The 72,089-nt window shown below is 36.5% G+C and overlaps 1 protein-coding gene across 1 annotated transcript; it reads left to right on the forward strand.

The window, feature by feature from the left end:
• Positions 1-7,584: 7,584 nt before the first annotated feature.
• LOC131151008 (folate-biopterin transporter 1, chloroplastic) lies at positions 7,585-57,066 on the forward strand. Its single transcript, XM_058102161.1, has 9 exons — positions 7,585-8,115; positions 10,367-10,602; positions 12,359-12,423; positions 12,545-12,707; positions 39,471-39,619; positions 39,716-39,970; positions 40,098-40,266; positions 40,397-40,489; positions 56,491-57,066. The coding sequence occupies exons 1-9, from the start codon at positions 7,863-7,865 to the stop codon at positions 56,788-56,790; spliced, it is 1,683 nt and encodes a 560-aa protein (XP_057958144.1). The 5' UTR covers positions 7,585-7,862; the 3' UTR covers positions 56,791-57,066.
• Positions 57,067-72,089: the final 15,023 nt, after the last annotated feature.

Here is a 72,089-nt window from a genome sequence, read left to right on the forward strand (position 1 = left end):
AAGTTTAATTTCGTTTTATTCGTGGAATTGTTAATATTATTATTGCATACGTAGTTAGAATAGGTATCGTAATTATTTACTTAAGGGTGTCTTCAATATCCATATGTTTAGGGCTATTTAGGGTTTTCATCATTAATGTATGTCCAGTTTTAATTATTTAGGGTTTTCTTTATTATATATGTTATGTATACTCATATTAATATTTTAGGATAGTTAGTATTAGTATTCTAATATTTTATCATGTTTATATATAAAGGTATCAATCATTATGGTAAGTTTAGAGTTTTGGTATACGTTTTGCTACTATATTTAGTATGATATTGTATGGAATATTATGGTATAATTATTATTTAGTTTCACTTATTAAGGCATTTTTTATAGATGGTATTACCTTGTATAGTATCTTGAGTGTTTTAATATATATATATATATACATATGGTATTTTATTGCCTATTTTGAAAGTTGTAATATTTTAACAGATATTCTTATTATCATTACTATTTTTATATACATTGTGATAATTTAATATTTTAACTTATTATCTTATCAATATATAGTAAAACCTCCCATGCTAGTATTTTTCTATAAAAAAATCTATAAGATTTCCAAAATTTGGGAGTATACTTTCCTAAGTATTTTCTTGATTTTTAATCCCTATGATTTTATTGCGGGAGTATGAGCCTTCGGGCATCACGTACCTTAAGCTCTGAGGGAATATATGTATATATATTATATGTATTTATTTATTTATTTATTTTTTATGTGTATTTATAAATTCATAAAAAGGAGTAATGTAAAGACTTATTAGATTAACTTAGGGATAATTTCAAATTAATTAGGTACCGTTCGTAAGAACGGGCGCGCAGGGGGTGCTTGTACCTTTCCCTCGGGTAACCGAACTCCTGAGCCTAACTCTGGTAACATAGACCCACTCTACCCCTAACGGGGTAGTAATCATGTGTTCTAACCACACTAAAAGGTTAGTTGCGACTCCGACATTCTAATATTTTCCTCGAAAATTAAAATTGATTTTTATTTCGCCGCCCGGGGCACACGCGCTCCCGGGACGTCGCGACCCTTTAGGTTTCAAAACAGTTAATTCATTTTCTAATGATTCATTCTTGCTTTCTAGTCTATTGATTTTCAAAATATTTTCTCTTTCAGTAAGAACTTTAGAGTCACATTCTTTCATGCATGCTTCATACTTGTTTTCTAAAACAGAATATTTCTTATTACATTTAACAAGTAACTTATGAGTCCTAAGATATTCAATTTGCAATTTCTCATAAGTAGACATGCTTTCACTATCAGTGCTATTATATGATTCAGTATCAGAGGCAGCATTCAAATTATCACATGAATCATGCTCATATTCATCTACTAAGACAAAAGGAACTGAAATAACATCATCATTGGTTAAAGCTACATAACACTGGTTACCTTTCTTAAGATTAGTGGAGCCCGAGTCACATGGAGAGATGACTCCCTTTTGCATGGATGCACCGTATCTCCACTCAAGTTCGTCCTAAATCTGCTTAGCACTACTACAAATCATAACCTCACACAAAACATTAGAATCTAACGTGTGCAGGAAGGTATTCATGGCATCAAAATTTATCTGTACTAAATTCCTATCATGATCATTCATTTCACATTCATATTTAGGAACATTAGTACACCCAATAGATTTCATAGGCATACAATCACCCTGATCAATGACTTTCCATAGTTTCCAATTCAAAGCTTTCACATACACAGTCATTCTGAATTTCCATATAGCATAATCAATACCACTAAATACAGGTGGGTGTGTGACCAGTCTTCCCTCACATGAAGGGGATGCACTAATATAAGCCATCATGATCTTTTATTGAATAACGTCTAAGTCTAAGTTACGAGGCTCTGATACCAATTGTTAGCTTTGGTGCAATCCCAAGAGGGGGTGAATTGGTATTTAAAAATTATCGCCTCGGTCAATTGGTTAATCAATAGTATTACACAACCTAGGGTCAATCTATGTAATCAATAAACAAACATACACGTGCGATAAAAGTAAAGTGCAGAAATGTAAAGAACACGCACGATATGTTATCGGGGTTCGACCAACTGCACCTACGTCCCCGCCTTGACCACACCAGCACAAGGATTACCACTAGAATGCTCACTTAAACGGGTGGAGCGGCACGTAATACAACCAGGTCAATTCAAGGGGCTGACCTTAACTGACACGCCTTAACAGGATGCCGCACCTAGCTTTCCTAACCAGGTTTAAGCCAATCCGGGACTATTCCATAGGGCTAGTCTCCCTTTTCAAGCCCACACCTAGAATACAACCAATGTGTATAAAATGCGTACATGGAAATTCGCTTCTTAGACAAGCAGATGTGTGCACCAATGTAGCTCAATCAATAACGCAAGCATGAATGATATGTAAATATGCTCAGTGCTCTAATGTGTGCTAGCCACTCAATCAATCAAGTATGATAACCAATCAAGATCTAAAGTGTGTATCTAAGTAAGATTTGAAACACAATATTTGAATATCACAATACCAGATCAGGGTTTCAAATATGCTAAGTAAGATAAATCAAACAAACTCAATAGGATATTTCAATGTATAAAGCACAATGAAGTTGTTTGAAAGACTAGTTTTTTACAAAAGGATTTTTGCACACAAAATCTAGGTTTAGGTAACTTGCAACAATAATGCAAGAACCAAAAAACCTCAAAGTCTTTCCACACTAGATTTATCAAATGAAATCGGTGGAAGTACTTTTAGGCTATACTCTCAAATAAAATCAATTAATCAATATACCAAAAGAGAGTATAAGCTAGAGAGATTTAAGCACAACAACCTTATAGAAATACTCATAGTGTTTAAAGAGAAAGAATGAGGAGTATATGAGTGTCTTCAAGAAGTTTTTGGCTAATATAGGGTTTTTAGGATTTTGAGAGTTGAGAGAATTTTTACCCTAATCAAGTTTGCTAATCCTTTTCTAATTAAGACAAATGAATGAGTATATATAGGCAAGGATGATTTTTTGACCGTTGGGGACACAATGGGAATAATTAAATTTGTTTAAAAAGCCATTAAGAAAATTAACCCTGTTTACCCCATTTAAAAAATCAGTAAAAATTATTTTAACCCACAAGGTTTGGGTGCCCGGCTTGAGTTTCGGGTGCCCGAACAGACACAATCAAAAATTCAATTTTAAGAGGTTCGGGTGCCCGAATTGAGGACCAGTTGGCTGAACCAAAGTCAATAGCCAAATGTCCGAGGTTCGGGTGCCTGAAAATGAGTTCGGTCGCCCGAGCCTCTATTTGAACATAAACCATCAGTCGACCGAGTAGTTGAAAAGTGCCCTGACAGGCTTTCGGGTGCCCGAGGAAGGTACGTTCAAAAAGGTTCGGGTGCCCGAAGACCAAGTCAACATGTTGATTGGTTCGATCGCCCGGGCCATTTTACAAGGCAAAAGTTCGGTCGCTTGAACCCTCTCAGCATTTCCTATTAAGTGAATTTTGTCCTAATTTTGATTCCCCTTATTAAGATAAGTGATGTAGGGGACTTTGTGTTCTTAGTGTAGGTACCTAAAGTCAAGCTAAGGTCGTTTTGAGCATACTTACCTACCATGCATGATGCAAATTATTACAAGCCATACATGCGCACAGTTCATAATAAATTATATCTCAGAATGAAGAAATAAACAAATGAATACAAATAACAACACATAAATCTTCATTCTTTGGCACGAACACCGCACGCCATCATGATATACCTTTTAATCCTAAAGCGCGCACAAGGTGAACCTGCATGCAATTCTCAGTACAACCATTAGTACCAAGAATAATTGTCATAATCAAAACTGCGTGTGACCTATAAGGTCAACACATACCCACCAATCTGCGGATATCCTTCCTCAGGCCCATCTCAAATCTCTGAGTCTTCTCATACTCGCTCGAGATCAAACATGGCGCAAAGCGGGACAACTCTATGTACCGAGCTGCATACTCCTGCACCGTCATACTTCCTTGAGTCAGAATAGAAAACTCATCCGCCTTCGCACCATGTATTGAAGCCGCGAAGTATCTATCAAAGAACACCTCCTTAAAACGGCTCCACGACATCTCCTCAAAACCACCCCTTTGCTTCTCTAGCAGATTCACTGCAGTTCACCACCGACCTGCCTTCCCAGATAGCTGGAAGGTAGCATAGAGGACTCTTTGCCTATCTGTGCAGTGCAGGACCTCCAAGATCCTCTTAGTCTTTTTCACCCAGTCCTCTGCTATCGTTGGGTCATGACCCCTAGAGAACGTCGGAAGATGCATGCGTGTGAACCTCTCAATGGTGCACTCTGCAGCAATAGGAGAGCGTTCGCATCTCATCACACTCCGCTTGATCTCCCGCCACATGTGCGTCATTAAACCTCGAGGCACAGAAGGAGACTCATCACTCACAGTCTCCTCGGAGTCACTTCCTAGGTCATTACCCTTGGGCTCCATTCTGCAACACAATAGGAATCTATTAAAACTCCTATAACACATACATACGTACAGTTAACACAATTATCTATCCCCAATCATGTTAACTATTCCTTACCAGTTTCAAGTTTGTCCTATCACACAGACATGAAAGTCATCAATGGTTTGCTCTACCTTTACTGGAATCGTCATCCTAGGAAAAATACAGAATATCGCCAACAAATCCCGGTCTAGCAATAGAACAACCCTCAACCAACACTACCCATATCCAACATCCTATACTCTGGTATGTACTCACAGCTAAGCCTAACCAAGTCTACAAGACCTAACAACCTGGTTAGCTTTGATACCAAGCTGTCACGTCCCAAACCTGAAAATGGGACCCAGAGGTGAAAATGTAATCTAACCTGTCCCTGTATCATACAAACCATCCAAAGATATAGTACAAAGGATGAGGGTCCAACCCTGTGGGGTTCCCAGGCTCCCTATACACATCCAAATACAACAGAATATAAGCAGCGGAAATAGATCTTTCTATACAAGCATGGTACCATACCAGAGTCTATACAAGAACAGAATCAAGGTTCCATCAAATAACGTACAAATGGGTGCCCAACATATCTCAAAACGGCAACCCACAAAATACAAGTCTTAACTCTTACCTAAGCGCTACCCGTAGTACACCGACCACTACGCTCCCGACACAGGGACGCTAGTTCCGGTTACTCGAAGAACTTGAAAAATATGTACGTACAGTAGGGGTGAGACACCTCTCAGTAAGGAAGAATACAAGCTATATCGGTGTGTGACATTAGAGTGTTATCATGATGCAACATACATGCAGTTAAATGCAGTTCCGGTACTAATTTCACAACAGTGCATACACACACACATGCACATGATTAACAATCCCGATGTCGTCAGACCCTTCGCCCTGAAGCCAGCCCGTGACATACGGCGTTGGCCCGTAACCAACCCGTGAAACATGGTGCCACCGGCACATGGCTAGTCCCCGACTCCTATGGCATCGTACTGACGCTAAACTGGTGGATCCACACTCTTCAGCCTGATCTGTCAGAATAGGCTCATGCCCTCAGATATAGAGTCGAACACTTTGCCAACCTATGGCCAGCGATTTCATATGCCCTCGGATATAGAGCCAAGCACTCTCAGGACTTGGAACAAATTCAGAACCATGTTCCTACTAGCATTTAAACCAATCACACACACATGCATGCTCATATAACCAAACAAACCACACCCATTTGGTAATCTAAAATCATGGTTTTCCAAACACATACAGTTTAAATAAGTCAAGGCACGACCATCCCTATAACATAGTATAAATTAACATATACATTTGGCTTTCAACAAAATCAGGGATGCAGCCCATCGCCCCCTTTTTCCTAAAACTGTAATCATGAAAAACCCATAGTTTTCCCCATTAGATCCCCCCTAAATGAATAGTCAAAACACATATAAGACCGTGAACCACAGTTCCACCGAGTCCGATTTAAAAAATAACCGATATAAACACAATTCCCCTTACTTTTCCCCCAAATAGAAAATCCCGAACTCTAAGGCCCCTAAATAGCGAACCGAGTTCCAAAACCTACAAATCATAGTACATAAGATACTCACAACTCCGTCCTCTACCAAACTACCAGATCAGAAAAGAAAACCGAGCCTTACCTCGATTTTAAGCCGAGACCCGAAAATCTATGAAACGAGATTCCGATCCGTAGGTTTTGTAGAGAATCTTTCCACGATCCTCGTGGTAACTTCGGATTAATGATTCTCGCGACGAATGACAAAGGAATCTAGAGAGATGGAGAGTAGGGAGGGTTATAGAGAGAGAGAGAGAGAGAGAGAGAGAGAGAGAGAGAGAGAGAGAGAGAGAGAGAGAGAGAGAGAGAGAAGATTTTTAGATTTCTTAGTTTGGAAGTAAAGATAAATGATATTTATAGCCCTTTGACTCGGGCATCCTCGTTGACGAAATGATGTCCTCGTCGACGAAGGTATATAGTCAGCTCGTCAACGAGACGATGGATTCGTCGACGAATCCTAATATCACCGGTTTCCCGAAACCTCTCTGCTTTTCCTTGTTGACGAGCCTTTAAATTTCGTTGACAAGACTTACATGGACTTCGTCGACGAACTCTGGCTTCATTGACGAATCCAGCTAAATTCCCAATTTGCCCCTCTCTTATTTAATTAAATCCATATATCACAGTTCGGGTTCTTACAATTGTACTTTCCAAGCCTAATCTCTAATAATTGTAAATTAGGATTTTTTCCCTTTTTACAAAAAAATAAGGTGGCGACTCTAATTCTTTGGTGTTTGTTTTTTTCCCTCATTTTTATTTTTATTTTTGTTGGGGGATAACCTTGCAAACTCCATTGATCGATACTCCAAATAGAGTTCAACATCGACAATAGTGAATTGGATAATGGATTATCAGCTTGTTTTAAAGCATATTTAAATTATCTTAAGAATTCTCTAAATACAAATAATTGATACTATTCATTTGCAATCACGTGCAACATAATTATGAAATATTTATCAAAGATAAAAACTTAATTACTAATTTAACTCAAAAATAAAAAATAACTACCAAATTGCATTGTGATAGTTGCATTAATTTTGTCGGAGGTTTTAAAAGGCAAGAACAAGATTAATAGTATAGGGAGGATTCTTGCACTATCCATGTTCATGTATAAATTTAAGGTGCAAATGATAATGTTTTATAGGAATATCTCAATAGTTAAAATTTGACACTTTCTTATTACATATTTAGTTCATATCTTGAAAGGCAAGAAAAGGGGTATGAAACACGAGAAATACTGTCTCTTGTTGTGTAGTCCAACACATGTCTACTTTTTAATTTTAATTAAAAAGTATATATAAAATATGAATGATTTAATTTTGAAAATTAATTTAAATATTAAATTATTCTAATAGCAGGTTTTTAAATAATTAAAAATCATAAAATTAAAATAGTAACATAAATAAATATGTTTTATAATTCACAGAGACAAACATAAAAATTTAAAGCAATCGAAACAAGAGAAAACATATCCTCAACTTCCAAGCTTACTATAGAATCCTGCATACACGGAGTGTAATGGATTGCTTTTTTTTTTTTTTTCAAACCATGGAATTAAAGGATTGCGCATATCCGTGAATTGCGGTCCAAATTCACCAGAAGTCTCGCCGGTCGTTTAAAAATGGACCGGGAAAAAACCTTCGACCGGTCTCCTTACGTTCCCCCTGTAGGGGCATTTGCGTCAATCCAGTACTAAGGAAAAACAGTAAAAGAGTGCTAGACTCCTAGGTCGCGGTTAACAGAAACATCGCTGAACTTTATCGGCGTTTTTATTAATGGCGACACTGAGTTCCGCATCTTTATCCTTCCTACGTTACCCAATTACATTTTTGCCCTCCATCTCTTTCTCTCCTTTCCCCTCACGGATCCGCCGGCCACCCCTTTCTGTCGTCGCCCGAGTCCGCAAAAGAAACCGCCGGAAAACGCCTCAGGAGCCGCTGGGAAACGACATGTCCGTTGCCGTTCCCATTCCGGAGCCGTCTCTCAGACGGGAAAAAGACGGCGAATTCTCTCACGGCTCTGGAAATTGTAAATTGTCTCTATTGCTCCGTTTGGTTGTTGGGAAATTGGGGAACTTAATAGAACTCTTCAATCAATTAAACCCAAGACTCGAAATTTTATGTTATTTTGTTTTCTTCTTTTTTTTGGGTAGTCAACGTAGTGTAATTCATCAATATCTAAATTGTTTATTGCTGGTTTTGCCTTAATTTCGTTTCTGTTTATAGCGAGTTATCTGTGTGATATTATTGTTTCCCCCCTGATAACGATGCACTAGAATGCTGACTGATAGTGAACTGATAAGGGCTTCATTAATGGTTCTTGTGTTAATTATGACAATGATAAACGGGTCATTACATAAACCTCTTCTCTGAAGCGTATTGCATTGAATTGCAATCTAGACTGGTTCTGTGGTTTATAAGTACGTGGGGGGGCCTCAAATGTCAGATATCCATATTTTTTTTCACTAAAATGGGTGAGTTGAGGGCGGGCTTGGATTAACGGTAGGTTGCTCCTTTGTGATCCGTTGGTTATGGATTCGAGTCCAAGAAATAGGGGCAAGGATGCATACATTGCAATGACCTTCCCGGCAAAGCAAGGAGCCTTGTGGCTGGGGGATGCCTTTAGAGGAATCCAGATGACTACCGTAGCTAATGCTCTTGGGAGAGGACCCAGAATGTTAAGAATGGTATTAGAGTCAACCCTGGTCTACATTTATGTTGTGCATGCCCCTGCTGATTTCTGGGCTGCTCACATGTTGCTTGTGGTCTCAATCTCTGTTTACAGAGTGAATTGTGGTTGTGGGCTAATTATGAGCCAGTCATTAGCATATGTAGTTCCACACTTGATGAGGAAGCTAGGAACTAAGCTAAGAAGGTTAGTTTGTGTGTTTTTTTTTTGAGTAGGAACTGTGGAAGTTTGTCATCACCCGTGTCCCACTTTGGTAGTGTAATGAAGAGATCATGGAACTTAAATGGTTATTCTTTTTAGCAATTTAAGGATGAATCAGTGTAAGATTTTGTGCATAATGAGTTGTTTTTAGAAGATTAGATTATGAGTTATGTTATCTTGAATACCTAATTTTTGCTAGAAGCAGCTGATACTTGGTCTAAGGGGATGATCTAAGCCATTGACAGGCTAGGTTCTTGTCTCTATAAACAGTAATCTAACAAATGCAACATATAGGCACTCAATTAAAAAAGAATGTAAATTATGTAATTCAGTTGTTGCATAACAGAATGATAAGATTTTGATATATAGACTGATGGGCTTGTTATGATATTACATAATTCTATTAAACATTTATCAGCCCATATATAGATTTACTGATAATCTTAAGTTAAATGAATTCATAGTTGTAATGAGTAGTGTCAGCTTAAAAAATTTCAGGACCGAGACTTCTGAAATCCAAGATCTGAAATGGTGTTGCTAAGTCTTGCTATAAGGACTGTAATAACTGATTTCTTTTTGAATTGTGTAAATATGTGTAAAGTTTAAGAACAGGCGCACATATATACATATGAAAATGCATGTACTTGTTTTTACCTGAATGTAACTTTTCTTCCCTTTGACTTCACTCCTTCCATATCTATCATGGACATCTAGAAACCTTACTAGGAAAAGTTAAAAAAATAAAAAAAAAGGGCAGCCCGGTGCACAAAGCTCCCTAGTATGTGGGGCCCAGGAAAGGGCCGGACCACAATGAGTTTATAGTATGCAACCTTACCTTGCATTTTTGCAAGAGGCTGTTTCCACTCCTCGAACCCCCGTGACCTCCAAGTCACACGGCGACAACTTTACCGTTGCGCCTATTATGTTGACTAATTTTGAAATTTCAAAGTAGAATATGCACCTTTTTTGCCTTTCAATGCTCATGTTGAAAACTGGGGAATTGAAGTTGTCTGCCAACTTATTAGTATCATCTCACTATCTGCTGACTTTAATGACCCTGGACAAGCTTCTTCATTAGCTGCTTGAACAATAACTTTAGAATCTTCCTCTATTTGGTTATCTTTTGCTGCATTTTTCAAGGTTTGATTAACTCATGCTCTTGAGGTTTTTTGCCCATAACACATCCAAGTTCACTGCTTCAAACCTTTTGTTTTGCTACTACAGTACCCAATCCATATTTGTTGCTGTGAAATTTGACTTTGAATTGTTCCTGTTATTGTTCTATATTCTCTCTCTTTCTTTCTAACATAAATATATTTTGACGATATTCCATATTAAGTCCCTGCTCCTCTCCTTTTAATTGTCTATGGCATGCTTGATGCTGGTTCAGGGGCAGGAAAGAGGGACATGCTAATGACACACATGGAAGAAGAGGCACCTTCTTCTGGAAAAACTGCTCCACGCAAGAACAAATATTCCTTGAGTTCTATCAAATGTTTTGGAGTGGAACTCTCACCCGATAATGTTGCAATTGCCATGGTATATTTTGTCCAAGGTGTTCTTGGTCTTTCTAGGCTTGCTGTTAATTTTTACTTAAAGGATGATCTGCATCTGGACCCAGCAGAGGTATGTCATTTAATTTTCGTTGTTCTTTCGATTGTGGCAGAAATGAAAGTCATTTTATTGCCTACATATGTCAAACCCATTTGCTTCCTTTAGTAGCCGAAAGACTGAATATGCCATCTAGTGGTGGAGCCTGAAGTATATATTTAAAGAGGTCCAAACTCAAGTACATCTTTGTGTTTTTACATTTATATAGTTTCGCCATTGTGATATAGCTGTTAATTTGGAAATAGATTTCATAAGAATCGCACATAATACTATGAAAACTGAAGAAAAGTACTATAAAAATTGATAAACTAACAACTGATGCAATCAGGGAAAAGAAGCAAAAGTGGCAAAAATTATCCTCCAAAAGATATGATTTGGTGGGATGATGGCGGAGGATTGATTTGAGAGCTAAATAGAATATTGTGATAAATCACTATTTACAGTACTGTTGTAGAGAATTGTTCACAAACATTGTAGCAGTGCTGTAGACTGTAGTACTGTAGTGCAATTACTGTTCAATATTACTGTAGCAGTACAGTTAACAACAACTGTATTGTGGGCATATTTTTATTTCACCATGGATACTATGTTAAGGGTATTCTTTAGGTATGTTTGGAGTTTTATTTTATTTTATTTGGTTCATTTTCAACACGGTAGAGATCCTTTACTGCTAGGGTTAAGTTACTGAGAGGCATATATATTATCTCTGTACTGTTTTTCTCTGGATATTTAATGAAGAATTGTCTACATTTGTTGCAAAACCTTGAACTATAGAAAGTGAGAGGTTTTCTTCTCCTAGGAGGGATACCTCAAACCTGTGCTACTAGTTTTATGCCATCTTATCTTTGTTCCTTTGATTAATAGCCTCCAAACCAGAATTAAATCCCTAATTTCCTAGCCTATTTTCACCTCCCAGTTTCTGCCACAAACTCTGCTCTAATTCAATTTCTCTAATTTCCCCCTACTTGTCCTGCATCTAGAACTAAACTAAAAAGAGGAAGCGTTGTCATCTATGATAATCCTTGATTTTCTTTCAAAGATTTGAAGTTATCAGTGATTCAATCAAAACTAAAGTTCATACTTTATAGCAATTTCTCTGAGAATGTAGGCAGCCAATTATGTGCTATAAATTCATCTTTCTTTTCTATTTTCTTTTTGTCTCCAATCTCTAAAACTTTAAACTTCAATTGCTACAAATTCATCTTTCTTTTCTATTTTTTATCTCCAATCTTTAAAGCTTTAAACTTCAAAGCTAATTTATTAGTTTACGGCCTTTGGGCTAAACAAACTGTAGACTTCGAGGTTGGATCAAGTCTATAGCTTACATTTGAGCCAAAATTTTAATTTATAATTTAGAAATTTAGCTCAAATTTTTTGAGAGAGCCATAAGAATTTTTTGCACAAAGGTAGGAACTTATAAAATTTTCAGAAGGGCCATCTGTTTTTAATGGGTCAAAAAATTTAAGTCATTGTTTAGAAATTTAGCCAGAATTGAGAGAGCCATAAGCACTTTTTCCCACACACTGGAACTTTTCAGCATTTCAAAAGGGCCATGTAGATTTTTCTTAATTCACACAAATCGAAATTTTGGCGTGTGCCCCACCCCGCCCCACCCCCACAAACATGCACATACAACAATGACAGTCCCCAAAGCTCTGCCCACTATGCAAGTTTCTTTTTCTTTTTTCTTATTCAAATATTATGATAAATTTTTTGATAGAAAGTATCATGATAATTTATGAAGACTAACAAATTATCCATGCTCAACTAGACAGCTGTCATAGCCGGTTTCTCTTCATTACCATGGCTTATCAAGCCCCTCTATGGGTTTATTAGGTGCGGGACTACTCTACTCATCATCTCATTCTTGATCTCTGTTGTTGCCTCTCAGTTCACAAATAATTAAATATTTGTTTCATTGTAGCATTGCCATTTAACCATGACTTGGCTATTGCAGTGATTCTTTCCCACTTTTTGGTTACCGAAGAAGATCATACTTGGTTCTCTCAGGGCTTCTTGGAGCAGTCTCTTGGAGTTTGATGGCTGCCTTTGTCGACAGCAAGTATGGTGTTGCTTTCTGCATACTTCTTGGATCTCTTTCTGTTGCCTTTTCAGATGTTGTAAGTAATTGCAATTATATGCATTTGTAAAAGTTAAAGAATGATTTAATTTTTTTTAAAGGCAGTGTACATGCATGCATGTGGATAGGTGTTCTTTCTCCTCTTATTTTAACTTGTGGGTTGATAGTTTTTTATTTCTATAATGGAGTAATTTACATGTCATTTAAGATGGTTTTTGAATTTCCAATGAAAATTTGTGTGTTTAAAGTTCCTTTCCCAATTCCTTTATTTATTTACTTTTTGATAAGAAACATGACTGCATTGATGAAAAAAAGCAGTGGAAAGGACAAGGATGAGAGATTCTTCAAATAGAAACATAACAGAAAAGAATCAAAAGACAAAGGACAAGAGAAATGTGACCAAATCAGGACAAAAAAGAGAGTAGGATACTGAAAGAGTCCAACAAGTAAACTAGTGGCCTTAGAAACCACACTGTGGCTTTAGCTAGAAAATCAGATTTTTTGTTGAACTAAAAGGATCCTACTCTATAATTAATAATAAGGTTGTGTCCCAAGTGGGTTGTGTTATGTTGGAGGCTTGATTATTGTTAAAGCTTGATATACATTGTTCACCAACAGCCTAAAAAGCCAAAGCTTTTAGGTAACTGGTTGCTTAACATGGTGTTGGAGTTATGGTTATCAGGAGGTCTTAGGTTCTTATTCATTTTGCTTGTATTCATCATCTGTTTGTGAAAAAAATTAGGGCAAAATTCCTCGAATTCCCCCAAGTTTGGCAAAGAGATGCAGACCTCCTTTGAGGTTTTAAGAATTCCACGATCCTTTGTTGACATTTGATTCTTGGGACATTTATATCCTCTCCATTAATTTACTTACATTTGATTCTTGACACACATGAAATGACACTAGGCTAAGAAATGCATCCTCAATGATACAACTTGCAACTTTTTTGTGGGGGATTACGTAGTTTTGGCTAAACAATGTACAACACATGGTTTTATTATTATTATTTTTAAAATTTTAATGTTTTATTTTTTCGAGATTGGGAATAATTTCTAGCTATTAGCTATTGTGATGCCATTTAATTTGCGTTAAGGCCAAAAAAAGGCTACTTGGTGGTAAACTAACGGAAGGGGGTATAAATTTCTTAGAAATCAAATGTCATAGGAGGTCGGTTCTTGAAATCTCAAGAGAGGTCTGCATCTTTTGCCAAACCTCAGAAGACCCATGCTGGGTTTTGTTTGTTGTTGTTTATCTTTTTATTTGCTGTTGGGCTGCATGTGTGGAGAAATGTTTAGGCTTTGATATACATAATTTGCCGACACCCTAAATTGCTTATCAGTATTAGAGTATAAAATGGGAGTGGAAGCAGAAAAGGTGGCCATTTTGAAAAATATCATTGGTTTAGAGTGTGCTCAAAGCATTTATGCGGATAATATATTTTATTTATATATCTTTGGTATGTATGCATGTATGTATGGAATATGGATGCATGCATGCATGCATTAAAAGCATCTTATATGTTGTATTTACCTGATAAGTGAAATGAAAAATCTCATATTATCAAGAAAAAATTGTAGCTCAGAAGTATGGAGTTGCAACTTCTTTATTATGTTTTAATGTTCAAGTCCCAGTGTTCTCAATTAGACAATTTTGCTTCAAAAAAGTTGATCTGCAACAGAATTTGCTTACTTGGAATCTAAGTTTATGGATATCCTGTGAATCCTTGACGAATCTGTGAATATCGCAGCATTGTGCTCTAAGCGCCCAATTTGTGGACCCTCTCAAACTTGGTATCTTATCTTGGAGGTCAAGCTAAGCTGATGAATGAGTGTGGCATACTCTAGGATAACATCTGCTGAAGATTGAAGGAAGCCTTGTTTTTTTTATTTTTGGATAGTCTGGTAGCTGTCATCTTCTCAATTGCTATAGATCCCAAATATCTATCTATATTACATATAGAAGTAATCATGTGGGACTAATATTTTTTTTAATTTAATTCAAAATGATACTCTTTTTTTAATAGCTATAGTACTAGATGTATTGATCTTTAACTTTTATCTAATCCACACAGTGTTTTTTTTTTTGTGTGGAAGAAGGTGAGAGACTTTATTAGAACAAAGGGAGAATACACAACTGAAGAAAGAAAACAAAATACAGATCAAAATAAAAAGAGGAAGGCTCTAACAGTCAGAGCATTTGATTTTGACATCAAGAATAGCTTGGTCAGGTATCAATTGCATTTTGGTTTAGCCCCTTCTAAAAGTTTCTTGCTCCTTGCTTTCCATGTGTAGTAAATAGAAAACATCCAGGCCAGCTTGAGGACAGCTTCTTTGAGAGTTTTACCCACTTGACTTAACCAGTTGATGGTAAAATCCCAATCTGAAAGTGGAACAGGACACTGAAATGAAGCACTAACTTTGTTGATAATATTCTTTAAGGTGCAGCCAAAGAATGGGTGCTTGATATTTTCAGATGAGATACCACAAAGCTTGCAGATGTTGGAATTTGTATAATGCCAGGAAGCGAGTTAATAGAAATAAAAGTAATTTTATCATAGATAATATTTTTGTGTTTCTAATATTTTGTTAATTGATTTCACTATTAAAAGAATTTACATCAATAGATTTGTCATATGATTTGTATTATTTCTTTTTTAATAGAAGATATATCCTTGATTTTCTCCTAAATAATGTAATATATTTATCTTATAGGTAGACATACTAACTCTTAAATTCCACTTTAGGAGAAACATATTTTTAATTTTAAATGGACGCAAAGGTCATTTATGATCATGTTCATAATATTCAAATAATTCAATTCTTTGTACTAAAATAGTTTACATAAATTTAACTTCATATCCATTAAAATGATAAAATTTATATTGTTCTATATGTTAATATTAGTTATTAAATTTCAGCTGTTATCCATCCAATTTATAGTATGGTGAAAATATTTGGATCTTAAAAAAATTCTTATAATCATGTCCATATTCTTGACACCAAAAAAAAAAAAAAAACAGAAAAAAATAATGGCCATATGCTTTTATGAATTTAGTTTTTTATATAGACACATAATTCTGTTAATTTTTTTTTATATTAAAATGTCAATTTAATACTATGTCATCAAAGAATTTCCTGCACTGATTTAATTATTTTAACTATACTAATAAAAAGAGGAGATGAGAACTAATAGGCCAAAGCTATTTTTTATTTATTTTATTCATTTATGTCCATAGTTTTTAATATTTATTTAACATGTTCTACTTAATTACTCTCATTCACCAAATTTTTGGTCACGCCCAAAGCATAGGTTTTTGTGATTAAGTCTTATGAAACATATTAATGTTAAATGTAAGTGGTTGGGATTGGGTTGCACAACACAACCCATATACCAATGCCAACTATGGTCAAGTTAGAACTATAAATAGAAGCCCTATCATAGAAACAAAAGAGCTAGCCTGAGCTTGTTCCCAGGGTGCCTAGGTTGCTGTGATACAGTGGTGACTCTATTACTTACGCCTTTTGTAATACATTCGGTTAAAGAGTATCTGCTTTTGATAGATAGTGATGATAGTATATGTGATTGCAGCCTTAGTGATGTGCCCTTGAATAATGATAGTTCACTTGGATAGGCCTTGCCCCACATTATTAGATATTTGTTAACAATGGTTGGGAAGATATGTTCTCGAATGTTGTGCCGGAGATGCTGGTTAGGCCAACATCTGATTATTGTCCGGTACTCTTGGATTCCAATCCTGTTCAATGAGGCCCTGTTCCTTTTAGGTTCCTTGTAACATCCTTATTTTCAGGAGAATATAAGAAATTGTTGGAGGGAGTGCCTTGTTCAAGGGTGGGAGGTTTTGAAGTGACAAGGAAATTGAAGTCTGTTAAAAATAAGGTGAACCAGTGGAATAAAAAGGTATTTGAGATGTTAGAGAGAAAAAAACTAACAATTTTTTTTTTTTTTCTAAGATTGTTGGGTTGAATAGGCTGGAGGAGTGTGTTTGTTGGAAGATGAGGATAGAGCTGGTAGGGTTCATCTTTTGTTGTGAGCTGAGGTTATCTTGAGGAGGGAAGAGGGGAGTTGGCGTAAAAAATTGAGGGTCAATTGGGGTGAAGGGTGGGGATTGTAATTCTTGTTGATTTCACAAAGTGGCTAATGGGAGGAGGAGAAGAAGTTATGTTAAAAAGATTTGGAGTGAGATTTAGGAAGAGTTGTTAGGGATTCAGGGATCTTAAATAGATTGGGTATGGGATATGGCATTATGGCGAATGCAAGAATAGGTTGATGATGGAGGGTCTTGATTGGAGTTCTATTGAGGAGGATATTGCTAGTTGGTTCGAGAGGCCTTTTGGAATAGAGGAAGATAAGAGGGCTCTATTTTATAGGGATAAAGCACTACTTTGAATGGTTTAACAATGGCCTTTTTGCTGGATAGTTGGGAAGCGCTACAAGATGATATCATGAGGTTTTTGAGGGAGTTTCATCGAAGTGAGGTGGTGGGCAAGAGTGTGAAGTCAACCTTTGTTGCTCTTATTCCTTAGAGAGGTTGAAGAGGTGAAGAACTGTAGTAAGGTTTAGCTAAGGTCTTGTATAAGAGACTCTAGGAGGTGTTGGGGGACGCAATGATGTAGGCAAAATTTAGATGCAATTATGGTGGCAAATGAAGTGGTTGAGGATGTGAGATGGATAAGAGTGTGGTTTTCAAATTGGATTTTGGAAAGGCCTATGATATGGTAAATTGTGGCTTTCTTTATAATGTGATGCATAACAAGGGCTTTGGGGGAGTGTGGAGAAATTGGATAAAAGGGTGCTTTAGCTTACTACTATGTTAATGATTGTTAATGTTGAGCCTTGGGAATGGTTTAGGATTTCTCAGGGGTTAAGGAAAGGGGATCCATTGTCTCCTTTTTGTTCACATGCTCGAGATCTTAGTGTGATTAGGGGTCATTTTATTGGGAAGGAGTTGCAGAAAATATATTTTCTTCTTGCATAATAGTGTTGGGAAACTCTACAGGGTCCTTATTTTCTTAAGATTTAGGATTAGAGGTAAATTTGTCCAAGAGCGGGGTAGGTATTAGTTTATGAATTAGAGGGTTTTGGGTCTCTAGCTGGTTGTGACTTTATGGCTTGGCCTTTATTGCATTCAAGTCTTCCATAGGGGTCAAATCCTTTGTTTTTGCATTCATTAGTTGAGAGAGTTGGGATGAGATTAGAAGGTTGGAAGAGGGCTTACTTATCAATTTTTTTTTGGGGGTGGGGGGTGGGTGGTAGGAGTACTCTCATTAGCGCTACCTTTTCTAATCAACAAGTAGCCTTAAGTCCCACTTGGTGGGGTTGACTATATGAATCCTTGTCCACTAATTCACCTGAATGGGGGCATTTTCCTCAGCTAGCTTAAGTGCTATTAAGTCCTTTCTCACTATCTCATTCCTTGTTATTTTAGGTTTAGCCTTACTACTTCTAATACCAGAAACGATGACTAACTCACTCCTCCTCACAGGTGCACTGCTTGGCCCGCATTTCAAATTCCCAAACCATCTAAGTCACCCCTCCCTTATCTTATCTTTTTTCATTGCTATGCCTAGTTCATTGCAAATATGTTCGTCTCTTAATTTATCATTTAACACCTTAACATTTGCATTTTGGCAAATTTTACTTTTTGGATATATTGTTTGTTTTTTAGTTGTCGTACATTCTGATTCATTGAGCATGACTAGTCTTATAGCCATCTTATAGAACTTTCCTTTAAGGGTATTATACGATCACACAGTATGCCTAAAGTACTCTTCCATATTATCCAACCCGTTTTAACTCTATATATTACATCCTCTTAAAAATTTCTCCGTTCGCTTGCATAATAGATCCAAGGTGTAAGGCCCAAACCCTTAAACCCGGGTTCAACGCGTTATACCTGATAAAATCCTGATAATAGATAATCCATAATATACGCAGCGGAAAACATAAACATAATCTCCATATAACATAATATCCGAGTTTACTAATTCTAACTATAATCCATAATAAATCATCCATCACTTGCATTTCCATAAATCTACATAACTTCCAAAACATTTCAGTATTTTCACAATCATTCCTTACTCAGCAGCCTTAAAACATAAAGACATAAAACATAAATATTTACATTCCCCAAAATTAACATAGAAATATACCATTTTCTTTTTCTATTTCCCAATAATGCTATAAAAACCTCGAGCTTTCAAAGTTCGATCTTGAGAAAATCCTGAAAAAGATAAATTCATATTTGGGTGAGACACATCTCAGTAAGGAAAGAAACAATATATTAAAACAGAGTGTGGCCAACACAAGGTGAATAAATATCATTTTAATAACATTTGCAAATCATTAACTTAATACTGAAATCATTCTTTGAACCTAATCAATCACATGCAGAAATTTAACCCACGAGATTACCCGAGGATAGGGGTGATTACCCGCCCATACAAGTAGCACCCCTTTGCTATGATAGTTAGGTAACCCTAAGGTCATTAATTAAGCATACCAAGACACTCACTTTACTCAGTAAGCTCTCAAGTGTTAGATTGATCTCGTACTCACACCGTTCAACAATAGCTTACCGGCAAAGGCTCTCAAGAATAGGGAAATCTACCCGCCCATACAAGTAGTTTCCCTCAGCTCTAGCCCGTTATGTAGCCTACTGCTACACCTGATACAACTAGGGCACTCGCCTTTCTCAGCAAGCTTTCGAGCGAAGAGTACACCTCGCCCCAAATCGTAGCACATTCTACGTATATAAGTACTTCTAATGTCATAATACATCATTTTGTTTGCCATTATTCTGCATCTCTCAACTGTTCATATTTCATCTTTAACTTTTCATGTGAAATGTGAACATTTCACATTTCATTTCTATTTCTTTCATTTCTATTTTCATTTCATTTCATTTAATACCCAGCATCTTTCAGCTATTTTATTCAGCATTTTTCAGCTGTCATACATTTACCCAGCATCTTTCAGTTGTTTTACCCAGCATTTTTCAGCTGTTACACATTTACTCAGCATCTTTTAGTTGTTTTATCTAGCATCTTTCAGCTGTTTTACCCAACATTTTTCAGCTGCTTACCCAGCATTTTTCAGTTGTTTATATGATTGCATTAACACACACAAGCAACATAGTACATATCATGTTTTATTCACAATGCATTAGTTACTTAACCTGCATCTCATACATTTAACATCTATTTGCACAGAATCTCATGCCGCACAGTTTAATAATAAAATTCAAACACTGCCTATAAAATAAGCCAACCAACAGTTAATGTTTATATATTGAAAATAACTTTCATTTCTGACATAATTATCTTGAAAATATTTTCCCACTTTCATCAGTTCGTTTTGGTATATACGTATATAATAAACAACCCTAAATTCGAAAAAACATAATTTAAATGGTTGAAATTTTAAACTCATACGGAAACATATACACGTATATATAACACAATTTATTTTTCATTAAATTTATAAAAATTCTGATTTAATATATATTTTTTCCCTTAACTAGTTTCTTGAATTACGCCAACAGGGACCCCAAAAATATGCCTGCGGCACTCACCCGGACCCTGAAATTAAAAATTCTAGTTCCATGTAATTAATCCTGAATAAAATATTATTTTAATATTTCCTAAATCCATAAATTCTAAATAAATAAATACACCCTTAAATATAGCCAAATTACCAAATTTCCCAAATCTCACTCTCGCTTTAGAGTAGGGTCTAGAAAATCCCAATTGAAAAATTACCTACATCAAAATGATGACGATCACGACTAGGACCCCATGGTGGTGCCTGATCGTCGATTTAACAGCAAATTTAACGAGAAATTGAGAAATTAGGAAAAAATTACCTTACCCCAGGAATGATGCCTACGCCGCTCCCACGACAAATCCGCTCCAGTAAAAATGTTGGTGGCGGAGTTAGAAATGCAACAACACCTTCTGTTTTTCGATCAGCGCTCGTTAGGCCGACGAAATTGAGGAAAGAGTGGAGGAGACGGAAGGAGATGACGGAGAGAGAGAAGGAGATTGAGACAGGCGCAGAATTGAAATCCAATTCATTTAATTTTATCTTTACATTATTTTATATTATATATATATACTTATTACTTTAATCATATATATATACCCTATCCTTATATATATATATACCCATCATATAATTTACTTAATTAATTTAATTAAATAACGTTTAATTAATTTATTAATTCAATTAAATAATATTTAAGTAATTAATAATTAATTTAATTTTACTAATTTTTTTTTAATTTTTTCATACTATTTCTTTTATTTGTTTATTTAATACATTAATTTAATAGTGTTTAACTAATTAATTAATTAATAATTTTAATTAATTGATTTTTTTTTTTTTTTTTGGGTTATTACATTATTCCCTCCTTTAAGAAATTTCGTCCTCGAAATTTTACTAGCTAATCAATTATTTCCTCATTTCAAGAAATCCACACATTTCCATATATTCCAATTTAAATATCAAACACCAACTTGACCACAAATCATTTGATCACATCACTTAAATTATTCTCCTTCAAAGATTTTTTTCTCCCTGAACCAACCAACCTAGCCTTTGAGTTCAAATCCTGAGTTCTTATTTCTCTACTCGGAAACATCACCATCGATGGATTTACCATGCTTTTCTAAAGTTAGCTACTTCTTCAGAAAAACATAGAAGACCATCAAGGGATTTCTGCCCCCAAACTTACGAAACACAACTCAGAATTCCTAACAGTATCTTAATCTACACATTCCTATCCTTATCACAACTCAATCCTATACTCTGGTATAAATCATTCCTAACCTAATATTCTAATATTTTCATATCCAGGCGATGTGAATCTAATCACACTTCTGGCTGGACATTTCTCTGATACCATAATGTAACGCCCCGAACCCTTAAACCCGGGTTCAGCGCATTATACTTGATAAAATCCTGATAATCTATAATCCATAATCCGTAATATACGCAGCGGAAAACATAAACATAATCTTCATGTAACATAATACCTGAGTTTACTAATTTTAACTATAATCCATAATAAATCATCCATCACCTGCATTTCCATAAATTTACATAACTCCCAAAACATTTTAGTATTTTCACAATCATTCCTTACTTAGTAGCCTTAAAACATAAAGACATAAAACATAAATATTTACATTCCCCAAAATTAACATAGAAATATACCATTTTCTTTTTCTATTTCCCAATAATGCTATAAAAACCTCGAGCTCTCAAAGTTCGATCTTGTGAAAATCCTGAAAAAGATAAATTCATATTCGGGTAAGACACATCTCAGTAAGGGAAGAAACAATATATTAAAACAGGGTGTGACCAACATTAGGTGAATAAATATCATTTTAATAACATTTGCAAATCATTGATTTAATACTGAAATCATTCTCTGAACCTAATCAATCACATGCATAGATTTAACCCACGAGGTTACTCGAGGATAGGGGTGATTGCCCGCCCATACAAGTAGCAACCCTTTGTTATGATATTTAGGTAACCCTAAGGTCGCTAATAAAGCATACCAGGGCACTCACTTTACTCAGTAAGCCCTCAAGTGTTAGATTGATCTTGTACTCACACCGTTCAACAATAACTTACCGGCAAAGGCTCCCAAGAATAGGGAAATCTACCCGCCCAAACAAGTAGTTTCTCTCTGCCCTAGCACGTTATGCAGCCTACTGCTACACCTGATATAACTAGGGCACTCGCCTTTCTCAGTAAGCCCTCGGGCGAAGAGTATGCCTCGCCCCAAATCGTAGCACATTCTACGTACATAAGTACTTCTAATGTCATAATACATCATTTTGTTTGCCATTATTCTGCATCTCTCAACTGTTCATGTTTTTATCTTTTACTTTTCATTTCATTTCACTTTACATGACTCTTTCCCATTTTATATTGTTCACATTTCACATTTCATTTCTATTTCATTCATTTCCATTTTCATTTCATTTCATTTCATTTAATACCCAGCATCTTTCAGCTGTTTTACTCAGCATTTTTCAGCTGTCATACATTTACCCAGCATCTTTCAGCTGTTTTACCCAGCATTTTTCAGTTGTTACACATTTACCTAATATCTTTCAGCTTTTTACCCAGCATCTTTCAGCTGTTTACCCAGCATTTTTCAGCTGTTTACATGGTTGCATTAACACACACAAACAAAATAGTACATTTATGTTTTATTCACAATTCATTAGTTACTTAACCTGCATCTCATACATTTAACATATATTTGCACAGAATCTCATACCACACAATTTAACAATAAAATTCAAATACTGCCTATAAAATAAGCCAACCAACACTTAATGTTTATATACTGAAAATACCTTTCATTTCTTACATAATTATCCTGAAAATATTTTCATACTTTCATCAGTTCATTTTGGCATATGCGTATATAATAAACAGGCCTAAACTCGAAAAAACATAATTTAAATTGTTGGCATTTTAAACCCATACGGAATATACACGTATATATAACACAATTTATTTTTTATTAAATTCATAAAAATTCTGATTTAATATATATTTTTTCCCTGACCTGGTTTCTTGAACTACGCCAACAGGACCCCAAAAATATGCCCGCAGCGCTTACTTGGACCCTGAAATTAAAAATTCTAGTTTCATGTAATTAATCTTGAATAAAATATTATTTTAATATTTCCTAAACCCATAAATTTTAAATAAATAAATGCACCCTTAAATATAGCCAAATTATCAAATTTCTCAAATTCCACTCTCGCTTTGGAGTAGGGCCTAGAAATCCCCAATTGAAAAATTACATACGTCAAAATGACGACAATTACGACTAGGACCCCATGGTGGTGCTTGATCGTCAATTTAACAGTAAATTTAACGAGAAATTGAGAAATTAGGGAAAAATTACCTTATCCCAGGAATGGTGCCTACGATGCTCCCATGACAAATCCGCTCAAGTAGAAATGTCGGTGGTAGAGTTAGAAATCCAATGACACCTTTTATTTTTCGATCGATGCTTGTTAGGCCGACGAAATTGAGGAAAGAGAGGAGGAGACAGAAGGAGATGACGGAGAGAGAGAAGGAGATTGAAACAGGCGCAGGAGAGAAGGCTGAAAAGATCCTAAGAGGCGTGAACTCTGGTAAGATTGAATTGGATTTCAAATTGAAATCCAATTCATTTAATTCTATCTTTACATTATTTTATATTATATATATATACTTATTACTTTAATCATATATATATACCCTATCCTTATATATATATATATATACCCATCATATAATTTACTTAATTAATTTAATTAAATAACGTTTAATTAATTTATTAATTCAATTAAGTAATATTTAAGTAATTAATAATTAATTTAATTTTACTATTTTTTTTTAATTTTTTCATACTATTTTTTTATTTGTTTATTTAATACATTAATTTAATAGTGTTTAACCAATTAATTAATTAATAATTTTAGTTAATTTTTTAAATTTTTTTTTTTCGGGTTATTACACAAGGTACCGAAACTAGTGCTATTAATTTCTTGATTATCAAGTTTAATCTTATCTCTAGTATTCCTCCTTACATTTTATATATTTTGTCTCATTTCTACTTTTTCTAAAACCTATAGACTCTAAAGTTCTTCTCCATAGATCTAACATAGATTTTACTCCACCCGTACTTTCATCAATCAAGTCAATATCATCTTCAAACAACATACACCACGAGATCTCATTTTGGATATTCCTAGCAAGTTAATCAATCACTAAAGCGAAAATAAGGGCTCAAAGTAGAGCCTTGATGTACACATATTGTGATTGGATATTCTATAGTCTCTCCTACATTCCTAACGCTAGTTGCCACTCTATCATACATATCCTTAATGACCTTAGTATATCTACTTCACACTCTCTTCTTTTTTGAAACCCACGAAAGAATTTCCCTGGGTACTCTATCATTGACTTTCTCTAGGTCAATAAAAACCATATGAAAGTCTCTCTTCTTTTCCCTAAACTTTTCCATTAATCCTCTTAAAAGATAAATAACTTCTGTTGTCAAGTTCCCAGACATAAAATTAAATTAATTCTCGAAAGTCTTTGTTTCTAATCTTATTCTTTGTTCAATTATCCTTTCCCATAGTTTCATTGTATAACTCATAAGTTTAATTTTGTTATAGTTATTACAATTTTGAATGTCGCTTTGTTTTTGTATATAGGGATAAACGTTCTTTTCCTCCATTCCTCTGACATTTTCTTGGTTTTATAATAGTATTGAATAGATTGGTTAACCATATACTTTCACTATCCCTAAACATTTCCAAACTTGAATTGGGATGTTATCTAGTCGTATTTTTTTTTTATAAATTTTTTTTAAAGCTGTCTTAACTTCAGTGACTCTAATTTTGAATATAAATCTCATATTTTTAGTCTTTTCCTCATTTATCACTTCAAGCTTTCAGTTTGATTTTCATTAAACAAGTTATTAAAGTATCTTTGCCACCTTTCTTTTATGTCTTTTCTTTAATCAAGACATTACTGTTTTTCATTTTTTATAAATTATACATTACCTAAATCTTTGCACTTTCTTTCTCTAGTTCTTTCAAGTTTATATGTCTCTTTCCCCTTCTTTGATATATAGTCTAGCAAATAAAGTATCATAAGCTCTGTATTTAGTTTCACTAATGGCCTTTTTGGCATTTTTTCTTGCCTATTTATACTTTTCGAGGTTTTATATATTTCTACAATTTTGCCATGTTTAATACCATTTTTTTTCTTTTTGTCGTGATGGCTTTTTGGACATTTTGATCACACCACCAACTTTATTTATGTGTCCAATAATCTTCCTTTGGATTCACCTAAAAAATCCCTTTTTATTTTCTCATTTGTTTTTAATCATTTAGGAATTCCCATGAAGATTGTGGGGACTTGGGGATAATTATGAGAGATTTCCTTTTGTCTGGTTTTAGGGGAATAAGAGGGATCTCCTTGTTAGCTAGGATGTGGTTAGGAGACCAAAATCTATGTGGGACTGGGGCTTGGCAACGTGGCGTCTATAAGCATCTCTTTATTTGGAAAGGGGTTATGGAGATTTCCTTTAAGAGGTTAACTCCCTATGGCACTGGGTTATTAGAAGTAAGAAATTCTTTGGATACTAAAGGAAGTGGCAATGTTTCTTACTCAAGTCCCAAAAAGTTTGTTACCTTGGCCATTTGGCTTTTCTTTCCTCTTACTCGCTTTAAAGTGGGTGATGGTAATGGAATTCATTAGAATGGATGGGTTATTGAAGGAAGTGGCAATGTTTCCCACGTAAGTCCCTATAAGTTTGTTCTAGGTCACTTGTATTTTCATTCCTCTTACTTGTTTTAAGTGGGTAATGGTAATAGAATTCGTTTTTGGAAGGATATTTGGGTTGGAGAGACTCTGTTGGAGCTGTTGGTTCCCCCCTTTCTTGGACTATCTATCTTTTATAATGCACCAATTCACCTTTTTTTTCCTTCCAAAGGAGGGCTCTCATTTATGGGACTTCCATTCCTTCAGAAGAATGAATGAAAGAGAGGTTGATTAGCCTACCTCCTTATTGGATGTGCTGGATTCTTTTGTTCCTTCAACGAGGGAGATGCTCAACTTTAAACTAGACATTCCTAGGAGTCTTTCTCTACTCATCTTCTAAAACCTCTAATTCCTAGCCCTTTCCCTTTGAATAAATCTGTTTGGTAAGCAAAGGTTTTTTTTTTTTAAAGATTTGGGCTTTCATATGGACTCTAGTTCTCAATAGGATTAACATGAATGTCTTGCTATAGATAAGGAGATCTCATAAAGCCCTCAGCCCAGATGTTTGTATGTTGTGCCTCGAGTTAAATGAGAGTAGCTTTTTTTCTCTACTGCTGAGTGGTGAGATACCTTTGGAATGCTCTGTTTTCTTATTTTGCTGAGGCATAGGTGGCCTTGTGAAATGTGTATGACGATTTTTTGTTGGTGATATTTCGGAGTTTTGGGAAGAGTAGGAGAGGGAGGGCTTTATGGAATTGCGTTGTGTCAGCCATTTTTGGACTCTATAGATAAGAATACTGGTCCAAATTTTATTTGGGTGAAAGCTATTTCTTGCTTCTTTATAGGCTCATTTTTTTTGGGATTTTTGGGGGGTTTTCACTATCCAATCTTCAAAGGGATTGGAAGGCAGTGTTATTATAGTTACTTGTTTTTGTGAAGGATGCCTTATACCCCTTTAATGGAATTTTTTTGTTATTTGAAAAGAAGTATTTCCTGTTGTTAAAGCTTGATATACATTGTTGGCTAATTGTTGGAAAATTTTAAAATTTATCCAGTCAACTCTCCTTGATTATAGGAGAAATTTCTGTAATTATGTAAATAATCTTAGGAGATATTCTAGGATATATTCCTAGGAGATATTCTAGGAGATTTGTTAGCAATTGTCATTCCTTCCTTTTTTCTATTCTTTCCTTTATTATTCTTTCCTTTTAGATTATCCTTGTAGTACATAAGACATTCAGATTGTACCTAATTATACAATAATAAGAAATACTATTTCAATTCTTCTCCACTTCTAGATGGTATCAAAGCCTGGTTTTCTTTTCCTTTCGGCAGTCATAGCCTCTAAAACCTAGGCCTCACCGCCTTAGCTCGGTTCAACCTCCATTATGTCTAAAATTTCCGAAACATCCACCATGGCCAAACCTGAATCTGTGGTCAACACCAAAAATGAAACCAAGGTAGCCCATACCGAACCCTATTCAGTCCAAATCACAAATATCCATCTCAATGAAGCCAACTTCTTGAGATGATCTCAATCAGTTCGAATGTATATTCGTGGGAGAGGTCAGATTGGGTACCTTACTGGTAAACCAAGGCCCCTCATAGAGCAGACCCATCATTTGCTATATGTGATGCTGAAAATTCCATGATTATGGCTTGGCTTGTGAATGCAATGGATGAAGATTTTAGTGCTAATTACATGTGTTGTCCTACTGCAAAAGAACTCTGGGATAATGTTAGTCAGATGTATTCTGACCTTAGAAATTATTCCTAGATTTATGAATTGCAGCAAAAAATTGGCAAGACCCAACAAAGGGAAGATAGTGTGACTAAGTATTTCAATGTCCTTAAGGGACTGTGGCAAGATTTGGATCTATTCAATGATTATGAATGGAAGAGCCCTGATGATTGCAACTACAACAAGAAGATGGTGGAAAATGCAAAAATTTTTAAATTCTTGGCTGGACTCAATGATGAGTTTGATGAGGTCAGGGGGAGGATTCTTGGTAGACAGCCTCTGCCTCAAATCGGAGAGGTATTTTTTGAAGTGAGACGTGAAGATTGTCGCCAGAATGTTATGCTAAAGAAAAAAGGGCTGATGAAACAGTTGAGAATTCGGCTTTGGTTGCTGCTAATCCTACTGTTTTGGCTGCTGCTAATGCCTCTGTATAGCAGTCATATCCCAATCAAAAATCTCGAGTATGGTGTGACTATTGTAATAAGCCACGCCATACCCAAGAAACTTGCTGGAAACTACATGGAAACCCAGCAAATTGGAAGAGCAACAAACCTGGACCTAGAAACAACTAAGTGATTCCTAGAGCAAATGAAGCCTAGACCAATGTTCTAAGTTCAGAGCTGATGGATCAGCTTCTTCAACTGCTGAAATCCAATCTGATATCCGGTACTTCTATTGGTTCATTGGCCCAAACAGGTAATATGTCGAGTGCCTATTCCATGTCTTTAGCCTTTGCACCATGGATTATTGATTCATGTGCATCCGACCATATGACTAGTATATCTCAATTGTTTCAATCTTATTATTCTTTGTCTGGGTAATAAAAAGGTTAGGATTGTAGATGGGTGTCTTTCATCCATTGCAGGAGCAGGTTCAATTAGAATTTCCGAGAAAATAGAATTAAAATCTATTCTTCATGTTCCTAAACTTACTTGCAATCTTCTGTCTGTTAGTAGATTATCCCGTGATTCTAACTGTTGTATCATATTCTTTGATTCTCACTGTGAATTTTAGGACCAGAACTCGGGGGCGATGATTGGCAGTGCTATGATGATCGATGACCTTTATTATTTTGATAATACCCTTTTCAGCAATAAACAAGCTCAGGGCTTGAGTGGTAGTACTAGCTCAATCCTTGTGCGTGATCAATAAATCTTTGGCATCTTAGATTAGGGTATCCTAGTTTTTCTTATTTAAAATATTTGTTGCCTAATCTATTTAAAAATTTGAATTGTACTTCTCTTCATTGTGACGTGTGTCATTTATCAAAAAATCATCGAGTTCCTTATATTTCAAAAGGCTACCGTGCATCAAAACCTTTTTATTTGATTCATAGTGATGTTTGGGGTCCCTCTAAGGTTACTACCTTATCTGGGAAAAAAATGGTTGGTTGTTGGGTATATTTGATGAATGGAAAATCTGAAGTTGAAATATTATTCAAGAATTTTTATAGTATGATCGAAAACCAATTTCACACAAAAAATAAGCATACTTTGTACGGATAATGGTACAAAATATTTCAACCAAGTTTTGGGAAATTTTTTGAAAGAAAGAGGGATTCAACATCAATCCACTTGTCGTGACACCCCACAACAAAATGGCATCGCTGAAAGAAAAAATCGTCATATACTTGAGGTTGCACGGGCTATAATGTTTTCAATGCATATTCCAAAATATTTGTGGGGGGATGCTATTCTAACTGCTTGTTACCTTATTAATAGAATGCCTACCCGTGTGCTGTAGTATATATATCACTCCTTTGGCATGTCTAAAAAAATCCTTTCCTTATAATAGGATAATTTATGATCTGCCTCTAAAAGTATTTGGATGCACTGTTTTTGTTCATATTCCAGCTTACCTTAGATCAAAAGTTGATCCAATGGCTGAAAAATGTGTGTTTCTTGGATATGCTCCCAATAAGAGAGGGTATAAATGTTTGAATCCAAAAACAAAAAAAGTTCACATCAGTATTGATGTCGTTTTTTTTGAAAATCAGTCTTACTTTAACCAAACTTATATTCAGGGGGAGAAAGAGTAGTGAAGATCAGTTTTGGCAAACTTCTATACCAATGCCTAATGTTTTCGTTGACATTGACATCCCTATACAAAACATTCAAGGAACTGAAATTTTAAATTGTGAAAAAAATGGAAATCCCAATCTGCCTGTACAAAGCATGAGGGAATCACAAATAGGGGGAGAACTGCTACAGAATAATCCCTTTTCCGAGCTTCGTGTTTATACTAGAGGCAGTTATCGTTCTAATACTGAAGATCACCCAACAATTTCATAGCAGAATCAATCATCACCTCCAAAAACTGGTCATTTTGAAATCCCTGGTAATCCTTCTACTACACTTCCAGTTGATCAATTTATTGACCTTGATGTACCTATAGCCATTAGGAAAGGAGTTAGAACCTGTACCACACACCCCATTGTTAAATATTTATCATACCATAGACTCTCTCATAATCATAAGGCCTTTACATCCAATATTTCTCACCTATTTGTTCCAAGGACCATTCAGGAAGCTATGGATCATCTGGATTGGAAGTTAGTAGTTCTTGAAGAGATGAATGCACTACGGAACAACATTACTTGGGAAATTGTTGATTTGCCAAAGGAAAAAATAATTGTAGGTTGCAAGTGTGTCTTTACAGTTAAATGCAAGGCTGACGGCAATATAGATAGATATAAGGCAAGACTCGTTGCAAAAGGGTTTACACAAACATACGGAATTGACTATTAAGAAACTTTTGCTCTAGTTGCCAAGATAAAACTCAATTTGAGTGTTGCTCTTGTTAGCTGTACATTCTAACTGGCCCTTACATCAGTTGGATGTAAAGAATGCCTTTATAAATGGAGATCTAGAGGATGAAGTGTTTATGGAATTACCACCAGGTTTTGAAGGTAGTCTTGGCAGAGATAAGGTGTGTAAATTGAAAAAATCATTGTATGGGCTCAAGCAATCTCTAAGAGCTTGGTTTGAATGCTTTGGGAAGGCTGTAAAGGGTCATGGTTACAGCCAAGGTCAAGTTGATCACACCATGTTCTATAAGCACTCAAGTGAAGGGAAGGTTGCTATTCTAATTGTCTATGTTGACGATATTATTTTGACAGGTAATGATAGCAAGGAACTTGAGAAATTAAAACAAATGCTTGCTAATGAATTTGAGATTAAAGACTCGGGTGACATGAAGTATTTTCTCGGTATGGAATTTGCAAGGTCAAGAAAAGGTATTTTTGTTTCACAAAGAAAATATATGCTTGACTTGCTTGGAGAAACAGGTTTACGTGGGTGTAAAGTAGCTGAGACACCTATAGAGCCTAATCCTAAACTACAACCTGCCAAGCCTGAGGAAGTAACCAATAGAGACCAGTACGAAAGATTGGTTGGAAGGCGACTTTATCTATCACATACACGTCTCGACATAGCCTTGGCTGTCAGTATGGTAAGCCAATTCATGCACTCACCAGGGGTTGACCACTTTGATGTAGTTTATAGAATCCTGAGATATTTAAAGGGAACTTTAGGAAAAGGTCTATTGTTTGAAGACCATAGACATCTACAAGTTGAGGTATACACTGATGCAGATTGGGCTGGGAGTATAACCGATTGAAGATCAACTTCTGGTTATTGTGCCTTTGTTGGTGGAAATTTGGTTACATGGCGAAGCAAAAAACAAAATGTGGTAGCTAGGAGTAGTGCAGAGGCAGAATTTAGAGTAGTTGCTCATGGACTTTGTGAAGTGTTGTGGATTAAAAAATTATTGGAAGAATTGAAAGTTACTAATCCACTACCTATGAGACTCTACTGCGATAACAAATCTGCTATAGCCATTGCTCACATACCAGTGCTTCATGATAGAACAAAACATGTTGAGGTCGACAAGCATTTTATAAAGGAGAAGCTGGACAGTGGACTGATTTGCTTACCCTATATCTTTATTACTGAACAAGTAGCAGATATACTTATAAAAGGACTACCAAAGAAGCAATTTGAAAATTTGATCGCAAGCTGGCTATGGAAGACATCTTCAAACCAGCTTGAGGGGGAGTGTTGGAAAGTTTCAAAATTTATCTAGTCAACTCTCCTTGATTTTAGGAGAAATTTCTGTAATCATGTAAATAATCTTTGGAGATATTCTAGGATATATTCTTAGGAGATATTCTAGGAGATTTGTTAGCAATTGTCATTCCTTCCTTTTTTCTATTCTTTCCTTTATTATTCTTTCCTTTTAGATTATCCTTGTAGTCTATAAGACATTCATATTGTACCTAATTTTACAATAATAAGAAATACTATTTCAATTCTTCTCCACTTCTAGACTAACAAGCTAATAGCTTAAGCTTTTAGGTAAAGTGGTAGTCTAACAAGTATTATTATTATTGAATGTGTTATTATGTTAATTAGTGAGGGTTATTGAGGATATTATTGTCATTAGAGTGTATTTAATTTGTATTATAAATAGAGGGAGGGACCTATCTTCAAGTTTGCTTATTCATTTTAATCAAATCTTAAAATGGTATCAGAGCATGATCTATCTAAACCCTATTTCCCTCAGCCGTCACCGGAAAACACCATTCCCGCAGCTGTTCTTCCCAGATCCACCTCCATCCCATCCTAAATCACAAAACCAACCATACACCTATAATCGGACTCCTTGACGACACACCCCAAAAAATCTAATTGTTGGAGGGCACTCCACGCGCCCCATGTGCCGGCCAAACACCGGCATGGGCCAACCCCACTTGTCGACGTGTGAGTGAAGTTCCGATTACTTTTTTTTTTGGCATGCTATGATTCCTTCTTTGGACTATATTATCAAGCTATTAGGCCAGTTTTTGGCTAAAAAATTCAACCTTTTTCGACCATGCACTCGCGGTACTCCATTAATTTCTGTTCAGGGTTTGTGAATGCTTTCTTGTGAGTTTTTGGAGCTGTATCAACATTGGTACGCTCAGTTGTGAGGCTGTGGCAAGTGCTATATCCGTTGGTGAGTTGTTCACCTCGTCCATGGTTGCGTCGGTGCTTTACATGGTTTGTGATTGTTCCGATTATTGATTGCTCTTCTTGTTTTTGGCGTTGTTGCTGATTTGTGAGTGCTGTGGCAGTGCTATATCCATCTGTAAGTTGTTCACCTTGTCCGTCATTGTGTCGGTGCTTCATATAGTTTGTGATTGTCCCGATTAGTTTTGATTGTTCTTCTTGTTTTTGGCGTGATTGCTGATTTGTGAGTGTTGGGATGGAATCTATGAATCCCAAAAAATTGTTTCCTACATTGCTGCCCCATATAACGAATCAATAGTTGGATGGAAAGAACTATGTTCAATGGTCTAAAGCTGTTTGGATTTATTTAGCAGAATTAGGGAAATCTGACCACTTGCTCCAATCTGATTTTTCTGATGAAAAGAGAAAAGACATGTGGGTTCTCCAATAACATTACATGTATCACGTATGTATGATTTATCTCAAGAGTACTTTCAATTACAACAAGGAGATAGGAGCATTGCAGATTATTTTGGAGAGATGAAGCGTATTCATGAGGAGCTTAACGTCGTGCAATCTATAATTGCCGACGTTTGTGAGATGCAGAAGTAGAGGGAGCAGATGAAAATTTTTCGTGTTCTAGCAGGCTTGAGACCCGAGTTTGAGGCAGTTCGGTCGTGGATACTCAGTAGTGCCGAGCTGCCATCATTTGCTGATGCTTATTCTCGTGTCCTTCATGCTTTCTTTAGCGTGCATTCTCTTGCTTTTTCATCTAGCTCTGAGAGGACAGCCTTTGCTGCACAGACTGATTCTAGTTCTCTACCAAACAACCGTAAAAGTTATCACTGTGATTCGAATAATCATAATGGTAAAGAAGGACAAGGCAGAGTTACTCCTCGCAAGTGCACTCATTGTGGATGGAATAATCATACTATTGAGTAGTGTTGGGATCTTCACGGCAGACCTTCACATGTTGCCAATGCAGCTACCACTGACTTAACATCTTTGGGGGCAGCCAATGCAGCCACCACCGACTCCTCACCTTTGGGGTCGAGTGGGGGGCAATATACTATCTCTATGTCAGAGGAAGAGTATTCCAAGTTCCAGCAGTATCAAGCATCACAACATGCTTGTCTTCCCATTGCATCTCTTGCCCAAACAAGTAATCACACAGTATGTCTGTCATCCGGTACTTCTTGTCCTAGTCCTTGGGTTATAGACTCCGTTGACCACTGATCGTATCACAGGTATACCTAGCTTTTTATCTATTCTTCAATATCCTGCAAATTTACTGTGTTACTCTTGCTAATGGATCCACAACTGCTGCAATGGAATTGGGACTGTAAATCTCACTTCTTCTATTTCTCTTCCTTAGGTTTTATATATTCCCAAATTTTCTTTCACTCTTATGTCCGTTAGCAAAATTACTAAATCTATGAATTGTTTAGTGACATTCTTCCCTTATTTTGTGGTTATTTAGGATTTAAAGACAAGGAAGACAATTGGCAGAGGGTGTGAAGCTGGTGGACTCTATTAGTTTGAGCCACTATCTCCTTCTATTGCCTGCACTATTGCTGCCACACCTTTCGAAATCCATTGTCGCCTGGGTCATCCTTCATTGGAAAAGTTAAAATGTCTTGTTCCTAGTTTGAGTTCTATGTCTAGTCTCGATTGTGAGTCTTGTGAGTTGGGAAAGCACCATCATGTTTCTTTCGCTTCCCGGGTCAATAAACAGGCTGCAAGCCCTTTTATGTTAGTTCATTTAGATGTTCGGGGTCCTAGTAGGGTCATGTCCAAGTTGGGTTTCTGGTACTTTGTAACTTTTGTGGATGATTATTCATGAATGACTTGGTTATATTTAATAAAAGATTGTTCAGAGTTATTTCATGTATTTTGTGCCTTTTGTTCTGAAATAAAGACTCATTTTGGTTTGCCAATTCGAATACTTCGAAGTGATAATGCTGAAGAGTTTTTTAGTGCACAATTCACTACTTATATGATTCAATTTGGTATTGTTCATCAATCATCCTGTGCTCACACTCCTCAACAAAATGGGGTTGCAGAGCGGAAAAATAGACATCTTATTGAGATCACTTGCACTTTACTTTATCAAATGCATGTGCCTAAAGTGTTTTGAAGTGATGTTGTACTTGCTGCTTGTTATCTGATCAATAGAATGCCATCCTCTGTTCTTGGTGGTAAAATTCCCTACGCCGTTCTCTTTCCTAATTCACTTTTATTTTCTTTTCCTCCTCATATATTTGAGCGTGTGTCCTTTTTTCATCAACTAACTCCTAGGGTGGATTAGTTGGATTTTCGTGCTATAAAATGTGTCTTTCTGGGCTACTCATATACTTAAAAAGGGATATCGTTATTATGGTTTTGTGTTGTATTGCTTCTTTGTTTCTGTCGATGTTACCTTCTTTGAGTGTACACCTTACTACACCCAGTCACTAAGCGCTTCTGAGCTCATTGAGTCTCTTCTTTTGTCTAATCTTCCAGATTCTACGTTGCTGTCCTTGCTCAACCAACCATATAAGTCTCCATGTAGTTCGAGTCCTTCCCATCGCCTTGATCATCCTAATTTGTTGGTGTATTCACGATGGTGGCTCCAAGGAAGAGAGTCCCCTCTAGCTTCTACTACCACGCCTTTAGTTTCCTCGTCTGATGATCATACTTCCCATGATGTTGATTCTCCTATTGCTGTTTGGAAAGGTACACGAACATGTACTCACCACCCCATTTCAAACTATGTTTCTTTTGACTCCTTATCACCCTCCTATTATTGTTTTATCTATGCTTTATCATCTACTACCCTTCCTAAATCTTTTCCGGAAGCCTTAGCCCATTCAAGGTGGAGGGGTGCTTTGGTTGAATAGATGAATGCGTTACATGACAATGGTACTTGGGACTTGGTACCTCTTCCTTCTGACAAGTCTGTGGTTGGTTTTCGCTGGGCTTACACTATGAAAGTCTACCCTGATGGTTTTGTGGCTCGTCTGAAGGCTTGTCTTGTTGCTAAGAGATACACTCAAGTGTATGGTCTATATTATTCTGACACTTTTTCTCCGGTTGCCAAACTTATATTAGTACGTCTGTTTATCTCCTTGGCTACTACATGTCACTGGCCTTTGCATCAACTAGATATGACAAATGTCTTCTTGCATTGTGACCTTGAGGAGGAGGTTTATATGGAGCAACCACCTAGGTTTGTTGCTCAGGAGGAGTCAGGCTTAGTGTGTAGGATCAAGAAGGCTTTATATAGTTTTAAAAAGTCTCCTAGAGCATGGTTCGATTGTTTTAGTGTTGTAGTACTTGAGTTTGGTCTTCGACAGTGTGCTGCGGATCATTTTGTGTTTTATCATCATACTTCATTAGGTAAGATCCTTCTTGTTGTTTATGTGGATGATATTGTTATTACAAGTGATGATGATAAAGGTATTCAGAGTCTCAAACTTTTTCTACAAACTAAGTTTCAGACCAAAGATTTGGGACCGTTGAAATACTTTTTGGGTATAGAAGTATCTAGATCTTGTATCGAAACTGTTGTGTCATAGAGGAAGTATGTTCTTGATCTATTGGATGAAACTGGCTTGTTGGGATCTAAAACAGTTGATACACCCATGGATCCTAACAAAAAGTTAATGTCAGATATGGGTTATTTGTTACCTAATCTTGGACAGTACTAGAGACTTGTTGGAAAGCTGAATTATCTCATAGTTACTCGACTGGATATATCTTTTGCAACAAGTGTCGTGTGAGTCAACTTCTAGATTCTCCGAGGACTAGTCATTGAGACACAGTAATTTGCATCTTAAGATATCTCAAAGGTGCACCTGTAGAGGTCTTTTATATCCTAATCAGGGTCACACTTATATCCTTGGATATATAGACGCAGATTGGGCTGGATCGCCTTTCGGTCGGAGATCCACCACCGGGTAATGTATCTTGGTTGGTGGTAATTTGGTTTCTTGGAAAAGTAAGAAACAAATTGTGGTGGCAAGGTCAAGTGCTAAATTAGAAAATAGAGCTATGGCTCACACTACCTGTGAACTTGTCTAGTTGAAGAACATGTTGGAAGAATTGGGTTTTACACATTCTCAACCTATGAAGTTGATGTGTGATAATCATATTGCTCTTTATATTGCCTCCAACCTAGTCTTTTATGAGCGGACGAAGCACATTGAAGTTGATTGCCACTTTGTTTGGGAGAAACTTGTGCAGAAGCTCATTACAAACACTTATGTGAAGTCGGACATGGAGCTTGCTGATTTTTTTATCAAAGCATTGGGGGGTGTTTATGTTAAATTCATTTGTAACAATCTAGGAGCTTATGACATTTATGCTCCAGCTTGAGGGGGAGTGTTAGAGGTTATATATGACTTTTAGTATTGTTAAAGTTTGATATACATTGTTGACCCACAATCTAATAGCTTAAGCTTTTAGGTAAAGTGGTTGTCTAACATGGTATTAGAGTTGGTTACCAAGAGGTCCTGGGTTCTAGTCTTGTTGCCTGCGTTTATTGTGTGGTGCTTAAAAAAGTTGTTATGTTCCCTATTATGGGTGTTATTTATCGTGTGTATATCTCTCCACGTGTTGTCAGGCTGCACGTGCAGGGGAGTGTTAAAGCTTGATATGCATTGTTGGCCCACAACCCTAATAGATTAAGCTTTTAGGTAAAGTGGTTGTCTAACAAGTATTATTATTATTGAGTGTGTTAGTATGTTAATTAGTGAGAGTTAGTAAAGGTATTATTATCATTAGAATGTATTTAATTTGTATTATAAATACAGGGCGAGGCTAATCTTCAAGTTAAGTCATTAATTTTAATTAAATCTTAACACCTCTATAAGTGGACAGTACCCTAATATAGGATCTAATAGCCCTTAAATTGTCGAAGGAAATTGCCCAGGACTGTGTAAATTGACAGAAAAGGATTCATGCAGCTGACCTCGCCTAGTGGGGACTTAAGGCTTGGTTTTTTGTTGTTGTTTTATCGCAACAAAAAATTTATTTTAATTAATGTGTTGGTAAATTTATATATCATCTTTAAGACACTAAATAATTCTAATTGAAAAAACAAAAACTGCATAATTCAAGTGCAAACTTGTTTTTGACTGATACAATACATAGTTTGCCTGCCCAATTTGGAATGTATTATGATGCTGAAACTACTTTTTCTAAGATATCTGCGAGATGATTTTCCGATTTACTGCTTCATAAAATGTCTGCAACCTTGTTACTGTAGTGTAGTCTAATGGATTTTTGGAGGCACAGGCCATTTACATTAGCAAAATGTTCATCCATAGAGGATTATAGGGTTCACTCCATGGGTGATTCCTTTTTACTTAGTTTCCACCACCTCGCTAAAAGATTTAGAATCTATACTTTGATTGCATAGCTTTTGCCTATTGATCCAAAAATTATATATTATGTTTCTGCTATCCTTTAAAGGTTTACTCTTTTTCAATAAATTTGTATCAGTAAAATTATGGTATCAATTTTAATAAGCTGAATAATTCTATTGATATGTCTTATTATCCCCCTACGCTAATACAAATATATAATTCACCCTCAGCATGCCCAATTTGCCATGTAAGTTTAATCATGGAACTTCATTTGCAGAATCATCTGCAATTGCGTTTCTAATATTGACGTAGGGTAGGAATCATTTATTGCTTTGCAACATGTTTTCCAGCTTTACCAAAATTCATATTGTCATGTTGCTGTGGATTGGATGCAGTATTGATTGCAACCTCTGTACTGCAGTAAAGTCTAGTGGTTGTAAGGAGATATAACCCATCTCAATTGATAAAATGTTTAACCAAAATTGCATGTCCAGTGGACCATTGCCGTGAATAAAATTTTAGGATTGAGTGTGGTGATAAAATTTTAGGATTGAGTGTGGTGTAACTGATGATTGCTTTTGTGCTTACATTATAAGGTTCTTCAATAAAGGTGTGCATCTCTAGGTGCATCTTTCTATTTATAATTAATGCCACATAAAACTATGTTTGAATATGATCCACTAGCTAATTACTATGATTAGTAAAGAAGCCATGGGTCTTGATGATAAGTACCTTCGACACTGTAGATGTGTGCATGATGCAGAGCTCATATGTATTGATTCATCAAACTGATAGGATATTAATGTAATAATTTATGACAAACATGAAACATCTTCCAAGAGAGTGAAGCTAAAATGAGGAAGTTGAGATAGGTGAATGGTGGAACTGGAGCAGACAAAACATGAAATGGATGCTATTGAAAAGAGCATTGAAAATGAATCAATGGAGCAAATCAGTGATGTGATCAAGGTTGAAGGAGCGACAATGGTGAGGGAAGGGACATGGAGAAGTGAAGAACTCAGGTGAGGTTAGTGAGAAAGAGTCATGTTCACCTTTGGATCAGGTAGGCTGTAGTTTATGACCCTTGATATAGCAAACCACGAAAAGAAGAAGAAGATTTGTATAGGTTATGGGCAATCAATGCTTGTCAATTAGTAGTCTTCTTTGAGTTGGGTTGGGCATGTATATGCTGGGATGTGTTTAAATGAATCTTATACCAAATGAAGAATAGCGAGCAGATTGTTCATGCAAGTTCAACTGAGTCACATTCCTCTGCAATTTTCTTATGCTTCCTTTTCTTTAGATGTATATTTTAAAGTTGTCATACATTTAGACTTTCTGCCTGTATTTTGGGATTTTATTCTTTGTTTCGGTGGTATACTTCAGCAGCATATCAAAACTGAAGCATGGTTCAGGTTGTAGATTCCATGGTTGTAGAGAGGGCTCGCGGTGAGTCACAAAGCGTGTCAGGATCTCTCCAGTCTTTATGTTGGGGATCATCAGCCTTTGGGGGGATTTTGAGCTCTTATTTTAGTGGGTCCCTGGTTGATGCTTATGGAGTAAGGTATTTTTGGGGATTTGTTTAACACTTGTTTTCCTATAACTGATGATAATGATAATTAGTCTTTTTTTTTTTTTTGTGGTAACTTTTATGTCTCAGGTTTGTTTTTGGCATCACAGCACTACTACCTCTGATAACATCTGGAGTTGCTGTCCTTGTTAATGAGCAGCCCATGTTTGGTTCAGCAAGGAAACAGAATTTTCTTTTGGCTACTCCTAGATTTTTCGAAAGCTCAAAACAGAGTATAAGTCAGTTGTGGGATGCTATCAGGCAGCCCAATGTATTTCTTCCCACAGTATTTATTTTCCTGTGGCAAGCAACCCCACAGTCGGACTCTGCCATGTTTTACTTTACGTAAGTCGTCCTTGATTGTGCTTATTTAATCTTTATTTTCCATGATGAGGTTCATGGCTGCTTTGAGCTTGTTTTTGTTATCCGTGAACAGAGTTTCAATCTGTAACAAATGATCTTGTGGTTTCAGCACTAATAAACTGGGTTTCACCCCGGAGTTTCTAGGACGTGTCAAGCTTGTCACTTCAGTTGCTTCACTGGTTGGCGTAGGGGTCTACAATGGTTTTTTGAAGACTGTTCCTTTGCGGAAGATTTTTCTTGTGACAACCATTATTGGTGTGGCACTTGGGATGAGTCAGGTTTGTTCTACAGCCTATTCTATTTGTAGATGTTATTTTCGGTTCACCTTGTTTATATTACTTATTTGTGAAGCTTATTTATATTACAGTTATTACTTGTGGTGAATGGTGTTTCAATTTTGTTCTGCAGGTTCTCCTTGTTACTGGACTAAATAGGAAACTTGGTATAAGTGATGAGTGGTTTGCAATTGGAGATTCTTTGATTATAACAGTTCTTAGTCAGGTAATTTCTTATTACGCATAATTCTTACCACAAAATTTGGAGACAGATTCATTATTGACTATCACTGTAGTTCCCTTATCATATGCATCATGGATATCTTCTTAAATATGGAATGTTTGTTTTCACAAGTGTCGTGTTTGACAAATAAAATGGGACTTTCTTAATTTGACAAAGATTGGTTTATATAGTAATGGTGGTTGTTGCAGTGGGAGAAGTAGGGGCAGGGGCGATGGGAGGCAAATCTGACTCCGGTTCTGGTGGTTGTAGTGACGGGGGCAATGCAATGCAGAACCAGCGCCAAACTATTTTAATTCTCAATTCCAATGCCCCTAAATTTAATAGATAGGAGGCCTTTTATCGGCTTACAATGCTTGGAAAATAAGAAAACTAATTTAAGAAGCCTAAATAAACTAAAATATTAGTTTCCTAAATAATAATACCCTAAAATCTTGCTTCCTAAATAATAATATCCTAGAATCTTGAAGATATGACTCTAATAAAATTACCCTAAATAAATCAAACGAAAGTATGATAAAAATTAGGAAACTAAAATTGATCTTGTTTGCACACATCATTCTCCCCCAATTAGAATTTGTTGATTGCGGATGCGCAGCGGAAACACCCTTTCACACTCACTCACGAATCAAATAGACAACCAATGCAATCACTTGATGATGAACAATACTAAAGAAGCATACACTTAATAATGAGAAGAACGAAAGCAACAATCAAAAGACACAAGATTTATGTGGTTAGGCAATTTGCCTGCGTCCACGGGAACAGCAACTCTGATTTGTCAAGCTTACATTAGGGTTACATATCATTGATTATATACAAACCCTATATGTACAGTAACCTTAGATCCTATCTAAACCATCCCTGTAGCAATCCCTAGAGGAAAAACCTCCAATTTACCCAATCTATTGGCTTCTCGGTTTGAATTACGTGAAGTTCGCCACCAGAAACTGTCAAAGGTTTAGGCCAAACCGTTGACGGTTTGGAGTAGAGAAATATACTTCTGCATTTTGCCTAAAACCTTTGACGGTTACAACCTAAACTGTCAACAGTTTGCCCTTTTCTTGCAGCCTTTTCTTTTGCTCTTGCTCTTGCTCCTGCTCCTGCTCCTGCTCCTGCTCCTGCTCCTCGCTTCACGTAGCTTTCCCGGTGCATGCTTTTCACTCAAAATATGAGCCACATCCCCAATAATTTCCACCTTGGCAAATATCCACTACTTAGGAAACCTAAAAGCATAACCGCTGTTCCACTCGGGACAGTAGATTGGGTCTGTCTCCTGTCTAGCACTTGGAGACGTTGATCAAGTCCAAGCAATGCTTGAACTTGTCCGTTGTGATTGACTTCGTCAGCATATCAGCCACTTTATCAGACGTATGAACCTTCTCAAGTAGAAGTTCTCCTGAAGCAATCAGTTCCTTGACCCTGTGATACCGCACATCAGTGTGCTTTTTCCTCGCATGATACACCTGATTTTTCGCCACGTAGATGACACTCTGACTGTCACTCTGCAGCCGAACTCCATCTTGCTGGACACCCAACTCTTTGACTAATCCCGTAAGCCACAACGCTTCCTTGGCAGTCTCAGCCACTGCCATGTACTCCGACTCGGTAGTAGACAATGCTATGAGCGACTGCACCATAGACCTCCAACAATTAGGTCCTCCCATAAGGGTAAATACGTAACTTGTGGTAGACCTCATGTCATCCAAGTCTCCTGTGTAGTCAGCATCCATGTATCCTACCACCAACGGATCACTCTATTGTCCACTGAATATTATGCCATATCCGGTCGTACCCCTCAAGTACCTGAGAATCTACTTGACAGCATCCCAGTGTTGTTGACCCGGATTCGAGAAGAACTTGCTCACCATGTTGACAACATGTGCCGGGTCCGGCCTCGTACACACCATAGCATACATTAGACATCCCACTGCGCTAGCATAGGGGACCTTCGACATATCACGAACCTCATCGTCGGTCCTTGGGCATTGGGCGGTAGACAGCCTGAAATGACTCGCCAAATGCGTGCTCACCTCTCCAGCATCTTCTCCACATAACTGCCCTGAGATAACCATAGTCTCCCTACAGCTCTGTTCCTACGAATCTCCATGCCAAGTATCCTCTTGGCTGCTCCCAGAACTCTTTTCCCAACAGAGTCTTCAATCGATTTACCTCGGTCATGTCTTAAGCAGCAATCAGCATATTGTCAACATACAATAGCAGAAATATTAGAGACCCGTTCACAAGATTCCTCACATAGGCGCAACAATTGTACTCACACCTCAGGTAGCCAATATGGGTCATATAGGCGTCAAACCTATTGTACCATTGCCTCGAAGACTGCTTTAGCTAGTACAGTGAATTTTTTAGTTTGCAGACTAAGTGCTCTTGTTCAAGTTGGCTAAACTCTTTTGACTGTGTCATGTAAATCAGCTCCTCCAGATCACCATGGGGGAACGTCGTCTTTACGTCCATATGTTCGAGATGGATATCATGTTGCGCCACTAGTCCCAACACTACTCTGATGGAAGTGTGTTTGACCACAGGGGAGAAGATTTCATCATAGTATCCTTCCTCTGCGAGTATCCCTTTGCTACCAAGCGAGCCTTGTACTTCTCTCTTTCCCTTTCTGAAACTACTTTCTTCTTCCTGTATATCCACTTGCATCCAATCGCCCACTTCCCAGATGGAAGCTCCACCAAGTCCCACGTTTGGTTCTTATGCAATGATTTCATCTCCTCCACCATTACGCCTATCTAGCTACCCTTCTTCTGGCTGTGCACAACCTCCTCAAAGGTAGTAGGATCCCCGCTGCTAGTGATAAGCACATTAGGCACCAGATCGTCAAAATCGTACCTGGGGGTGGTCTGATGATGTGTCTGGGTCTGTCTACAACTATGCTACGACGCCGCTGCTGATCATCCGAGCTAGAACTCCCTGTGTCATCTCCACTGTGAGTTTTTGACTCCACCTGCACCGCTGGCTGATCTTTCAGGTTAAGACTCCCTGCACGTCTGCCTTGAGTCTCTAACTCCACCTGAATTGCATGCTTGTTGTTGCTGCGATTTTCTAGCGCATGTTTCTCTATTTCTTCCTGAGTACGCCGCAACATAGTTTTCTCATCGAAAACCACGTCCCTACTGATCATCACCTTGTTTGCCACTGGATCCCACAGCTTGAACCCTTTCATGTCTTTTTGATATCCCAGAAAGATGCACCGTCTAGACTTCGTCTTGACTTTAGATCTCTCCTCACCAAGAATGTATGCATAGGATGGACACCCAAATACTCTAAGTGCAGGGTAGTCTACCTCCCTACCTGTTCACACTTCCTCAATAACTTTCCCATTCTATGATGCCCTTGGTGATCTGTTTACCAAGAAACAAGCCATACTAACCGCCTTGGCCCAGAAATTCATGGCGAGTCCAACATGCAACCTGAGGCACCGAGCCATTTCAGCTAGGGTTTGGTTCATCCTTTTTGCCATACCATTTTGCTATGGTGTCCGGTGTACGGAAAAATGCCTCCTCCTTATGCCATACTGCTCATAGACCTCTCTAAAACCCGAGTTTGTGTACTCAGCTCCATTGTCTGTCATGAGGAACTTGATGTTTCTCCCGGTCTGGTTTTCCATCTCATCTTTCCACAGTTTAAACTTGACAAACGTCTCCGCATGAAGTAAACCCAGACCTTTCGTGAGTAGTCGTCGATGAAGCTCACGAAATACACGTCCCCCTCGTGATGCCACTCTCACCGGTCCCCAAACGTCTGAATGAATGTAGTCCAATGTTCCCTCTATTTTTTGCGTGGCTGTCATGAAATGAACCCTATTCTGCTTCCCAAGTACATAATACTTGCAGAACTCCAGCTTACATGATTTTACCCCCTTCAGAAGATTTCTTTTGTGAAGTTCCTTCATTCCACGCTCACCTATATGCCCTAAACGCATATGCCATAGAATGGTACTATCAGATTCAGACTCTACGGTTGCAGCTCCACCTACAACCGTGGTACCCGACAATGTATATATATTACCTGACACTCTATTCCCCTTCATCACGGTCAGAACTCCCTTGCTCATCTTCATTACCATACCTTCAAACTTGTAACTGAACTCGTTACAATCCAAGGTGCCTAACGAAACCAGATTCTTCCTCAACTCTGGTATCTGCCTCACATCACACAACGTCCTCACCACACCATCGTACATCTTGATTATGACATTCCCCATCCCGATCACTTTGCACGCAGCATCATTCCCCATCAGAATGGATGCAGAATTAACCAATCTATATGTAGTGAACCAGTCCTTATTGGGTATCATATGATAAGAACACGCTGAGTTCAAGATCCAAGAATTTGCGAACTCATCTGACTCCGATGAAATCGAGAGCATATCTCCGTCATTGCTTTCAAAGCCTCTTTCTTCTACTGCATTCGCCGTTGTTGACGAACCTTCTTTGCTTTCAGCAACCCCCTTCCTCTTCTCTGGACACTTGGGTTTTATGTGTCCTATTTTCCCGCACTTAAAATACCGCACGTCCTTCTTCTTTCTGGACTTGGACCAAGCCCTATGGTTGATCGATCCAACCCGGAAGCCGCTCCTCCTACGATCCTGATTCCCCTTTGCCACAAGCCCTTCAGCATGTGAACCGTCATCGCTGGCCTTCTTCCTTTGGTGGAAACCTAGCAATGCACTTAGGATGTCCTCCAACTCTGGAGTTTCTTTTCCCCAAGTCAGCTTTGTAACCAGGTTTTCGTATGTAGGAGATGTCAGTAGGGGATTCAGCAGCATCAATGCTTTATCCTCTTCCTCGAACTTCACATCAACTTGCTTCAGATCACTAATGATCTTATTGAAAGTGTTGATGTGCTGAGTCAGGTCCGAACCCTCTACCATCTTAAGCCAATAAAGCTTTTTCTTAAGAGACAATTTGTTCGTAAGCAACTTGGACATATACCGGCTTTTAAGTTTCATCCAAACCGCAGTCGGCTATTCCTCATCCATGACGTGATACTTCACGTCATCGGCCAGACAATTCCGGATAGTGGACACAACCTTTGCTTCTAACTCCTTCCAACTTGTGTCGTTCATGTCGTCCGGCTTCTTTTCGCATAGAGCCTTCACCATCCCTTTCTGCACTAGCAAGTCCTTCACTCTCCTCTGTCAAAACCCGAAATTATTAGTTCCATTGAACTTGTTCACATCGAACTTCATCAAAGAGACCCCAACCATTGTTGAATCAATAGCTCTAATACCACTTGTTGATCGCGGAAGCGCCCTTTCACACTGACTCACAAATCAAACAAACAACCAATGCAATCACTTGATGATGAACAATACTAAAGAAGCCAACACTCAATAATGAGAAGAACGAAAGCAACAATCAAAAGACACAAGATTTACGTGGTTCAGCAATTTGCCTGCGTCCACGGGGGCAGCAACTCTGATTCTCACTATGAACAATGTCAAGCTTACATTAGGGTTACAAATCATTGATTAAATACAAACCCTATATGTACAAGAACCTTAGATCCTATCTAAACCATCCCTGTAGCAACCCCTAGAGGAAAAACCTCCGATTTACCCAATTTATTGACTTCTCGGTTTGAATTATGTGAAGTTCGCCACCAGAAACCGTTGACGGTTTGGAGCAGAGAAATATACTTCTGTATTTTTCTTGAAACCATCGACGGTGACAGCCCAAACCGTCGACAGCTTGCCCTCTTTTTGCAGCCTTCTCTCTTGCTCTTGCTCTTGCTCCTCACTTCACGTAGCTTTCCCAGTGCATGCGTTCTACTCAAAATATGAGTCACATTTCCAACAGAATTTGACTTCAAATTTAAATAATCTGAAGTATGAAGAAAGGTATGACTATGCTTGAAGGAGACCAATGCAATGTACTGGCTTCAAATTGAAATGGGATTTTATGAGTTAACCGGCTGTGGAAGTACAGCTAGTAAATTTATTTGGGATGATGAAATCAATTGCTTGAGTATCAAACTCCAATTTTGAGGCATCCATTATTTCTTCCAATAACCATTTGATTTTAATAATAGCTTCCTCAACTACTTGAACATATTGAGGCTCAGGCTCCCAATGCTTTCGATCCACAACCTCAATAGTTTCCTGAACTATGTCTCTTTGCTGGATGGAAACAACATTTGAATTGCTATCTTGTTCGACAAATCCCTTTTGTTTTTGAGTTGGAACAATGAAAGGCAAGATTGTGGACTCGGGACACTTGAATTTAGAGTTTTTTTTTTTGGAAAGTAATTTGAGAATTGAGCGAGGCTAGGTTGATGATGATGGTGGAACTGGAAGCTCTGGTGAAGGTCGGAAATGACAAGTGAAGACCTTCCTTCCAGCTTTGGTAACAATGGTGTGGTGTGATGGATACAGGAACATTGAGAGCAGAGCTCGACTGCCCAACCAAACTCTAATCTGGTGACTGGTTAGGGAGGCTTGTCAGGGATAGGCTGTTCTGTGAGTCGAAAATCACAAGCTGTTATGAGTTGCCAATGAAGACAATGAAGGTCTTTGAGCTACAATATTTTCAAGCAACAACAAGGTCCAATGATGGAGGTAGACGATGATGAGCTTATGTTAGGCAATGATGAAGGCTTTATGCCCAGATTCGTCCACTTAGTATTGGAGGGGATCTGCTGTTGTGCAACCTTTTTTTTTCGTTAATATGATATTCCTCTGGTTTGTTGGAAGTTGTGAAGGTTACTGTTGAATGGTGGTGGTGGTGGTGGAGATAGCGGTGGATGCAAGGCAATTTAAGTTGAAATTGCAAACCCTACGAGATTGAGTAAATACTCATTGACAACCCTGTCAAACATTGACAGCAGCAGTGATTTAAGTTAAAATTGCGAACCCTTTCAAATAACATATACAGCCATGTCAGATGAGTGTCTGCTTTGGTACCACTTGATGTAGGACAAATGTCCAACTATTCTAATTCTCAATTCCAATCCCCCTAAACTAATGCATAGGAGGCCTTCTATAGGTTTACAACACTTGGAGAATAAGTAAACTGAGTTAAGAAACCTAAAAATAAACTAAAATACTAGTTTTCTAGATAATAATACCCTTAAATCTTGCTTCCTAAATAATATCCTAGAATCTTGATAAAGGAAGATTCTTGGGCAATAGAGAAAGTTGGTGGCAGGATTAAGATATCCAAAAGGCTGTAAAGAAAAGAATTTGGTACAAAACATGACAAAATTGTAGAAATATAGAAAACCTAGAAAATTATGGAGGCAAGAAAAAATGCAAAAAAAATAAAATAAATAAATAATAAAATAAATAAAATAAAAAAAGACCAGTAGTGAAGCTAAAGGTAGGGCTTATGATAATCTATATGCTAGGCTAGATACATAAGGAGAGAGACATATAAACTTGCTAGAGCCAAAGAAAGAAAATGCAAAAATTCAGGTAATGTAGAATGTATGAAGGAATGAAAATGGTAATATTCTAGTTAAAGGAGAGAGAGAGAGAGAGAGAGAGAGAGAGAGAGGGAAGTACATTATACCTTTATACAAAAACAAAGGTGATGATCAAAATTGTAATAGCTATCACGGAATCTAACTTATGAGTTATGAGTCATACAATGAAATAGTGGAAAGGGGTAATTGAATAAAGAATAAGAGTAGAGATGAGGGTATCAAAGAATCAATTCGGGTTTATGCTTGGGAGTTAGACAACAAAAGCTATTCATGTTGTGAGAAGGTTAATGGAGAATTTTAGGAAAAAAGAAAAGGGACTTGTACATGGTTTTGTTGTCTAACTCCCAAGCATAAGAGGGACTTGTACATGGTTTTATTGACCTAGAGAGAGAGAGAGAGAGAGAGATAGAGAGAGAGAGAGAAGAAAAACCTATGATAGAGTGCTTATTGAAGTCCTTTGGTGGGTTCTGGAAAAGAAGAGAGTATGTGGTAGATATACTGAGGTCATTAAGGATATTTATGATAGAGTAAATATTAGCGTTAGGACTGAAAAAGTAGAGCCTAGAGAATTTCCAATCACATTAGGGGTACATCAGGGTTTCACTTTGAGTCCTTATCTTTTCGCTTTAGTGATCGATGAACTCTCTAGCAATATCTAAAATGGGATCCCATGGTGTATGTTCTTTGTAGATTTGATGGGAGTAGGATTAGAGTATAATTTAATTTAGAACTATAGCGAACAACTTTAGAGTTTAGAGGCTTTAGGATAAGTAGAAATAAAACAAAATAAATGAAATGTAACTTCATCCACGTAGGAGGTAATATTGGAAATAAGATTAATTTTGATAATCAAGAAATTAGTAGTGCTGGTAAAATTTGATACCTTGGATCTATCATGCAAGCAGAAGTAAACATAGAGTTAAAGCAAGTTGGGTAAAATGAATAGGTGCTTCAAATGTGTTGTGTGATCATAGATTAACTTTAAAATTAAAAGGAAAGTTCTATAGGGTGGCTATAAGACCAGCTATGCTGCGTGGATTAGAATTTGCACAAGTAAGAAACAACGTATCCAAAAAGTAAAAGGTGATGAAATACTGATGGGCTAAGGTAGATGAGCGGTATAACATTAAAGGATAAAGGAACAAACATATTCGCAATAATTTAGGCATAGCACCAGCAAAAGACAAGATAAGAGAGGTGCGACTTAGATGGATTAAGCATTTGAAATGTAGGTCAAATAGTGCACCACTAAAGAGGAGTGAGATAGTGTTACTGGTAGTAGAAGGGGTAGAGGTATAACTAAAATAATATGAAATGATATTGTGAGGAAGGATTTAATAGCTCTTAAGCTAGTAGAGGAAAATGCCCTTGATCATGTGAATTGGCAGAAAGGGATTCATACAACTGGTCGCACCTTATGGGACTTAAAAGGTATGTTGTTATTGTTGTAAATTCTTGAAGATGTAACCTTCGTGAAGATACCCAAATAAAACAAACTAAAGTACAATGAAAATAAGGAAAATTAAAATTGATCTTGTTTGCATGCTGCATCAATTGCTAGAACAGAGGGGAGAAGGAAAGGGGTGGAATTGGATTGAATTGGTCTTGTCGTACCCGGTGTAACAATCTTTGTCCAATAACTCCAATGAGATATTGTGTCTATGTTGGCCCATTGGGCCTCTCTCTTTTCCATATTAAAGGTGCCTCATGAGTTTGAAGCCTAAACCATCCTTGTATGGTCAATGGGGTTGTGATAGTCTCCTCGATTTGTGGTGCGCTTGTCAAAGTGGCCCACACCCCTATATGATACTTAAATCATTGTGTAGGATCCATGAGACACCCAAATGTAACAGTCTTGGCCCAAATAGTCTTGTCCTAAATCCGGTGGGGGTCAAAGACCATCAGACAAATGTGGTAAGGTTAGGGGCCAAGTGTGGCTAGTGCATGCCCTGCTGGCCGACAATGACATTGGCGTGTGCATCGCACATGACATTGTTTATTTATTATTATTATTGCTGTTGTTGTTGTTGTTGTTTTGAGAATTGGCGTTGTTGTTGTTTTTTGAAGAACTCTTAAGCAAAAGGCCATCATACTAGAAACAACACTATGCCAACACAAAACATCACTGTTTTGATCCTTGGTCAACAGGGTCAAAGCAACACTATTTCTCATGCTGCTTCTCCTCCTCTTGAAAAAAAAATAAAAATAAAGTATTCTAATTTGATTCACCTTTACGTCAAGGAAGGCTAAAAAAGAGAAAAAAAACCCTAAAAAATTTAGCGACCTTTTTTTTTCCAAAAGCATTTTTTTGGTTCATGTGGGTAGTCTTTAGAATACTTTTAGGTATCTCGGGATCCAAAAATTGAAAATGTACCTAAAATTGAAAATATAACTAAAATTGACTTCCAAAAAGTTAATAAAATCCAAAGGAAAGACCCTAAAAAATCCTGCTTCTCAAAAGTGCACCTCGGTCAACTTTAGGGCCTGTTTTGTTGTGGAAAATAGTTTTCATATGCCATTTTAAATTTTTTAAAGAATTAAAAAGGAGTCAGCTTATTTTTCAGTTTTGAAATGTTTTTATTTTGTATTGAAAAAAATGGAAGACAATAAAATTTTTTGGCACTATTCACTTGTGGAAAATAGTTTTATTTTCCATTTCCTATTTGTCAAATAATTACAAAAATTGCCACCTTGTTTTGCAGTTTTCTGAATTTGTTAGGAAAGTTGGAAAATATATTTTGGTTGTTCTCTAAATTTGTGAATTCTTATATAATTTTTGGAAAATTTAAAAATAAATTGTTTTATATTTATTTTGAAATTCAAAAATGAAAAATGAAAACTTTTTTTGCACAACTAAATAAACCCTTTATTTTCTACCTTTTTTTTTTATTTGAATATTGGAAAACTGAAAAATAAGCTGAAATTTATATAATTTTTTGGAAAATTAAAAATTGAAATGGGAACTATTTTCCACAATTAAATGGGCCCTTAGGCTTCCTAGAGTTAACCTAGATAAATTAAGTGCTGACGGTGTGCAAAGGTTGGAGTGCAATTTCCTACCTATCTCAGCATTTGTGAGAGGAGAGAAATCACGGATGTCTTTCTTCCTCTCTCTCTCTCTCTCTCTCTCTCACACACACACGCGCGCGCACACACACACACACACACACACACACACACCTGTGAATGCATGCATGCACGCACGACCGCACCTCTGATATTCTGTACAAGGTATTGGAGCACCAGTGTGCATCATCCCTTCTTCTTCTTCTTTTTCTTCTTCTTCTTTTTCTTTGTCAATTTATTTATTATTTATTTATTTTTGATAGGAAAAATAAAGCTTTATTATAGGTAGCAAAGGGGTGCAACTGAAAGCCAAAGAATTTACTGAGTATCATCATCAAAATCAATCACAGCTTGACAATTTTCAAAATGCTGCTCCCTAAACCTAAAAGAACAATGTTTTATGTCCGCTATCCTTTTGTTGACAATTTACAAAAGGTTGCCCACTATACCAAAACAGTGTTTTATCAGCTATCCTTTAGGGGTGTTTAAAGGGTTGGTAACTCCTTCAAAAGTTCTGTGATTTCTCATTTCTCTCCCAACCCTACACACCAACCAAATTTTAGTTAAGAGGGATTGACTCAATGGTCTTTTTCCTCTCTGAATTTTTTTGGGTACCCCTCCAAGAGCCACTGCTCAGCAGACGGGGGTTTTAAGTTTCAATTTTGACTTTATTCAAGGCTTCAAAAAAATGAAAATTGTCTGTCAGTTTTAATTTCAATTTCAAATTTCAAACTTCAAACTGATGGTTAGTAGTAAAACATGGAGTTTTTTTTATGAATATTATAAACTGTTAATAGACATAACAATGCAATGTTTAGAACTAAAATATGGTCAATAAAATTCATGATATGCATCTATGACTGGCGTGTGGTGTATAAGGTGGAACAACTGTAATATAATAACCATATTAAACATATTTAATTAATATAAATAAAATTCATAAATCAGTTAAATGTTAATTATTATCAAATACGGCTAATTTAGTAATAAAATCAAATGTTGTGGCTAATCTAAACAGTCTGCCACACTTGATAAGCTGGCTACTTGGAATGATTCTATTAATCCTGGCTGCATCCTTTGCGAGAGTAACACTTAAAGTAGAAATTGCTTGTTCTTTGATTGTGTCTTCACCAAGGCTATATTCCATAAGGTTCGCAACCTCCTCGAGATACCAAGATCTTTTACTAGCTGGGAAAGAGAAATCACTTGGCTGTCTTCTCTGGATTTTTCTCCTTCTGCTGTTAAAAATAAATTGGCGTGGTTAGCTTTGATTTATCATATTTGGAGGTCACGGGATGCAGCTATTTTGAAGATGAAAGCTCTTCTATTCTTGATTCTATGACCCAATGTATTCTTTTTGATAATAGTAGCTGTTGTCATTGATTAAGTAAGCTTAAACACTTAGCTTGTCTCTTGTTGAATATATATTTCTTCCATTCTCCTAAAGAAGTGTTGTGGCTAATATCTGAATTCAATTTTGCATAAAAGATTGAAAGTCTGAAAGCTTTCATTAATATCCTTCTGCTAAGAATCCTTATTTATTTATTTTACAAGGAAGCTTTATTAAGTCAGAAAATTTCAATTTGCTATAAAGAAAAAATCAGAAAATTTCAACTTGAGTTCTGAATCTTAAATTTCACTTTCCCAGAAGATTATTCTCTAGTCAAAATTTTCAAAACTTTTTGATAATATTTTGTTTGATTTGTGGAAATTTTGTAAGAGGGACATTGACTGACATTTCGATTACATGAGTTGCCGAAAGCAGAAATTTCAATGAAAATTTCAGAAATTGTAGACCTATCAATTGTCAATGGTTTCCCATCATGCGTAAAGCTCAGTCCCACATATTTTCAGTCCAACTGCAGCCAAAGGTGGTGCACTGTCTCAATTTAATCCTTTACACAGATCAACTCAATAATCTTATTCTTTTTTTCTTCTTCTTCTTACTGTTTTTTTTTTTTCTGTTTTTTGTCTTTGTTTTTGTTCTTGTTCATCAATTTTTCTGTTCCAGCAATCATCAACAGAAACTAGTGACTGATTTGCCAGAATCCCAGAGACATCGTCACTGTACCAACTCAGGCCCAGTGTTTTAAAAGGCTCAATCGAGGCTCATTTTGAGGCTTGCCTCAAGGCACAGCATGCCTAAAACGCCTTGAGGCTCAATCTAAAATACCAAATTCCAAAAAGGCTAACGCATCACATGTTGAGGCTTAGGAATTTTTACAAAAGGCACGCCTTTTGCGGATTTTTAGTTGAGGCTTAGGCATTTTGGGTGTGTGATTCTCTAGTAAGAATTGGTTAAAACATTTTAACTACATGTTTGTGTAAAAGGTATGTCATAATATGAGTTGATTTCTAGAACTCTTGAACCTCAATCTTCCAAAAATATTGGGAGTTGTATCTTAGATCATGAAAATAGTTTGAACTTTGTAGTAAAATAGCCATCTCTTGTCATGATTTATGTCATTTATTCAAGTAAGCAATTTTAGAATGGCGAACAAGTAGTTCGCAAAGTATAAGTAATTTTTCTTTCTTACATTATATTTGTGATTTTCTTAATTTTTATTGATTTTTAAAATATATAAAATTTATTTACATATTTTTATCTTATAAACAAATTCTTAGAAGGCTTACCCCCAATGCCTTAAGGCTTAGGCTTTGCCTCTTATGGGTTAAAATGCCTCACCTTATGCCTTTGTCTTTTAAAACATTTGTCAGACCTGTAAAGTTAGAAGAGAAAGATATTCATTCTATGGAGTGTGATTGTGAAATTGATTTGACGGCTTGGAGCCTAGTAGACGACCATGAACTCTATTTTATGTTGTCTTCCTGGGACATGAGTGGCTCCTGTCCTCCTGTTTTCTGTTCTGTAGACTGCTGCTCCAGCTGTTTGTTTATGTCTGAATGGACGATTTGATGTTGGAAAGTTTTTGACTGTGTTGGTTCTTGTTGGTTGCTGATTGCTACATCTTCCCGCATTCTTTGTGGTGAAAATGTGTCATGCCCTGCTGTTTTCTATTTGACTGTTTTGAGTTGCTTCTTTGGCATATCTGGAAGCTGTTGTCTGGCCTGGTTTGTGCTGTCAATTTATGTGCTGCTGTTTGCTCAAGATGTGCATGCTCAATGTTTTGTTTTAAATGACTAAGCTGCAAGGTGAGGCATAAGCCTTTTGGAAATGTGTTTTTCAATTGAAAAATAAGTGAAATAAATTGTATAAAAATAGGAAAAACTTAGAACGTTACAAATAAAGTAAATAAAAAAGGATAATATAATTCCTAAATCACATGTAGGCTGTTTTTAACTCACAAAATCAAATAAAGATAGTCAAAAGATAATCACAAGCCATATTTACAAAGTTCACATTGTTTTCCATGACTACATTAATGATTACTAGTGCACAATTTTTTTATTCTTCTGTGGACATGAGTCATGAATATCCTCAAAATGAGGCCATATACTTGTCTTTAGTGACACTAAACACAATTGGAGCATCTAGGCCAGAGATAGACTTGACTTGTCACCAAACTTGGTTGTTGAGATTTGCAATGAATATCAAGTTGAGTTGCCTACTACTAGGAAAGATATGTTTGTCCATGACCTAACTCTACAACCTCAATTTTCCATTTCTAACCCAAAGAGTGAGGAACAATTGGTTGCTCCAGAGTTTGTTGAAAATTCTTTTAATGGAACCTATCGTTGAAAATCACATTGACATTAGTTCTCATCAATTTAGTACACTTGTGCCTCTATCCCTCTCATCTTCTCTCACTACATTTTTCTTAACTAAATCTAGTGACTCATTGTCCATTATCCTAGAATATGGCTGAATTCATATTTCCTTGAGCTGCCAATAGATTAGAATGTCAAATTAATTTCTTGTTTGGAGGATTTGTTGTTTTATCAGGGGACATTGCAGCCTTCTGTGCTACTTGCGGTTGGAGGGTCTTCTAGATATTCTCCAATGGTGGTGATGGATGATGCAATGCAGATTGTGTCTTCTCTTAATATGCCTACATGTTTGATTTTGTTCTCACTCATGGAGTTAAAGCTACTATGCCATTCAAAACTCGAGGTTGAGTTTTCTCTATCAGGAGGAGTTTGATGGAGAACCACCAATTGAGGACTTTAGATGTTTATATTATAGCTAGTTTTAAAAAAAAAAAATTGGGGAAACTCTGGTTATTATAGGAGTTCAGTTAATTTAAGTTTGTTTTGTGTATTTTAAGTACTTAGGTTAATCTTGTCTTATTTGTGTTAGTTGTAGTATTGGGTGTATAAGTAGTGTGAATGTGTTGTTGGAACAGTTATTGTTTGAATCAAGATTGCACCTGCAGTCCCCCCCCCCCCCCCTCATTGGTTCCTGCTTCTTCTTCTTCTTCTGCAACTTGAATTAAATCACCCTCCCTGGTCCAGCATAGTTAATTCCCTCCATCTTGGGGCTGGCTTCAAGGTTTCATGAATTAATTTTTATTCAACAAAAGGAAGCCCAAGTCCCACTAGGTGGGGCTACATGAATCATTTTCCTCCAAATCAGACGATCGAGGGCATTTTCCTCAGAGTTTAAGAGCTACTATTTTTTTTGTCTTGCTCCAGTTCTTGAGACTCGAATTAAATCACTGTGCCTGATCCATCTATTGTTCATTGTTGCAAACTAGCAATTAGCTTTGTCAGCTTTCAAATTTTCTTTTGGTGCTGCCTTCAATTTTTCATGAGTACTTTCATTTTGAATTAATTAATTTATTTTTGTATTGCTACTTGTAACATGATGACCTAAAATCATAATACCTAACTGCTGTTTAAAATGATTATTGCATATTTGTGCAATTTTTTTTTTCTGAGATTCAGCACTCATCTTAGTGATTTTTAGTATACAAATATTGATTTAGTAATACTTTTTATTGTCAAATCTATACAATCCTTATGGCTTCCTCGCAATGTATACTACTTATATCCGAACAATATCTTTATGGGTCTGACTCTTTGTCCTTCACATCTGTTTAATGAAGTTGTCAGGCTTTCCCTGCTGTGAATAAAAGTTTGTTTGAGAAGGTATCACATGCTTGGAAAAGTTGGCATATGGTCCATGACTTGTGCATTTAAAAATAAGCATGTCCAGTGGTTGAGATGCATTGTTCATGTATTTAGAGCTTGCTTTACCACTTTTAAGTAACTGGAGTCAGTTTCTCCGCAATTGTTCATGCTGGAGTTGGTCTTGTTTCTGTTAAAAGAGCAAGACTTGATGGTGACCAGTGATTTGAGTAACTTTTTCCTGTCCCTGGTGTTGATATTTTAAGTCAGTAATTTGTATTGACATTCTAACGGTCACAGCATTCCCATCTTGAGCTTATTGCACTTCTCACGGTTTCTATTTTCTGCTGTTCAAATTTTTTGTTGATTGTCCCATTCTGAATAGACCCTGCCATTGATTCTCCTGCAGTCCTGCTAACTGAATGCTACTTTTACTGTAGGTTTCTTTCATGCCGGTTCTTGTTTTAGCAGCGAAATTATGCCCACCGGGAATGGAAGCAACACTCTTCGCAACACTCATGTCCATATCAAATGGAGGGAGTGTGGTTGGCGGTTTGCTGGGTGCTGGTCTAACCCAGCTCTTTGGTGTCACAAAAGACAGTTTTGGTAACTTGGCCATTCTGATAATCATTTGCAACCTCAGCTCCTTGTTTCCATTACCGCTCCTTGGCCTCCTTCCTGGAGATGATTACGAAATTGCTTCTCAGGACAATGGAGATGTTGAGATGAAGTCTAATTGAATGTTGGTGGTTCGCAGTTGCATCATGCCATCATCCAAGGTACCTGCATCACCTTCAGAGGTTGTCCTATTTGAACCCCGTTGTGCCCAAATTTGGATCTTACTCACCTTACATTTGCGGAAAAAAAATAAAAATGAGAGAGAGAGAGAGAGAGAGAGGTAAATATTACCAGGTTAGGTTTAGAGACGATGTTGTTTTGCGTTTGATTAGACTAGCATACAGAGTTTGTCTGCTGCAGTAAATTAAAGAGCAAATTCATTTGCTTTACATGTACTATTGCTCTGGTCGCTTAGATTGATGAGGTTTCATTGTTAAGTGGGAAAACTAATCTGGATTGAGAAAACAAAAATTTGAAATCTGAAAGTAAGGTTAGAAGTTGAGGGGGAGGGGTCAATATTACCAGGTTTGGTTTAGTGACTATGCTAAACTAGCATACTGAGTTTGTCTGCTGCAGTAATCTAAAGGGCAAATTCATTTGCTTTATATGATTATGGCTTAGATTGATGAGGTTTCATTGTTGAGTGGGAAAACTAATCCGGATTGAGAAAACAAATTTGAAGTCTGAAAGTAAGGTCAGAAGTTATCTCCCCATGCTGTACAGGTCATGTTCTAACCCTGTGCTCTGGTGAATAACTTACTCCTTCCTAAGCTGATTACTATTTTGTGACGCTTGGGATTAGTGTGCTTTTGGAATCTTGTTAGATTTCCCATGAATATTAGGAGAGCTAGAAGATTATCTAAAAATTTTAATGAAATGCATCATATAGGAATATAGTAATTTTACTATGAATTCATTGAGATTCTATATGATTTACCATTTTATTGGGACATTTAGTCAAGGAGAATTTTTTTTACTTCACCATGCTGGAGGTGTTTGGTTTGTCAATAAGTCTGCTGGTGATGTGGGCACTAACATTTTAGACAATTTCAGAGTTGCAAATGGCATCATTCTTAGCTCTACTATAAAAGATGATTTGAAAAGGAAAGACAAACATAAAAAAAGAATGTTAGCACCAAGAGGAAAACAAGACAAACACAGCAGAACAAAACTATAACAATAGGCAGCAAAACCAGATAAACAACAGGCTCCAAGAAGTTACCAACTATGGAGCAACTAATACCATGAACTAATCTATTAGTAAGCTCCGACATATTAGTCTTCTTGGTTGAGAAATCATCTCATTTCTGACTCCAAATATGATAAATTCTACTATGACACTGGATTTCTACTGTGGAAAAAGCAAAGCTGAAGTTGCTCTTCTGCAGGCTGGACTGCACCCTCTTTCTCTCACATAATTTCGCCCACCCGTTCAACCCCCCCTCCCCCCGAGTCAGTAACTAAGGTAAACAACGTTAAAAAAAAACACACACACACACACACACACACATTTCCATGCCAGTTCCGGAAGAGTGAAGAAAAAGGGGACGTTTTGTTAATAGGGAAAAAAATATATCCTATTTCCAAAGAGATGGCATGGAAAAGGTTTAGATATCCTGCTTTTGTTTTGTCAGAAAGCCGGTAATGGCCGATAGCACTAAGCCTAGGTGCCTTAAAAGAGGCTCCCCCAACCTCCCACCCAACCAAGGTAATGTATGAGAGCAATAGGGAGAGGATACCAACTTACCACGGCACATGGTAGCACAATGCGTCCAGATGTTTGGTTGCTCCATGGATTTTTCTCTCTTGTTTCTCTTTAGGTTACTTTGCTCCCATCTGATTTTTGAGGCATAGAAACAGTTCTTAACAATGGTAAAGTTGTTGATGTGTGGTCTAAAGTTCATGTGTTTGAGGTGTAGAAACAACTTTTCTTATAAAAATATTAAATAAGATTGTATATTATGGTTGTTCCTTTTCTGAACTTTGCGGAGGCAAGAGTTTGGTGTATGAAATTTTCTTCTAGGGTCTATTTGGATAAAAAATTTTGGTAAAAAAAATAAGAAGAAAACTCATTTTTCATTGTATTTTCCCCTTTACATCAAATATTGCTAGAGAGAAAAGTTTGTTCTAATATGATTAAAAATTAAGGAAAAATTAAATGTGAAGAGTGTATAAAGTCAAATTTTTATTTCTCCTATTTTACAATTTTGGCCTTAAGAAAAAGAGGAGGAGAAATGAATTGGTTGCAAGTAGTCATGGGTTAATTATATGGTATGAAGCCATGTGATGGAATAAGAGGTTTAAGAAGCAATCACTGAAAGTAGGAGGGCAGGACCACTCCATGGTTCCACCAAGCACTTCAACAGTAAAAAAACAGACCATGCAATCCTGGGAAAGAAAAGAAGAGGGCCATTTGATCATAATGAAAAAGGGAACAAAATTGACAAACCCTAAGTGGGCCCTTGAGAGAGGCCACACACTTTTAACAATCAAATCCAAGAAGAAATGCACATGGTCACAGGAGGGATTATCCAAAGCAGAGCATCCCCATGTTGCCCCTGCCCCTGACCATCCACCCAAGTACGTCAGGTGCATTTTGGTCACACAGCACTCTGCATCACCCAGTATACGAGTATTTTAATATTATTTTAATAAAAAATATTTAAAAATAGTTTAGATTAAACCTATATTTTTTTTTCTTTTCGAATTGATACGTTTCAAAAAACTCGAATGGTTCGTCTTGCATTTTTTAATTAGAGCATGGCCTAATAAATTTAAAAATACTGTAAAAAGTAAGATTGTATGAAGTAACATTTTTATTTTTTTGGCTAAAATCGCTTGTTCGTAGACCTTTTTTGCATGCTTAATTTGTTTTCTGTGTTCTCTAAAATGTCTCTCTTGCGAAGACGAAGACGAAGATAAAGATTAGGGTTCCCACATAACTGAAAATTATCAGCTCCGACCTTCTCCACCATGAAATGTCCCAGCACATGAGTTTGGGCTTTCTCTCTCTCTCTCTTTTTTTTTTTGAGTAACGCTGGGTGTCCTTCGCCGACATCTACTAGAGCAAACCTTGGGATGCACCACAGCGGAGACTAATCCCACGCCCCACAGTTCCCACCCCAAGACCCTGTAGGGAGGTAAATCATGATTTGCTTAGCAAGGCAGGAATCGAACCCGAGACATTCTTCCCGGTGCTAACAGCGAGTACCTGTTTGGCCCCATCCACAAGAATCACATCTTAACCCACTTCGTATGTGTGATTCAAGAGATCATTAATTCCAAGTCGGCATTCCAAGTACAGGATGTTCTACACTAGCCGACACTCGTTCCAAACCTGAGATTTCGCTGATTTAAAAGTCTTAAAAGTAATCAAGTTTAATTTAAAAGATATTATATTAAAAGTCTTAAATCACAAGTTCTAGCGTACAAATCAAATATCTCTAAGTATGGTACTAACAAGCATATTCATGTTGAAAATCTAGGAAGATTCAAAGAGAATGAACAAGGTTTTCAATCAAGGATTCAATTAGGGTTTCAAGGCTTACAAGGGACTCTTAGGAGTTTTTTTAGATGGTTACAAACAAGGAATTGAAATGAGCTTATCAAGAGGCTTGGAATGACAAAGACCAAGGCATACGAGTACTCGATCGCACCATGAACAAGCTTGTTGATCCTTAGGAATCTTGATACAAGAATAAAGCTTAAGGAAGGTTGTGGCCGTGAGCTATGAAAGAGGAATGGGGCATGTAGTGTTGATGATGACATTTGATGTTGTCGTAGTCTCTCACCACCCAATCTCCAGGAAGCCACTACTCAATCACAAGGAGAGGAACAAGTTTCACAAGCTCAAGCAAAGACCTCTTTTAATTGATAATGCAAAGACCCCTTTTACAATACAAGTGATAACATATTTATAACCTTACAAGAGTATGCACATGACTTGCACCTGACTTCTTAAGAGACTAAAGAAAATACAAAAATAGAATAAAACATTTAAAACATAGATAATGAGGTTCCTAAGAAATAGTTTTGTCATAGGAAATAAATGTCTAGTGTTAAAGCTTAATATACATTGTTGGCCCACAACCTAACAGTTTAAGCTTTTTAGTAAAGTGGTAATCTAACATGATATTAGAGCTTTAGTTATCAGGAGGTCTTGGGTTCTAGTTTTGTCGTCCGCCTTTATTCTGGTGGTATTATTTATCATTTGTTTATCTCTCCACGTGCTATTGGGCTATACATGCGGGGGAGTGTTAAAACTTGATATACATTGTTGACTCATAACCTAACAGTTTAAGTTTTTAAGTAAAGTAGTAATCTAACACCTAGGAACTAGAATAATTATGATAGTGGAGTTTAGAAACTTAAAATGAAATAAATGCTTCTTGAAAGGCCAAGACTCTTTGACTTGCAAGTTGTCCTCTTTCCAAGCCAACTTCCAAGAGAAGCTTCAATAATGAGTCTCCCCATGTAGTAGCTGAATTCAAGAGTGTGGTGGGGGGGGGGGGGGGTGATTTTGGTATCTTCAAGTGGTCTTCAATTCCATGCTCCAAAGGTTAGTCCTTTATTTCATTCTTCAAGGTCATCCAATAATGTAAAAGTCCATCAAGTGATCATTTGGACTTGAACTTCAAAGTACCTGCGAATAAAGTTCACATCTAATGGTGGACTTCGGGTGGTCATCCATGTGTCACAATATCTGCGAAAGATACTCGAAATGCATGTTAATCCCCATCAGTAAGGCTGAAGACGAGGAGTTTGCAGGGGACAACACAACCACAAAGGATAGCAGCTACGGAGTTGAGCTTGGCAGAGGACATGCGGCCGATGGCGTTGGAGGCAGCAGTGGCATAGTGGAGGAGCTTGTCGACGATGGATTCAGGAAGGGAGAGCGTTAAGGGAACGCAGTGCCAGATGGGGCGGAGACAGGGAGGAAGTCTCTAGTGTTGAGGAGGGAGGACCAATTAAAAAACGCTATATCAACCAACGTTTTTGGTTTAATAATTGTGGGAAAAAAGTTTGGTCTAAACTATTTTTAAATCATTTTTATTAAAATAATATTAAAATAAAGAAAAAATGTTTGCAATAGACCCATTGGAACTCAAAAAATATTTTTAAAAAAATATCTAAAAAATTTATATTTTTATGTTTGGTTATGAAAAAAAGTGAAACTATATTAAATTTATTAATAAATGTTTAGTTTTACATATTTTTAATATTTAATTTTTTAATTTTAAATTATATAAAAATGAGCTTTTATTTTTAATATTATTTAGTATAAAAAATGCCATGAAAAATAAATTTCTTCATCACTTTTTTTCTTTTTTGAGCAAATCCTTAATTTAAATGGATCCAAAATGAATACCAAGTTTAAGTACAAATCTAATTTATTATTACTATGGTGTAGGACGTATTCGATATCTAGCCTTTGATATTTTGGATTATTGGGAGTAGATTATTATTATTATTATTTATTAATTTATTAGTTACTTCAGATGATTATGTTATTCTAAAAGTATTATGAATTGATCTTTTGCTGCTATTTATTATATTGTGCATACATATGTAATTCTTGTTCATTGCAATATTATAAGCAATTGAATTTAGACATTTTCATAACATCATTTTGCTGGGATTGACACTTTTTGACCCAGTATCATTTTTTTTTTTTCTTTTTCTGTATATTGGAGACATTTTGACCTTAGTCTTAATTAACTTCTTGTAAGTCAAGCGGCTAAGGTGATTGCTTAGATTATTTATAAAACTTATAGTTTAATCACATTTAGTCATGTATTTTAATATCAACTCCTATATGTTATATGATGCTCATAAGATATTAACATATATGATACCAAAAATCCTCCCGGATATAATTATTTACATGTTAGATTTTCATGATCTCATGTTGGACAAGTTGTGATTAAACATTGCTCGCTCATATTTCACATATATTATTGTGTCCACATTTGTAATTTAATATGAAGAAGCAATTTTATTAAAATTTTATTTGTATGATCTAACTAGTTAGATTTTTATGGACCGATATGATCTATTTTCTTTATAAGATCATATTAAATTGAATGTTGAACATTTTTTATCATTAATATCAAAGGTCATGATATCACCATTTTCAATATTGGGCTTTGTGCATCAAGTAAGAGGCAAGGCAGTAGTCTGCTCTCTACCCACATACTCAAGAATCTTAACCAAGAAATTGCTCCAATAGATTCAGTGGTGTAAAGTATGTGTCGTTTATGTTGATTCTTATTTTATGCTTGAGATATTAATATTATTGATTATGTCATGTTATGGAAGTTCATCTCAAAGATAAAGTTACATTTGATTTCTTGCAATATATTCCATATCGGGTTCGAAATTCTGCCTTCGGAACGCCCTCCGCTTTCACCTTCAGTTGATGATACCTAGATCGCAGGTTGATCTTAGAGAAGATCTGCGTGCCCTGTAGCTGGTCAAACAAATCATCAATCCTTGGTAGCGGGTACTTGTTCTTTACTGTCAACTTGTTAAGTTCTCTATGGTCGATGCACATTCTCATCAACCCATCATTCTTCTTCACAAATAACATCGGTGCTCCCCAGGGTGAAACACTCGGTCTAATATACCTCTTGTCCAGTAGCTCCTGAAGTTGTTCTTTCAACTCTCTCAGTTCAGCTGGAGTCATACGATACGGAGCTTTCGATATCGGCGCCATACCTGGAACTAACTCTATCACGAATTCCACTTCACGGTCCGGAGGTAATCTTGGCAAGTCCTCTAGAAACACACCAGGGAACTCGCGCACTACAGGTATCGTATTCAGTTTACACTCCTCTTCAAGCGTGTCTTTAACAAATGCCAAGTACCCTTGGCATCCTTCCAGGAGTAATCTCCTAACTTGCATAGTTGAAAGGATCCGTGGTGCAGAATGCACACTCGACCTTAGGAACTTGAACTCTGTTCCCCTGGCGGTCTAAACATCACCTCCCTCTTGTGGCAATCGATACTAACATAACTGGTAGATAACCAGTCCATCCCTAGGATGATATTGAAGCCATACATGTAACGCCTCGGACCCGCCACGTGGGGCCTGAAGTGTTATTAGACCGACACGCTTCTCTGATACCATTCACGTAGTGGAAAATAATAAAATAACCTCGAACATAATATACCAGAGTTTTATATTTGTACATCAACAAACTTATATCATACAACCACATTCTCCATATTACAAAGCCTGGATGAAATATAACAAACATAAAAACTAAAAACATAACTATTCTGGTACCACTCACCAATCTTCCTAGCCCTGGAGCTATCTAAGTTCGATCACCTGGATAACCTAAAATGATTTAACCAAAAACGGGGTGAGACACCTCTCAGTAAGGAAGAAATAGTTTATAACAGTGTGTGGTTGAAGTGTTTAATATATAATTAAAATATTCATCCAAATGCATTCACGATCCACAAGCAGCCCAAAATATCATGCTCATAATCACTACATGGTCAACGCCTTTGTCATCCAATCACATGCCCACTATCATAAATATTTTACTTATAATTCCCAAGAATAGGGAAGTCTACCCGCCCATACAAGTAGATTCCCTCTGCTCTAGTGCTAACACCAGGACACTCACCTTTTTCGGTAAGCCCTCGGGTTATGTATCCAGGTAAAGTCACCGAGAATAGGGAAGGTCATCCGCCCATACAAGTGGCTTCCCTCTACTCTGGTATCCACACATAATTACCAGAGTACTCGCCTTCCTCAACAAGCCCTCGTATTTTTCTGACCTTACTAAATTCTGGCCCTATACCCGCAGAGTTCCCAGATCAACTCCTTGAAATCAACATCCTCTAGAACCAAACATTAGTATTTTTCTGTATACAACATTTCTTATAACTGTAGGGAAAGCAAATTCTGAATAAATTGCCTTACCCTAAAATTAGGATGAATTCCAAACCAACTTCTCCAACGATCAGCTCTGGCAGACTTGTGGAGAACTTTACCAGGAGCGTCATGGTGGCCTTAGATCTTCAATCCGACGAGAAATGGAGCCAGGATCGAAGAGAGAAGGGGAGAGGGTCGTTAGAGAGAGAGAGAGAATGATTTCTTGTGCCAAGAATCTGCCAAAAATCCGAATTTTAGCTATTTATTGAGCTGGATTCGTCGACGAGACACATCACCTCGTCGACGAGTCCTATAGAAAGTTTCTCGATGAAAAGTTTCTCGACGAACCTGCACCCTTGTCGACGAATTTCAGACTTCCAAAAACCCTCTCTCGGTATCTTCTCATCGACGAGACGTGTCTTTGTCGATGAGGTCCTCATGTATCCTCGTGGACAAGTCCCGTGTGTTCATCGACGAGACCCTGATTAATTCCTCGGGTTATTACACTTGCCCCCTATTAGTTTGCACCACCTCAGCTATAAGCTGTTATGCGAAATCGCGTAACACACTCGTAGAGTCACTGTTAGCCTTATGGTGGCCGGCACCCTCACTACTACTTCCTCCCACATTGGCAATATTGTCCCTGGATTCCATCCTGAAAAGCACTTATGAACATCCATTAGAAGGGTAATAGCCTAAGAATCAGCTAATACTACCATACTATCGACTCAATTCCCTAAATCCACATTCTTAATATTGACGTACTCCATAAATTTAACCTTCTCATTCTAACTCAAGTTTCGCCCTTCCACTTGGAAATAAAACCGTCAATGGATTGCTGTGATTTTCTGATCTAGAAGAACACAGAAGTCTGTCAATGGATTTCTGTCTATAGGTATACAAAGCAAAACTCAAATATTTTATCTATATCCTAAACTCTCGTACAGTCTAATCTACAGAACCTAGTAACCTAAGTTCCGAGCATTATCATAACCAGGCAGTGCAATTCACATCACACTCTTTGATACCATATTGTAATGCCCCGGCCCGTTATACGGACCTAGAGTACTACTGCACTTGTTTATTACACCTATTCCTGATGACATACATATACGACCCACCCTAAATAGGGACATACGTGTATCTCATACTGATATGCAATTTCATGCACAACGGAAAACATAAACATCCATATGAGAATCTAAAAGACATACCAAAGTTTTCTAACTATAACCTCAAATACATACATGCATACTTGAAACATAATTAGTTCTTACAATCCCAAAAACGTTCTGAACTAAGTCTGTTACATATACAAAGACTTACGTAAACTAAAATCAAATCGACCCTCCAAGTCCCTCTAGCAACTAGGACCGACGTCTTATAAGACCTAAAACAATGGTTGTATATTAGGATGAGACACATCTCAGTAAGGTGGAAGGTATTACATTAGTGTATGATCACATGTATTTATTTCAATTGAAAACAGATACATATAAGGCATATTCTCAATACTGTGATATAGGAGATATATAGACATTCCTATGATAGACGGTTTAGCATCATAACAAGCGAGAGTCCCTGAAGTTGAAGTAGGGTACATGCCCATACACTATACGATCTCTCTGCCCGGTACTCAAACCTGTGACTTTGCCCAATTTTGTTTTCAAATCATAAATATGCATATTTAGAATACTGCCCAGGTTAGATACAATAATAACAACTGCTAACACATTACCCCTTGGCCTACGGGTTATGCAATTTACTATAATCTAACTGGTACCACCTGGTCCATTAATCCACCAGTGGCCACTCTAATATCTAGCCAACTATCTTGATACCCACACTGAAAGTCATATGTGTGGTTGCACTGTATCCAATATATATAAAGCAACGGAACCGCGCTTAACGTTGAGCTTTTTAAGGCTCTCTTATAACGATGAGCTTTTCAAGGCTCTCATATAACGGTGAGCTTTTTAAGGTTATGATATAACGGTAGTAACAAGTTGCGGTATCCAAATATCATATATACAATTTACTGTAAAATGAATTAACTTGTTTCACATTCACAAATCACCTGCACAGTTCCAGTATTTTCACAAACTCATGCAATCGTTCTGTGGCATAAAACGACACACAACCTCTCGGTTTAACCCTTTTTACGTTGATAGCTCGGTATATAACCGACACCTATTTTTCACATTTTTCACATAGAAAAATAGAACTCTAGTTCCCATAGTTCATATACATATTTAAACAGATTCACATATTCCATTTCATATCATATGTCACACTCGTTTGATAAAAAATCCACTATATAGTATATAACTCGATAAATGTCATTTAAAAGGAAAATAAAGGGTTCAAGCATCTCCTACGTTAAAATTAAGGCAATTAAAGAAGTTTTGAAAAGTTTGGAGATCATACGCCACAACCCTTATTTTTTTACCAAAATCGTAAAATCGTAAAATCGGCATTTTTACTTGGTAAAACTTTGCAAATAAGCAGTCAATACGTACATATAAACATAAGCTAACTTTTTAGCGGTTTAGTTTTCTAAAAATATTGATGTAAACAAATTCCCTTACCTAATTTTGAATTTCAAAACACGAACGGATCGGTCCAAAACAACAACCCGGGATCCCTGAAACCTAAAAACCGAAGAACGATACTTTACTATAATCTCGACTACTACATAACTAATGAATCAGAAATGGAATACCTTGATTTTAGGGAAATTTTCGAAAATCTTCAAAATGAAGATCTGATCCGCTATAATTGTGGAGTTTCCTCCCCTAATCTATGCAGAAACTTCCGATCGTAGAAACAGATGACGAACGATGAAGGATCGTAGAGAGAGAGAGAGAGAGAGAGAACTCGTTGGTTCTAGAGAGAGAGAGAGAGAGAGAGCTTTTGGGTTTTCTTAACCATTAAGCAACCAGAAATGATATTTATAGAGCTTTTGACTGAGTAAAATTCGTCGACGAGGTGGCGCCTTCGTCGATGAACCAGCCACTTAGTTCGTGCACGAAGCTCTACCTTCGTTGACGAACCCCATCCGGATATTTTCTTTGGCTCATTCAGTATTTCTTCGTCGACGATGCTATGAATTTCGGCGACAAAAAACTGAAGGGACTTCGTCGACGAACATACTGCCTTCGTTGACGAACCCTGCTGTAATTCCTTTTTTACCCTTTTCTTATTTATTTCACGGGTTCGGGTCTCTACACATTCTTTCTTTATTTTTCTTTTTTATATATTCCATACTTCTTTCATTCTTATTTTAATATAATTTTTATTTTATTTTTTTCTTATTCTTGAAATAACTTCATTTCCAATTAAATATTAGGCCAAAAGACTCACAAGACAATTGATAAAGAGATAAGATAAAATTGCAAGAATTAAAAGAAAATTAAGCAACCACGACATAAGAAGCTTATGTGGTTCGACATTAAGCCTATCCCCATACATAGGCAGTCTGGTAAGAGTTCAATTAAAATTATCAAGGTAAAGAGAAAAATACAATAATTGAGTTTGTCCCTCCACTCCCCATGGTTGTGGAAACTCTTAACATTGTCTAACAAAGAAAAGAAATATGCAGGAAGAAAAACTCAAAGGTGAACCTTTTTTACAAACTAACCCTATCTTGTCTTGAACACACACTGAACAAGACACAAATCACATCTCTACAATTGTCCCAAAATTCAATAGGTGTCTCTGAAAAATAGTACTCTAGCATGCTTGAAAGTTAAGTCATGCACATTATCCACAAAAATTCCTCAAAAAAAAAAAAAAAAAAAACCACCAAATTATAAAAGGTTAACCATGCATGCACGTCCAGTTAGAAAGTCAAGCCCTAGTAAATTAACACTAAACAAACCCATTGCTACTGAATTAGTCTTTAAAGTAAGTTTCACATGAAATTGTCATCATATCAACAAAACATTTACGCCTCCATACAAAGTTTAACTTTTAACCGCCCTTCTCTCTCTTTTCATTTTTGTAACTTTTTAAAATTTTATTTTCATATGGCCGGATAACTAAAGTTTTGTCATTAAATATAGAAATATAAGCTAACTTGTTCAAATCGAATTTATTTAGAAAACAAAAATCACAGCAATAACAATAAAGTTGAATTAAAAGTTAAACTGCTACAATGTCCTTTTAATTAAGAAATGGTCATCGTAATAGTTATAAGTTGAGCATTTTACCAAAGAAGTTTATATTTTAATTTTGAAAAGGGAATAAAAAATAAAAAATAGATTACTTTCCATTGGCATAAAACAATCTCTTATGATTAAAAGGAAAAAAAAAAAGGCAAAAGGAAAAATGATTGAGCATAGTGGGAGGGATAAAGAGGGTTGGTTGGTTTGATTGGTTGGGGAGAGATGCATATCATATATCTATTTTAAGCAGAAAGCATGTGAGGTGCCATGTGAAGGGGCATTAAGTACAAAGCTGCTTGCAGCCCCCAACCCAAAGACAGAACTATTACCGCATTCATTTTCTCAATCTAAGTGATAAGTTATATACATGAAGTAATGCGTGTAGTTGGGGAAGCAAACAAGAGCCCATGTGAGAAGTTAATAATTGAAGCTCTCAACTCCTGAACAATGGATCTAGAGCTAAAACCACCACTATACATGTAGATTTGTAAGAGCAAATGACTAGCAAAATAAGATAGATAGGTAGATAGATAAGATAACGGCAGTTAGATAAACCCCCACTCAAAACACAAAATAATAGTTAACGCTATTTGATTCTTCAAATAAAAGTTAGTTCAGTCAGATTTAGTAGTAAGGGGGAGTTGTGATTTTGGTGATCCCAAGGTCATGAATTTGATTTCCCCTGAGAGTTTATTCTGATAAATTACCAGAAATGCGTTAATAGGTAAGCGACTTTCACTCCTCGAATTTGGCACCATAGTGTTCAAAGTGGTACGATAGTGGTTAGAGCCCCCAAGTTATAATTAAAATAAAATAAAAAATCAAAAGTTAGCTAGCCAATTATTGTTGTTGTTGTTGTTATTGAGCGGAGACTTTTAATTAGAAAGAGCTTAGCTAATAGGAAGACTTTGCAAGTCTTGGCTTGACTTGCAGTACTAGTGGCGGACCTACATAGAGCTTAGCGGGATAGGTGCTCCTAGTGAAATTGTGAAAATGAGAGGGAGTTTTTAGAAAATTAAGAGACCACATCCACTAAAAGGATTACTTTGTCCCCGCTCCTAATAACAACGAACATAAAATATTTATAATTTTTAAGCAAAATGAACAAAATTGGACCAATAACTATAATGACATGATAGGAAGAGTTTATTTTGACTTTGTTTTTGGTAAATGGATTTTATTTAAAATAATCATTGCTGGTGTTAAATGTAAATGTAATTATATTTTGATTACGAAAATATTTAAAAAAAAATTATTTATTTTTGTTATTTATATATTTTTTCCCCATTGAAGAAAATTTTTGAGTTCACCACTATTAGCTTGGAATATGTAATTTGTTTGATTTCAATAATGCTTATCCAAAAAGAAAGTGTTGAAAAATTTCAAAATTATTAGTTCTTTTCATCAAGGTTTATCAAATCATGCAACCGAAAACTTGTTTCACATTGAAGTACGGTTAGTGTATGTCTAATTTAGTTATATTATGCATGCACCCGTGACATTCACTGTGAATCATTTGCTAGTATTGTATTATTATCATGTTAGTAGATCAAAATACATTATTTTCTTTATGGTGATAACATATTTACAAACTATCAAATTCTTTTATTATCCGAAATTTTTTGAACCACACACACCTATTAATGTCGTTGTGTTGTGGACATGTGCAATCATAAAATTACTTTTTTATTAAATCAATTGTGCCATACATTTATATTATTTTTATAATAAATATAAAACAATTGTGGTTTCTTTATTTAAATATATTAAAACTGTCCATCATCCTTAGTTTAAGGGAAATTGTGTTATATATATATATATATATATATTGTAATTTTAAATTCTAAATAACTTAGTTTTTCTTAATTTTATTTTCTTTAGCTCTCTCAACTATTTTTATTTAAGTTTTCATATTTTTAAAAATAAATTGAGATGCATGCGTTTAGTCAAAATATTAATTTCAATATTTTTCAATATTAAACTTGCCTATTAACTATTATAATAGAATTACAAAGCAATATTATTTCTAGCATAAAAAAAAAAAAAGTTGTCATATGCCTAAAATTAATAACTTGGAATGACTTAACGAGATTGTGAGGAAAGATTTAATAGTCCGTAATCTAATAGAGGAAAATGTTATTGATCAAGTGAATCAATGGAAAAAAGATTCATGTAACCAATTCCATTGGAGCTTAAGGTTTGATGTTATTACTGTAAGCATGAATATTATTATTATTATTATTATTATTATTATTATTATTATTTGAAATAATAGTCTTTGATGTTCTTTATATATATGATTAATCTATCAGAATTATACGTGCGCCCTATATTTTTTTGTAGTTAAATACTAAAGTATTATATCAAATGGAAATTCAAAACTCTAAACATGGATCTTGACAATTTAATAGGAGTAGTGAGCTTACGCAACCTTTGATGGACAAACTAGGGTTTGCGCATGTATATTTGTATATACAAAAGATAATATTTTTGCAGCGACTTGAAGCAGACCAACACACTGCTAGTTTATTTCTGTATCAAATATTTACTGTATATATATATATATAGACGACAAGCGACGACTTGAACAGAAAATGAAAATGGAGGATAGGCAAATATGAGTGCCCCTCCCGAGAGCTGTCGTGGCCACCACTGCAACTGTCCGGTGGGTAACCGGACAAGCTCTCACATGTCCGTGAGAGCATGATGATGACTGGACATTACTTCTACCCACCATGCCTTTTCAACTTATAATTAATATCAATATTTACATGTGTGTGTGTGTGTGTGTGTGTGAGAGAGAGAGAGAGAGAGAGAGAGAGAGAGAGAGAGAGAGAGAGAGAAGTACGTTGAAGGCAGAGGCAGGGGTAGCTTGTAACCCCACATGCGACCGCTAGCAGAGCAGCTATCCACTGTTTGGTATTACTAGTTTGGACTGAATTACTTCATACATGACTGTGTATGGCCCTGCATTCATTGATTATTAGTATGCATGGTATACCCAAATAGGTCAAAATTTTGTCTTGGCTTGGTTTCGTTTGGTCTAGTTTGTGCAGTTACTTTTTCGTTTTGTTAATTAGCTAGCTTCTGTGCCACCATATATAATATTACCAAGTGCTGTTAGGTGTGGCGGGCCAAGCCAACTTCAAGGAGCATGTGCATGGTAGCTAGCTAGTTACCTTAAAAATGTTAAAACAGATGAGCCTTCTCTGTGCAAGGCCTATACATATATAAGCTTAATTAGCTCCACGGACATTAAGAATATGGATAGGTACTAGCTAAATCCTCTGAATTTGTTGTGCGCTTTCACACTCCGAGACATTTAGTGTAATATAGGCTATTGGGCAGATAAATATTAAGTATACCT

This window comes from Malania oleifera, chromosome 3, assembly GCF_029873635.1.
Source record: "Malania oleifera isolate guangnan ecotype guangnan chromosome 3, ASM2987363v1, whole genome shotgun sequence".
Classification (NCBI taxonomy): domain Eukaryota; kingdom Viridiplantae; phylum Streptophyta; class Magnoliopsida; order Santalales; family Ximeniaceae; genus Malania; species Malania oleifera.

What these genes read in the sequence shown, in the direction of transcription:
- LOC131151008 (XM_058102161.1), top strand. Translation starts at nt 7,863, where the DNA reads ATGGCGACACTGAGTTCCGCATCTTTATCCTTCCTACGTTACCCAATT. An exon ending in CTCTCACGGCTCTGGAAATT is followed by an intron (nt 8,116 to 10,366) that starts GTAAATTGTCTC and finishes ATGCTGGTTCAG; the next exon opens with GGGCAGGAAAGAGGGACATG. An exon ending in GTTGATGCTTATGGAGTAAG is followed by an intron (nt 39,620 to 39,715) that starts GTATTTTTGGGG and finishes TTTATGTCTCAG; the next exon opens with GTTTGTTTTTGGCATCACAG.